The 63,765-nt window shown below is 45.4% G+C and overlaps 1 protein-coding gene and 1 long non-coding RNA gene across 15 annotated transcripts; one reads left to right on the top strand and one right to left on the bottom strand.

The window, feature by feature from the left end:
- The first annotated feature begins 11,197 nt into the window (after positions 1 to 11,197).
- On the top strand, positions 11,198 to 60,129 carry LOC143395840 (guanine nucleotide-binding protein G(s) subunit alpha). 13 transcript variants are annotated; one of them, XM_076851892.1, is made up of 15 exons: positions 11,198 to 12,637; positions 12,755 to 12,818; positions 12,876 to 13,463; positions 47,443 to 47,515; positions 50,605 to 50,649; positions 54,903 to 54,957; positions 55,063 to 55,182; positions 55,888 to 55,985; positions 58,220 to 58,274; positions 58,403 to 58,476; positions 58,593 to 58,651; positions 58,756 to 58,876; positions 58,981 to 59,111; positions 59,281 to 59,348; positions 59,612 to 60,129. In XM_076851892.1, the coding sequence occupies exons 1-15, from the start codon at positions 11,198 to 11,200 to the stop codon at positions 59,756 to 59,758; spliced, it is 3,138 nt and encodes a 1,045-aa protein (XP_076708007.1). In that variant the 3' UTR covers positions 59,759 to 60,129. The 13 variants fall into 13 exon arrangements, with proteins under 13 accessions (XP_076708007.1, XP_076708008.1, XP_076708009.1 ...); XM_076851893.1 differs by having other exon boundaries at positions 11,198 to 12,544; positions 12,755 to 13,463; XM_076851894.1 differs by lacking the exon at positions 50,605 to 50,649.
- LOC143395841 (uncharacterized) lies at positions 15,643 to 40,603 on the bottom strand. 2 transcript variants are annotated; one of them, XR_013090823.1, is made up of 4 exons: positions 40,384 to 40,603; positions 36,019 to 36,131; positions 35,076 to 35,202; positions 15,643 to 15,982 (listed from the first exon to the last, which is right to left on the bottom strand). It is a non-coding gene; the product is annotated as an uncharacterized LOC143395841 (long non-coding RNA). The 2 variants fall into 2 exon arrangements; XR_013090822.1 differs by lacking the exon at positions 15,643 to 15,982 and having other exon boundaries at positions 34,448 to 35,202.
- Positions 60,130 to 63,765: the final 3,636 nt, after the last annotated feature.

Raw genomic sequence — 63,765 nt, 5'->3', positions numbered from 1 at the left:
TGCTGGGCGCAGCTTGGCTGGAGAGGTCCTAGGCTCTTTGCGCATGGCCCTAGAAGCGGGAGAGAAGGGCTGAGATCCGCGAGGTGGTCGCGAGCGGGAAGGTAAAGCGAAACAAGGAACAGGCTGGAGTGGGGGGTTGCGTCTATCTTCAGGACATCGTACAATGCGTCCCCAAAGAGCGTGGTCCTAGCCAAGTTGCGGAAAGGTATTGGATCGGCACGCCAGTCCTTGAGCGTTGAGAGGGGCAGGGGCTGGCGGCTTCGGCAGCCTTTGGGGAGGAGAGGCGGCGCGCTCCGGCCATTTTTGGTCGGGTAGAGCTAAGTTTGGAATTTGTAACCAGGGGGAAATTGCCCCAGTGATCGCCGCGGCAATCTGGCAACACACCTTGGTTTGCCTTTCTCTCCTGTCGGGGTGTGTTTGTGGGTGGGGGGATTAATAAGTAACACGTATTTATAAAATTTCACCTGATTTGGAAACTGGTTTTTTTTTTTTTTTTTTTTTTTTTTGGCGTGCGCGCGTGCGTCTGCTCTTGCACGGGCTTGAGTGACTCTAATAGGAATCATTTGTGGGGAAAATAAAGCGTTTTGATGGCTTGTGAAATGTAAGAAAAAGGATATTGCTAGAAGGAAAACTCTTTTTAAGTGGTCTTCCTTCCAGAACCTCTGCCCTCGGAAGGCATCTCAGCCCCAGAATTTGGTTATGCAGGACTGACTAATGACGCCAGATCGGGAAGGCAGTTTGTTTGCAAGGATTTACTTTGGCAGTATGTTGATATCAGAAGTCTGAGGGATTCCGAGTACCCGCAGAAGGGCCACGGTGCCCTGCTTTTGTCTTGAAAATATGAAATTGCCTAGAATAAATGGAACTCTCCCTAAGTTGAAATTTTTTATTTAACGTAAACAATGATGGTGATATTTATGTGCTTTTCATCTGATAATGACTTAGTAGCCTGAGTTCGCCAAACAAAGGGCTCTAGTTAACAGGCAAGAGAAGCCAGGAGTTCTGTTCGGCTTTGCCTCCTTTCTAAGGTGGGAGCTATGTTCACAGTTTGGGTAGTCTAGGGTGACATGTTTCTCTGCAGAGGTAGTTTTTTCATTCGCTAAATTAGCATGTTGCCTATTTGTGGAATGAATTAGTTTTCAAAAGGTCTTTGGTGCCTAGCTCATGCTTTACATAAGTCTTGTTCTGATTTAAAAAGAAAGGGGGGAGGGTGGGCAGGGATGCTGGCTTCCTTAACTCTAAGCTATGCACCAGGTTCATAACATGGGTGGCCGGTCCCCAATTTAGGATTGCATCTTTCAGACAATATTTTTCATAAGCTATCCAAGTCAAAGTAGAAGATCCATGAATTACTACCCAATTGTGAAAATCTGTTAACCACCGCAAACATCCCCCCCTCAGTCCCCTCCCCCACCCTTCCTCTCTTCCACTGCCTTTTCAGAGTAAAAAAGCATTTTGGACCAAACAAAGCAACCAAGAAGTATACCAACCTGGGGGGTGGAAGCCCACACAACCACTATAGGAAGAGGCTTTTGCTAAACACACACTCAAAGCCCACTTTTGGCACTAGGATTCCTTTTCCAGAGACATTTCTAGCAAGTTCTCTAAACATTCCCAACTCACTAGTCTCCCAGCTGGCCCTTTGTCTCACCCTGGTAAGTGCAGGTTAGCATTTGAATGGACCCTTCCACACAGGTAGGGTCTGCTGGGTGAGGACAGGCTCTCAAAAGAGAACTTCTAGTTGACCAGATGCCAAGTGCCGCCCCTAATATTTCTAATGGAGAGAGAGGGAAGGGGAACACGCCAGAATAAAGCTAGTTAAATATGATGGTACATCCCAACATTCAGGATTTTTTTTCTTTATTACGTTAATCATTTGCTTAATGGAAATTCTGCTTGGAGGGGGGAAGGTGCTCTTGTAATTGAATTCGTTTGTGATGGAAATTTATGTAGCAATGTTCAAATGTGTTGTGTCAAAACCTGATAATGTAAGTTTACATCTAAAGTTTGTAAACAAAACTATTAATCTATGTTTATCAGAATTGATAATTTTAAAGTTTAGCATTAAGTTCTAAAAGGATGTTTCTTTAATGCACTGGAGCTTTTTTCCCCTGGAATTGCTCACAGCTCTTCAGCTGTCAGCCTTCATTGTTAGCAGCTGTGAGAGAAGGGTTAACAAGGAAGAAAGCTGAAACTTGGTAAGAATGAATTTAAAAAAAAAACAAAAAAAAACTGCATGAGTTTTTCTTAATTTATCTGTATTACCGCTGCTCTTCAATAAGAGGGAAGCTATTAAGAGGAAACTGAGCAGAAATCACGGTGTGGGGAAAGCATCTTAACAGGAAGGTGACCTATCACAAAAAACAAATCACTAAAATCAAATTAGCTTCCAGAGGCCAGTGATGTCATATGCCAGCTCAAGTACTGCCCTCCTCTAAAATACTGCCCAGCAACGGGGAGGAGATGCTCAAATTACATCTTTAATCCCCATGTTCCAGAATGAGAGATGGAATTTCTTGTCCTGCTGTGGGGTTTTGACACTAATGACTCTATTTCCTAAATCTTGAATCCCCAAACCTAGGCAGTGGGATCTAAACAAAAAGCAAAAGGTGCTGGGCTAGCCCAGGCTGCTTTAGTCCTGGTCCTGTCCAGTGGCTTAGGTCGTACCCAGCACCCCTCTGCCTCAGTTTCTTCTAAAATGAACTACTTGAATGAAATGTTCCTTTATCCCTTTCAGATCCAAATGTGTACAGGTTGATAGAAGTCTAGATTGTTCAATTTGATTCCATCAGTGATTTTAGCACTAATGGAGCCCAGAATTTCAAAAGTTGATCAAACAGAAAGCACCAGCTGTGAAGAAATCTTTTTTGGGGGTGGGGGGATGGGGGGAGTATGTGCCTGATCTAATCAGTTTTGTCAAATCTGCTTTTCAACTAGTGGCAAAAATATTTTAAAGGAGCAGGGGAAAGAATGCAAAATTCTACTGTGTACAATACCTAAACTGAGAAAAAACTGGCCATCCTACTGAGCAGCCTTTGTGTGTGTGTGTGTGTGTGTGTGTATGTGTATGTGTGTATACACGTGCACATGCCCCTTCTCTCCTGGACCTTAGTCTGGAAACAGGCTTTGCAAAGCAGGCAGAAGAATAAAAGCACTGCGTAGGTGCCGTAGCAGGACAGGGACACCTGAAAAGGTGGCATGCTGCGGGAACACAAGTGTCTACAGCCTTGAAAATATTATTTGGTAATAGTTTTAATTGTCCTGATTAGTCTTGACCTGGAAAATGGCATAAACACAACCTTTTCCCTCCCAGGTGTTTTCTCAACCACTTTTTTTTTCCAAGTTGTCCCCCTACCATAAAATTTTAATATCACAGATACACTATGTTCCTGTTTATGCACCGTGGGATCTGGCAATAGCTAAGCCTTTTTTTTTTTTTTTTTTTTTTTTTTTGCGTGCACATTATACACACACACAAGCCAAATCTGGCTCTACTGCAAGTGCATGGGATAAACAAAGCAAACATCTCCCCCACTTACAAAATTTGATGAATTTTCCCCAGTATTTGTTTTCTTTAAAAAAAAAAAATCAAAGTTTTGTTTTCAGAAGCCCCCTGATGCACTGGGCCAAGGGTACTGCCCGTTAATTCACATGGCAGGAAGGCCAGAGTAAAAGTCTAGTGACTTAGTTCCTTCAAGGCCAAGAGTCTGCACTGCAGAGCCACTGTCACCTGTTGACACTGCTCAGCCAGCAGAGGCAGGACATCCAAGAGGAGCTGGCGCCATGGCACCCTCCGTCTGCAGACTATTCTGGGTGAACTGAGGAGGCTGCCTTCCAGCTTCAAGTGTGGGCAAGGTCTGGGTGTTTATTCTATGGGCCTATTTTAGGGTGAGTGTGTTACAAATTAGTCAGGGACACAGCTATCAGAGAGGCCAGGGTAAACCCAGGCTATGGACAGAGGGTAGGTAGTGGCAGTAATGTGGGGACACATTTGAAGAAGACAGAGGAAAAGATTTGGGGAATCACAGAGAGAAAAAGGGGGAAGGATGTGGGCAGAACGAGTACACAGGAAGGAGCAGAATATTTAGAAATGGTGTAGGGGGCAAAGCCAGTACATTTTAAGGCTATAAATAGGTGTATGAAAGAATAAAGAGAGACTTGGGGAGATAAAGTTTTGGGCACTCTCAAATATGGCAGGCTTCATATACCTGGTGGCAAGGGGATCAGACAAGGTGCAGCCAGGCATAAATGGGCTCAACATTAGGAAGAACATTTTTAATAGCCAAAGACATTAGAAAGCCATTAATGAGGATTTCAGATTAGCCATCCTTAAGTTCTGTCTCCTTTCAATGTCTTAAGATCTCACCTGGGTGGGGCACAGTTGTGCATGCTGCTAGGGAGGCTGAGGCAGGAGGATCACAAAGTCAAGGCAGGCCTCAGCAACTTAGCAAGGCCCTAAACAACTTAGGGAGACCCTACCTGAAAAATAAAAAAGAGCTGGGATGTGCATCAGTGGTGAGCACCCCTGGGTTCAGTCTCTGAAGACTGCATAGATGCAGGGAAGTTTTCATAAAAGTATCTTAAATGTGACCAAACACAGACTTAAAATCTAGGAACCCTGTTTTATAATTCAAACCCTAAACCTTGGCTTTTGGGTCAGGAAGGGCTGGTTTTGAGGCCCCTACTCTCAAACTTGAAGGGTGTAAGGGGCACATGACCACAAGGCTGACAACCAACCTTGACAAGCACACTCCCCCCACCTCCCTACCCTAGGAGAGCGCTGGTTTCCGAGTGTCCTGGCTTATGTTGCTGTCCCAATTAGATTCATTAGAAAAATCTGCTCTGGGTAATTGAGGTTGTATGAGAAGGTGAAATATACCATTCCCCTTAAATCCAAATAGCATTTGGTGCCCAGAAGCCCCCAGGGTGCCTGGAATTTCCATCACAGATTACAGAAACTTTAAATAGAGCTTCCACTAAAGCCAAATTTATCTTCCAGGATTCCTCCCACCCCCCATGCCCACCCCCTACCTCTGCCCTTCCTCCTTTTGGTTGCCTTCCTATGGTGCCAGTCATCTTTTCTGGAATGTCTATGTCTCCCCTCAAAACTCTGCTGCATCATCATCTGGTCTGGAGAAGCAATCCACAGCACAGTTCAGGTGACAAAAGAATATGGGTGGACCTACTGCACAGGCACAGGTGGTCAGGTGATAGTAGCATGCCCAGCTGAGGCAGAATTTGATGGCCCTTCTGTGAAGAGGGCCGCTAAGTGAGGGAGTCTGAATTTATGGTGGGGGTTTTTCATTCAGGCAGATGAAGTGTTTGCATAAATACTGTTTTCACTACCTTTATCATCAGCTTGCATCTGCCCCAACCCAGTATCTGGCCTCATCCATTGGAGGTATCTTTCCTTTATTTGGCATTTGCCTCAAACAGCCTGGTCACGCAGCCCCTTCTGCAGACAGCAAGCAGTATGCTGCTGCTGCTGCCTCCACCGGCCAAGGCTGGCAGAGATGCTGGAAAGGCAAGGGATAGCAGCAGCAGTCTTAATTGAACAGTAATTAATTGAACAGCTTCAAAGTCTTATTGCTACTCAGTTAGCACACAGAAAACCTTTGTCACTGGAAGACTGAGGAACTTAGTAGCTGCCTAAATTATCTTTCCGCCTCCTTTTTCTCATTTTAAAGAAGCCCAATGACAACTAATATGAGTGGGCTTCAGAGAAGGCTCTCTCCCCTCCTGCCCTGTTCCTCTCAAGGGATCCTTTTCTACTTGGCATGCTCTTTCTTGGCTATAGGAATGAACCAAAAAAGCTGACAGCTACTTAAAACTTAGATGTGCCTTGTACTTTGGCAATAAATAGGAAGCCCAAAAAATATGAACACAATTAATTGTTAATTATAATGTATATCATCACACAGGCATGAACAGAGATTAAGTTTGGGAAGCCCAGGGTATTACAGAGGGTTAACAAGGTGGTAATGGTGCCAGGACACACCTAGGAAAGCCAGACAGTGGGGAAACACCTTTTTCCATTTAGGGTTACTTATTACAAAAAGCCACTGATTTGTCACCCAAGCCTCCTGGACTGAAGATTTAACTTTCTTCAGAAATGCAGTTTAATGAGAACGTGAGTACCATTTTCCATTTCTTTATAATTCATCAAATATAGACAATCTACAGTTTCCAGAGACTGTCACCTGGACTTTGATAACAAACCAGTTCCTCCTCTAATCCACACACCACCTCATGCAGTCCTTCAATCTAGCGAGTTCCCCATCTGGACCAGGCCACAGCTCTTGTCCTTCATCCCTCTTCAGCCTTTTTTGGGCACTAGCCTTCTTGACTTACTCTTCCTTAGCTGCATGAACCCATTAGCAGCCTTTACTTCCTCATTCCTATTAATATATCTCAAAAATTTATCTTTACCTGATGCAAATCCATTTGGAATTGGAAATATACATTTAAGGTCCTTTGGCTCTAAAAACAATGACCCCAGTAGGGTTGCCAGCAAGATCACCAATTCTAAGCAGAATCATCAGACAGATAACTGGTCAAGGGGACCCCTAGTCAATCCACTTGCAGATCAGCCAGTTCTTACCATACCAGTTTCCTCAGGTCTCTTTAGCCAGGTCACCCAGCTGTCTTGACAGGTCCTCAAACATCTGCCACACTTCTGGGTCTCTCAAGCCCTACTACTGATATGCATTAAGATGCATTAAGTTTTTCAGCTCTCAGCCCCCACTTATCCAGGTAATTTGGGGTTTTCAAATTCTGAGAGTCTCTATAGAAAAATAAACAAGAGTAAAAAAAAAAAAAAAGCGGGGGGGGGGGGGACTTTCAGGTTTAAATATTGAGATTTTTTTCTTCCTGATACTAATCTATCTTTAAAATTAAGGTTATTTCAAGTCTATGGGTTCTTTCTCAGCTTATAACAGTATTTTCAACCAGGGGTGATTTTGCACCCCAGAGGATATTTGGCAAAGTCTGGAGACATTTTTGGTTGCTACAACTAAGGGGATGCTACTGGCATCTAGTGGGTAGAGGCTAGGGATGCTGCTCAGCAAATTGCAACACACAGGACAGTCACCACAGCAGTTACCCACATCCAAATATCTGTCACCAGTGCAGAGGCTGAGAAATCACAAACTAGGGTTTGCTCACTGGTTCTAAAACCCCTTCCCTTGGAGTGGTCCCACATCTCCATCTGAACCCTCCCTACTTTCTCATGGACTATCTCCCTTTTTCCTGTCCAATTCTCCAACTGTTCTATCACCAAATATATTTCTTCCCTGGAGAGTTTTCTCTGATCCAATGATCTCAAATTCTAGGAAGATTGATTGCCAATCTGAGTTTATGGTTCTCCACCTTTCTTCTAAACTTCAGATCCTTTCTACCAAATAATGGGTTGTTAAAAATCTCCACCAGACTGCCCATCCTTCTTCATCTCTGCCATGTCTGAAATCGAATTGGTTCCACCATCTTTACCAACCCACCATCTTTATCAACTCCTCTCCAGGTCCTCCCCTCACTTTCTTGTCCTACTCCCAATATCCTATCATCCCAATGCCCATCTTTTGACTTATTCACCTTTTGTGTTCCTCTTAAGTGCCTTCCTAATTCTTTCATTGTGTCTGGGTCTCTCCCTTAACAGTCAGGGGCACCCTCAGCTTCCTGGGTGCATGATTCCTTTCCTTTGTTCTCTTCATCAGGCCCAGTTTCCACATTGCTTCTACCTTCTACTAAAACTTGGCTCAATTCCTCACTTGTAGGACAAAAAAACTTTCAATGCCTTTTCATCTTCTAATAAAACAGCCTCAAAGGTGTTTGCTTGGGTGCTTCATGGCATCCTGAGAGAGATCCAATCCAGTTTGCCCTGCCTTCTCTCTCACTGCTCCTCCAATATGGGCAGCCTGGTGAAGATTTTTAACAGCCCATTATTTGGGAGGAAAAGTCTGAAATTTAGAAGAAGGGTAGACAGCATAAACTCAGATTGGCAATCAAAAGTGGCCTGTTCTGTTTACCCAGCCATGCTCCAAGTTTCCTACCATTGGATCCTTTGTTCCTAATAGGCAAACGTAACCCCGCCCCCTTCTATTCATAGCTAAGGTGTTTGTCCTTCCACAGAACCCATTTGAAACGCCATTTTTGCCATCACGACTTTCAAGGTTCCTTTAATTAAAGATCTTTTCTTTCATTTTTATGTTCCTCTGTATCTTAGGAGGAGGGACTGGTATCTGCCCAATCTTTATCCTCTCAAGGTACTCCCCTAGCAAAGAACCATGATACAAGAAAGAATGTGGAACAAAGGGGCCCCACAGGCCAATGAGACCTTGAATCCATTTTTCCATGAATGGTGCTCTGGAAGTGGGCACAAGGTGTGGCGAGACCAAACCATCCCTTTGGAGTCCCCATCTCAGCTTCGCTGGGGCTCCAACCCCAACGTCTACTGACCTTCTACTTGTGCAGGGCTCAGCATCCCTGGGGCCTCAACTCCTTATTCATCCTGGACTGCTTCTCTGCATCGAGGCAGTAAGCTCTCTCCCCATGGTCCCGGCCCACTACCTCCAGGCCCTGGAAATCTTCAGTGTGTTAGCCTCGCCTCGGCAGCGGTCCCTCTGTTGGGTAGGCTAGGCTACCGCCATCAGCGAACCCAAAGGTTGGCCCCTGGGAGCCCCCGACCTCCTCACTCGGCCTTTGCGACTTGTGGCATCAGAAAGACTGACCCCACGGCGCTAGCTATCCTCGTGGCCTTCCAGGCCTGGCCGCTGTACGCCCGCCCACCAACCGCTTCCAACCACCCCAACAGCACAACCTCTTTGGGCGTTCCAACGCGGCGCCCCCTATTGGACCTCCCACCCATATCCGGTTTCCGGTCCGACGCCCCCTGCTCATTCGCCAGGCAGCCTTGATTGGCGTGACCCCAGCCCAATAGCTGACCCGGTGTTGGGGTCGTAGGGGAGTGAGTTGCTTGTTGGTACCCAGTGGGCCCATTCAGTGGATTCTTAAATGCTTAATCCATCGACCATGAGGGTAGTTGGCCAAACTTTGAACCAAAGTTCAGTCTTGCCATCAGGAATTGTGTAGACCCACCGAGCTGAGGCATTATGCCCTTGGGAAACCCCAAACGTTACCTACAGGCCGACTTTGTCAGCTTTCCTCTGTGCAGCGCGGCCACGTGGATGGTGGTACAGAGGGGCAATAGTGTGCCGTGGCGGTGGTACCCTGGTTCAAAGAAGGATACATTAAACTTAGCGGAACCAGACCGTGCAGTAGCTCCTCTGCCTGAGGCGCGTGTACCGCGATCTGTGCGGCGCGCCTTTCTTGCCGCAGCCCACCTCGCGTAACACTCATCTGGCGTCCCTCCGTCACGAATTCTGCAGGCAAGGTGATCACCTGCCCGCTGCCCACCTACTCTTGCAACTGAAGGAGGTTTGAAAATCCCTGTCACCTGCTAGTGAGACTGACCACGATGCGTGCGTGCCGGGTTTTACGTGATCTAGGAGCGGCAATTCCCCCAGACTCAAATCCCTCTGCAGACGCCAGACCCAAAGCAGTGTGTGTTCATGCATCGAGCCCACCAGGTGATGTGGTTATTTACCCTCTGTGGGTCTGGAGTCCACCGTGGTTCCGGAAGGGGCGCGCAGCTCTGCGGGCGAGCGTTGGGTTTGTAGCCGCGCTTAGTGCCACCTCGGCAAACTACAACAGTGGAAAAGTAAAGCGGGTGTTCTAGGATCATACCCGGAAGGAGAGGGACTGGCAGGGGGCTAGAGATTGATTAGAGGTACTGGCGGACCGACCCTGCAGCCAGCTGTAGCTGGCGCCCGAAGCCGGAATCAGCGCATCGCTGCCGCCGTTGCCGGCGCGGCACGGTTGAGAAACCGTGGATTAGGTGCGCGTAGCGTTTTCTAGTTTTTGAGACCACCCTAAATTGGCCATAAACCTCTACAAAAACCCTCTTTAACCCTTTCCTAGGATGCGGAAGTCTAAGGCCTGAGCTGGGTAGGGTCTCACTGTGCGCCCCGCACCATCTCCCCCATTACTGCGGCTGCAGCTTCCACCTAGGGGGCTTTGCTAGATTCTCTGTCATGCACGCTTAAGACCCTCTTTTATTCCCCTGCGTCACCATCCACATAAACTGGAGAATCCTGCCTGCGCCACCCGAGGCCACTGCCGAGACCCCGAAAGCGTGATGGGGTTGGGGGATATTTAAGTGCTTTACCGGAGCCAGTCTCGGCAAACGACAAACAAAAGCTGCAAAAGCAGCCGAAAGTAACCTAGAACGTCTTCAAAACAAATGATGTGTTCGCACTTCGCAGCCCCTCATCCACGTCTCCTCTCCATCCCTCTGGTGGGCTCACGACCACCTGTCGCATTCCGGTGCGCGCATTAATACCCCTTTCCCAGACATCTGCAGCCTCATTCTCCGTACTTGGAGCTCAAGATCTGTGGCTGCCTGGGACTGGGGGTTCAGCTAAGGGGTTCAAAGGTATTCTGGGGTGATACAAACCCTCCTGCAGTCCTCCCCCCCCCCCCGGGAGAATCAGTTGGGGAGGGAGGGTTTCAGCTCCTGTACTCCAGCATCCCGAGGCCCACGTCTTGCGTCACGTGTCCTGCAACGCAGGAGCGCTTTCTCTCTGGCCAAGGGAGAAGCGAGGAGAAAGACTCCAAATCAGTCAGGGAGAGGAGAGGAAGGAGCCAAAACATCCCTGCGAGGCCTGCGCTCATCAGCCCCCTTACCCAAAGTCCGGGGCTGCTGAAGCCTGAAGCGGTCTCCTGGAGCCGGATCCAGCTCTTCACCGGGACCGGCGTCCTCTGGTGGCAGAGAGAGCGCGCAACTGGCGATTTTCGGACCGAATCGGCACGCTCCTCATATCCAAGCAGGCGGAGCTGGCCTGGAGCATTGAAAGAGAAGAGGGCACAAGGGTAGGCCAAGGGGTGGCTGGCCAGGGGACAGCCTGAGGGGATAAAAGTGACCAGGAAGGAGTCAAGACTCCACCAGCAAGAACTGAGTTGCTTCTGCCATGGTCAGGGATTCCAGGTTCTGAGTCCCCAACCTCATAAGGGTTGGAAAATAAGGTTGGAGAACTTTCCAACTAGTACTTTGATATTTTTTGAAAATAATTTTTGACCCTAGTTTGGTTGGGTGCTCCGTCTTACGGAGCCCCAATATATTTTAAGAGACCGCCACCCTGTTATGGGCATGCGCAACCGCCTCGACGGCAATAATATGTCAGGACAACGCAATATCCCCCCTGAAAACGGGGAACAGCCCGAGCAACCACCCTTGGAGGCCCCAGGGGCAGCTGCCCCCGGTGCTGGGCCTAGCCCAGCCGAAGAGATGGAGACCCAATCGCCTCACAATGAGCCCATCCCCGCCGAGAGTGACGAGGCCTATGGACCCCAAGAAGTCTCCAGGCCTAACTTCCAGGGCCTCAACCAGACCTTCGAGGAAGCCAGAGCAAGCGGAGGCTACAGCCCACCTCCTGAGGAAGCCATGCCCTTCGAGGTCGAGCAGCCCAGCTTGGGAGGTTTCTGGCCTACCCAGGAGCAGCCCGGGTTCCCCATTGGGCCCCCTGCAGGCCTCGAGGCCTTCAGCCCAGCACTCATGGAGCCCGGAACCTTCAGGGGTGAAAGACCAGGCCTGGGAGGATACAGTCCTCCACCAGAAGAAGCTATGCCCTTTGAGTTTGACCAGCCTACCCAGGGAGTCTGTAGCCAACCTCTCTTGCAGGTCCCAGACCTTGCTCCGGGAGGCCCAGGTGCAAGGGTCCCTGGAGCTCCTCCAGAGGAGCCCAGAGTCCTCCAGCCTGCAAATGCTGGCTTCAGAGGAGGATATAGCCCTCCCCCTGAGGAGACTATGCCATTTGAGCTTGATAGAGAAGCATTTGGGGATGACAGCCCACCTCCCGGGCTCCCCCGAGTTATCCCACAAGTCTTCGGTGGCAGCCAGTTCGCGGCAATCGCGGTCCCGAGTGCGGTCAGCCTCGCTCCCTCCGCAAACGCGCCACCCCTCTGGGTCCGAGGCGCCATCGGCAGCCCAGCCAGAGAAGCTATCAGACCTGCTTCTAACTTCGCGGTCGATAGCCCCCCGATGGAGATCTCCAGACCCCCGCTCGAGATTGGCAGCGCCCCCACTGGGGTCGACGACGCTCCCGTCAACATGGACAGCCCCCCAATCGCGAATGACGGCCCGCCCATCGAGGTCTCCGGAGCCCCAGATAAGAGAGAGCGAGCAGAGAGACCCCCAGTTGAGGGAGAAGCAGCCGAGATGGAAGGAGGCTCGGCTACCGCTGCTGCGGAGGAAGGAAAAGTCCCCTCTCCAGGGGACGGATCCCCTACCGCCTCAGCCGATCCCGATCCCGACATCCGGGCAGACCCTGCCGACCCTGCCGACCCAGCGGATCCTGACACCGGAGCAGCCCCTGCAGCCTCAGAAGATCCAGACGCCGGGGCAGACCCTGACGCCCCAGTCGATCCGGACGCTGGGGCAGACCCTGCCACGCCAGCAGATCCTGATGCCGGGGCAGACCCTGCCGTTCCAGCCGCTTCCGACACCGCCCAGGGAGCCCCAGTTGATCCAGATGCCGGGGGAGCGCCGGCCGCCCCAGCCGATCAAGACGCCGGGACAGCTCCCGCCATCCCAGCTGAAAAAGATGCCGCCCAGGGAGCCCCAGCTGAAGAAGATGCCGCCCAGGGAGCCCCAGCTGAAAAAGATGCCGCCCAGGGAGCCCCAGCTGATCCAGATGTCCAGGGAGCCCCTGTCACCCCAGCAGATGCGGCCACCGGGGCAGCTTCTGTCGCCCCAAAAGATCCTGGTGCCAGGAGAGTCCCTGCTGCCCCAGCAAAACCAATCCCCAGGGCAGTCACTGCAGCCCGTATCCCTCCTGCCGCCCGAGCAGCCGCTGCCGCCCGGGCAGCCGCTGCCGCCCGGGCAGCCGCTGCCGGCTATGTCTCAGGGGCCAGACGCAATCTCCATCACCTTAGACCCCCCAGCCCCGAGATCCAGGCTGCTGACCCGCCTACTCCGCGGCCTACTCGGGCGTCTGCCTGGCAGGTTAGGGCTGAGCGTGGCCGAGGCTGCAGCAGGTATGAGGAGGAGGCAATCGGCGACGACGATTCCTCCAGCGATGAGTCCGAAGATGGGACCTCCGGCTGCTTCCAGTGGTTGCAGCGCCGAAATCGCCGTCGCCGAAAGCCCCGGCGCAACTTACTCCGCAACTTCCTCGTGCAAGCCTTCGGAGGCTGCTTCGGTCTCTCTGAGAGTCCCCAGCCCAAAGCCGCCACGAGCCCCACCAAGGTCAAGAAGGTATCTCTGGCGGAGAAGCGCAGACAGATACGCAAAGAAGCCATTGAGATGCGCGCCCAGAAGCGCGCAGCGAAGAAACGCAGCAAGCTCATCGACAAGCAACTTCAGGGCGAGAAGATGGGTTACATGTGTACACACCGCCTGCTGCTTCTAGGTAATGCGGCGGACTCTGCCTGTGGGCAGCAGGGCCGCCAGGGTACCCGGGGAGGGGGTGGCAGGGTTGCCCGGTGGGTCTTGGGGCTCAACAGTGGGAGGAGGGGTCCGAACAAAGGCGGGAAGATCCTGATAGAAGTTCAAGGGAGGGACCCTAACTTTGCCCTGGGAGCGGGAGGGATTTGGGTGGGTTCGGGTGGCCGAAGTATATGCCCTCCAGGGAGAAAAGTGAAGCCGAGCGACACTGGGGGTCGTTTCCGGCTGGAGAGGCCAGCGCCAGCGCCAGCGACCGTAAGCTGGACAGGCGGGGGCTTCAGGTGAGCCAGGAACTGCCGGGGAGGGGCCTCTGGTCTCCCCTGGCTTTGTTGGTTGGGGTCTTGGTGGGCTGGGGTCATTGGGGAAGGCGCGTCCCCGCCTCGCCTGGCACGGCTGCTTTGACTCAGTCAGCTTGTTGTTGGTGTGTGTTGGTGTCCATATTTTGTGTCCGCCTGTGCATGTTACGCTCAAGTGTTCCCCAATTCCCATCCCCAGCACCCCCAAATTACCCGCCGACTGTGTACTTGTACCTGAGAACAGGCTGTCTTGTGATTTGCGCCATGGCGCGGGCAAAAACTTTCCGTGTTCACGCACTCCAGTGGTACCTGTGCGCGGTCGCTCTGCAGCGAGCGGCGCGAAAATGCAGGGAGAGGTGGCGGGGCATCCTGGGTAATGCGCTGGGCCGCTGGCCGGGGGAAGAGGGGTCGCTTCTCGCGGGCCTCCATAACCTTTTTCCTGTATGTCTTTCTCTCTTTTTCCCTTTGCGCTAAGCGTTTCCTCACTTCTCATTCGTTCGCCAAACCCTCCCGCCTTTACGGTTGAAAAACCAGACACACAGGTATCTGGGGCTCTGGGGCTGCAAACATAATTTCTGTATTTTCCACACACTCTCCTTACCTGGTGGGAGGCTGGAGGGGGTGGAGGGAACACAACCCACTGTTGGCAAGTCCAGATCCAAAACCACAAGGGACTGGTTCTGAGGGGGTGGGCGTGGCTATGTTTTTAAAATATGATATAATTATTTTTACTAGCGAAGAGCCCGAGGTAAGCCAATCATTTACACTTATACAAGGAATACAGTAGGAGGGGCTTGGTTTAAAAAAATGGGAGTTGGTGTTGGGAGTGGAATGTCTTGTGTTGAAATACAATTAAAATTAAAAAAAAAAAAATTAAATGTTCCAAATGCATTTTAAGTATGTGGACAAAGTATGGAAAACTGTGACTATGACTTATGATATGTGTTTGCATGTGAATTTTTTCAAGCAGCTTTAGCTGGGGGCAAAAGGCTTACAGGTAAGGTCTTCTGCCAATAGGCTTTGAATAAAATAAATAAATAAATAAAAGGGTCTTGTTGATTAAACTTAAAATACTATCATCTAGAAGAATGCTTCTGGAGGCCCTCACATCCCCCCTCCACCTTTCCCCAGCTCTCAGTGCCCCCATTCCTCTACAGGCCCTTCCCTCCACTGCAGACAGCTTATGTCGAATCCGGGATATTAACTCTTTTTTGCCACAGTTAAGTAAAGCATCAGTTAACACTGGTCTGAATCTGTGACTTAAATGAAATTTGAAAAGTAAAGCTCCATAATCAACTTTTGTGTTTTCTAAGACCTTTCAAGGGATTTCAAGATCACAATTTCTCATGCTGTGCTACATTTGCTTGTTAAATATTTTAAAATATGTGATGGTTTTTATTAATGACAGTATTGACATAACTGTGCTGTTGTTATGTGCCTCCTGCAAATCACAGTTTTCCATGTTATCATCTTATTTATGCCTTCCTGGGGAAACAATGTCATTATCATTCACCCAAAAACATATAAAAGGGAAGTAGTTTGAAATTTCAGATATCCCAAAGCCACAGAACCTTCAATGACAATGTACTGATTTTGCCATTACAGACCCACTTCAATATTTCAAGCTTAGTTCTGGGAAGCAAACTTGTGAACTGGGAGGAGGGAGGGACACAACTGGTTACAGATAGGAGATCCAAGTGATGGTGCCCACCTGACCCCTACCTGGCAAATTGACAATGTCCCTTACATTTGGAGCCTCAGTTGCCATATTTGAGAAATTAAGCTTCTTCCTAGCAAATCTTCACTAAGCTGTCCTCTCAAGAATGGGGGCTCATACCATTATGCAACCATCAATCCTGCAGCAAACTGTTCATATCTGGGGTCAGGAATTAAAAGTTTTAGAAGTTTCCCTTTACCCCTCTTTAATTTGTCTTCAGGGGAAAAAATTAAACATAAGAAGGAAAAATGTTAGGATACTTTTGCTCCTTGGGTCTTGGTAGTCAAGCAAGTTGGGATACAGCATTGTACAGAAAACAAGCTGATATACGTTGGGCCAAAGCTGGCCTGTGTTACCTGCTTCCTGAAACTATAGCAGTGTAGCTTGTCAAACCAGGCTACTTTCCCAGCAGGCTGGCTTCATCTTGCTGAAGTGACAAGAGAGGTATCCCATCTGGGCCTGAGTTATTGACTGAGGAGAGAGCAAAGAGGAAGAATAAAGACTTAGTTACACTTAGGATAAGAACTTTTTGCTAAATTTCTAGTCCCAACACGTGAAACAAGACATCCACACATTCCTACCACTGAAAATGCAGGTCAGGTGTCATCTTTTGACATGGTTTCGAGTTTGTGCCATTCATATTCATCCATTGCTTTAAGAATGTGTTGTTTACGAGCATGTGCTTCCTATTTTTATTGCCCAAATACCTTACCCACATTACAAAGAATCTTAAAATTTCTATCTGATAATAGATTATTTCCATGTTTTGTTGCCTTTTTAAATAATTTTGGTGGGCTACACTTTTTTTGTTGTTGTTTTTCTTGTTTAACCTCATTCAGAAGTGACTCCTTGTTTTAAGAATTGAAGGGGGCTACTAGATCAGTTTCTTCAGTTCTGCTGCATTTATTAAAATTATACAGGCAAATGCTATATATAATAATGGCCATTCTGCTAGGACACTTTATGCAGTGAATCACAATTAATTGTATGATAATTTATTTATGTTGCCAGGTGCAACAGTGATGTGCAGCCCACCTTGTAGAAGCGTTCTTACTTTTTCTTTTTTTCTTTCTTTTTTTTTAATACAGCTATTTCTCATATTTAGAAAGACTCCACTGAGCTGTTTGATGTAGTGGGAAAGGCATGGCTTATCAGGTTACAAAATTTTAGAGTTAAAGAGATCTTTATTATTTTCCCTTCTCTCTCTCCCTCAATAGTATTCATGCTTCTCAGAGGCTGAAATTCGGTCCTGCTTTTTAAAATCTAAATCCCCATAAATAAAAATAATAAATAAATAATAAATAAATTAAAATAAATAATATTAATAATTTTTTTCATGTGGATAGCTTAATTTTTTAAATTTTCCCACATTTTCCACCATGAAAAACTGGTTTTAAGCAAAGAGAATTAGTGCTGTCTCCTTTCTGTACATCCCCTCCTGACTTGAAAGTGAAAATCTCACTGTTCTCAATATTGTTGTGACTAATAATGATAATAATAACACTCTCAGATTGCATTTTACATTTTTAAAAGTCTTCTATCTAGGCACATTAGTCCTTTGAAACAGTTCTGGGCAATAAAAACATAATAGGACCCCATTTCATGGTCAAATAAAGAAAGAAAAAATATCAGGGACTTTTTCTCAGAGACTTCAAAGGTAAGTAAAGGACCTGAGGTTTCTATTTCAGATACCATAATGCTTACCAAAAACATGGTAATAAGCTGTATGGCATTATTTAAGTGTGAAGCATGATTGCTGTAAATGTGTTCTGTGCTCCTAAAATCCCTTGTCAGTGACAGGTGTCTAGTAGTCTGTTGCTTTCTGAATTACAGCCAGGCCCTGCCAGATCCCTGGTTATAAATGTCCATTGAGTGTACATGAAATGTGAGCTACTCATTTCTGAGATACCTGTCATTGCTATAGTGATATTTAATTTCCACATTTGCTTGAACTCATCTGCCAGCACGGCAGCACTGCAGTCTTAGTTTATTTCCAGATTTTCTTTAATGTCTTTTTTTTTTTTTTAATTCATCAGTAGTTTTCTTTAGCAGAGTCTAAAATTTTTCTTTTTACTCAAGTTTCCAATTATAATAATAATAGTAATAATAATAATAAATATTATTTCCAATAATAGTAATAATTATTATTTTAAAATAAAATGCAGTTGCTTTCACGCATAGCTCCTCTACATACCTACCTGTGCAGTATTAGGGTGTTTAGAACTCTCTGGACCTAATGAGACTATTAAAATAATGGCATAATATTTTTCATAGTTTTTTTTTTTTCTGTTTTAAAAGTAGTCCTTGCTCTTAATTCAGGGATAATTCCCATTTAGAAAGAAATTACCTTTTGTTTATGCAGAAAGGTTGATATTAAACAAAAATAAATTTCTTTTTAGAGAAAATAACCTAATGTACCAGATTTTAAATTCCCAGTACTAGGCATGCCCCATTTTTCAGAGTCAATTTCCACTCTGAAATTCACAAACACACACACACACACACACACACACACACACACACACCACACACCACCCCCAGTAAAATGGCAGCTCTTCCAATGCCTCTGCACAAAATACCTTTTAGGAGACACATAAAAAGCAAATGAAAATTGATTTCTGAATTTCTTGGGGTTTTGGTTTTTGTTGTTTGTCTAAAGCAAAGATGGGGTTCTTCCCAAACCTACCCTGCTAAGGTTTTAATGAATTGCAAAATTGACATGTTATTTGCCCATTTTAATATTAACTTTCTCAGGAGGAGGAGTTTTCGAAATAGAAAGGACAGAACCAATTGATGCAGCAGGGTCTCAACATTAATTAAAGCAACCAAAGGGAACTAAAAGCAGTGGTGAATCTAATTAACCTTCTCTACCCCTGGTGGCCCCCCACAATAGGAACATGAGTCCTCACACCCACCATAACAGATTTCATTGAATTGGACTGGATGAATCTTTGATAAGATCAAGCTCTCTTTAGGGAGTGAGAGGAAAAATGGCTCCCTTTTTGGAGTGCTACTGAGGAATCTTCAAGTCCAAAGGAACCTCTTCACAACTTAGAAAGACCAGTGGGAATCTCAGATGCCAACTGGCCATGGGGTAGGGCTAGACCTGGCCCTTGAACAAGGGGGGTTTCCAAAACAACTGGGAGGAGTTTTTTTTTTTTTTTTTTTTTTTTTTTAATTCCTCTAAAAAGAAAGCAAGATACCAGACGTGAAATGACTTTGGAGAAATCTCTAGAAGGCTTTTGAAGGATATTCAGCTCAGTAACTGGCCCCTAAATATTAAGTTTATTTTTAGAAAATTTATTTTCTTCCTTGATTTTTTTTTCCTCCCTGCAGAGGTGAGGGTGTGGTTCAGCTTTACTCCCTATCTCACAGGAGACTGTTCACTTCCAAGATCTAGAAGTAGCAGGAACCTCTGTCTCCCTTTCTGTCTCTACATTTCAGAGTACACTCTTTGTAACATTTTGTAAATGAAGCTCAACTCAAGCAGTGGACAAATGGCACCTTATCAAATTTATGATTGAAAGTGAAGTCACTTTCAAGTGGGAGATGTGGCATAGAGACCAAGGGATAGCTATTTTACTAGTCCTGAGAAGGTTTCACCCATTACCCTGCTTACCCCTTCCCCTTTCTCTTGCTCATTATTAGCTTCTGTCTGTAAATCAATTCAATACTGTGACTTATCCCAAGGACTTGAGCTTGAATTGTTCTATGATTTTTACACATGTTTTAAAAAAAAAAAAAAGTGTCTTTAGTTTCCTTCCCAGCAGCTAGATGGTGACGAAGGCCAGACAGTGGGAATTGAAGAGGACAAGACCTCCAAGAAAGAGGTAGGGAACCACACAGAAAATGCATTTCTTTTATATTGTCAATCATCACACACACACTGTTGAGGCATGGGGTCTTTGGTCCCTAACAAGTAGAAGACACACCTTTCAGTTAGAATGACTTAAGCAGTCTTACACATGTGACAACTGGGAGTTGTAACAATGAAAGATTGTTAGGCAAGCAGCCTGTGACAGGGGAGGGTGCCTCTGCTGTACTTACTGAGAGGTAAAAACCCCAGATGCCTTGCAGAGTAATTGTTAAACCTCAAGAGAATTCACAAGTATTCCGATTTGTGGAGTTCTGCCCACAGACCTTGAACATCGGATCTTACTAAGTGTGTTTTAATGATTCAATTTGGGGTGACGAGAGAGGTATAAAGGTACTATAAATTGCTATTCGATTTCAAATTTATGATGAGTCAGTCAATGTTTCCGACACTGTCACACATTATGTGTGTGGGACAGAGTAAGTACTTTAAATTTCCTCTAATGAGTTGATAATGGGGAAGAAAAACCTCATGTACCTACTTTCTCAGAAGTGTCACTATGAAGCTTTCACAAGCTCAGTGTCACTGCCAAGGGAGTGCCACTTCTTACAAAGAAATCAGAATGTAGCCAGCAAGAGATTCACTCTGGTTCTTGCGTCTCCACTCAATCAAAAGATCACAACACCTCTCTCCTCTTTCCTATAGGAGAAATTTGTCTTGTATCAAACTGATTGCTAATATGTAAATTACTATGAAGTTTTTTTTACAGGGAACCTGTATCCAGGTAAGTTTGAAGCTGAGGGATTTTTGAAAAAGCAAACAGAAAACGATAATGCTTATGATGATACACAGACATTAAGGCCAGGCATTGAGATATAGTCTGGGAACCAAGAAGGGCTGCTTGATACACCTTTGTCAAAGGAAATAGGCACAAGTGTCCTGCATCCTAGCTAGTATCCATCCAAAGTCCCTGGACTTCTGGGACCCCCATATCCGAGCCTCAGTTTCTAGAGCTGTAAAAGTAACTGGTTGATTTAGTTGATGCAAAACAAAACAAACAAACAAACAACAACAACAACAAAAATCTATCAAGGATAGATGGTCTTACTTGAGAAGTGTGTAAGTACCTACTCAAGTTGCTGGGACTTGAAAACATCCTTTCAAAAATATACTGTTTGTAATCTGCAGCTATCTATTGCAATCCACAAGTGTCAGAGAATTTAAACAGAAGCCCTATGGGCTCCACCTAAAAAAAGGCATACCTTATTTATAACTGGCCCCTTGATTTCTACCCCCATAGTGGGCTTTTGATATCTTAGGAAGTGTCCATCTAATTCCTGTATATTTGCTGAAGAGCATTACTAGGCTTGTAGGACATTTAATTAACTTATTATAACTTATTATATACGTCATTCAAAGGTTCTTCTGCCCACTGCCACCAAAATATGAATGCTTTAATGACTGGCTTTAGAAGGGGCTAGAGATGGAGAAGATTAGTTGGTATTTCAGGTGGCCACTAGATGGTGAGACAGTATAAGACAAAGGAAAGGTGACACAGCTATAGTACAAAGGAGAGGGGACAAGAGGAATCAGCAAAGATGGGGAAGGATCCTAATTCACATTCACCACATCCTCCCACCCCAGGATGGAACCCCAAATTAAATAGGCTGCATATCTTTAATCAGACTCAGGTTTTAGCTTTTAGGCTGTGACTTCTCTCTGTTAGCTATATGCTGGGATTTTAGGAGCACTTTGGGGGATTCTTCTCAATAGAGGGGTCCTCCAAGCAGCTCCATTAACATTTTATCACGGAGGTAGGGTTGTCCAATGCACTGTAGGACATTTAGCAGCATCTCTGCCCTCTAGACATCAATCACAGACACACCCCACCCTACTGCCCACAACCACCACACATGTGACAACACAAACTGTTTTCATTCATAGCCAAATAGCACCCCTGGTTGAGAAGCACTGCACCAACATTATCCACACCCAGTTCAGGGGAAGTTAGAGGTCATGGGTGTCATAAGTTCCACATCTTACAAAAGTCTTCAGAGGGAAGGTTGTCCCTCCAGTTAGTTCTAACCAGTTGACAATGTTCATACTTAACTTTGGCGACTACATTCTTGGGTAGAAGCAAATTCCAGAAATCTCAGAGAAGGTTAGCCAGAGAATTACTTCAAAGAAGTAAGCTATAAATTGGTCTAAGACTCCCCTCAGCTAATCAGTGGGTGAGTGGAGTCAGGCTGTGATGTGAACCCTATTTGCTGGATCTCCTTATTCCTAGGCCACAGGAAGCCAGCCTACCATATGAAGGTGACTTGTCACCTTTAACTGGTAGTTGGGACAGTGGAAGGATGCCTCTGAATGACTATACTGAAGAAGTTAAAATAAATTTTTTCAGAAAGAAAACGTAGTGCCCATTTCTCCCATTCTAAGGTTCTATGCCCAATATCTCTTAGCATAATCAGAGAATAGGATTAAATGGTGATTTTAAACAGTGGTCTCCCCACACTTTCACCCACTTATAACTAATCTGACTCTCCCAAATAACCATTATGGAAGGAAACTAATTACTTATTTATTCTATTTGAAGGCCAAAATATTTTATTTTTGCCCCCATGTGGTCTTTATTCAACAGAGTATTCAGCTATTACACATGCATCAGGATTTGATTTTATTTTATATGGTGTTGGGAATGGAACCCAGGGCTTAACAAATGCTAAACCTGCACCGTTTCTGAGCTATACCTCCAGCCCTAATCTTTTTAAAACAGGTTTTTTTTATTTTTATTTTTTGTTTGTTTTTTTCCCTTAGAAAGTTTGGAATTTGTACCTCTAACTTCATTGCAAAGACCAGAAAAGTAAAAATAAAAGATAGTAACCACTCTCCACTCCACAGAGGCACATGGATTTAAACACTTTGTTTAGGGGGGGAGTTGTTGTTGATGTTTGTTTGTTTCTTTTGTGGTGCTGGGGATTGAACCCAGGCTCCTGGCACTCTACCACTGAGCCACAAACCCAGCCCTAGCTTTTAGGATTAGGATTAGGGGCAGAAATGATTGTTAGTTTGGCAAATTACATATTGGACTTGGGAAATTAAAAGGATTATTTGAAATAAAATCTTGTCTTCAGACTAGCTTGCTATGCCCTAGGTTCAGCTGAGCAAAGAGCCCCTTAACTATGATACCTCCTTACTACAGAGTACTAGAAGTTATTCAAGGCAAGCTTTCAGATTGTTGATTTTGACATTTTGCCTCGGACCAAGTACAATCTCTTTCCAAGGAAATGCTTAGAAGACTCTAGGCAGAACCCAAAAACAAATGCCCCAGACGTTAGGGGAAAATTTTTTTGAAGTGTATTGCCAGAAAACTTGTAGCTATTTCTAATTAAGAATTGATGTGATTTTTTTTTTTTTTTTGATTGTTAAAAAGGAAAGTATAGTAACTAATTTTTTTTGCAAAACAAATGGCCAGGCAGGCAGGATTTCAGATGGACACTTTTGGAGGGCTCCCATTTCCAAGGCTGAGGCTCTGGCAAAGTCCCTCATAGGGTCTAGTACCTGTGTAGCACTTAGGAAATTGTCTGTCCTAGGGTAGTTTGAGTTTTGAGCTTACTGTGATTACACCATGTTGCCCCAGTGGGGAAAAGAGTCAAATCAATGAGGAAAGAGGTGAACAGAGGATGCCCAACTTTTGGGGGCTCTAGGATAGTGGAAAGAGAGCACTGGCTTAGAAACTGGGGGTGGGAGTCACATCCCTATGACCTTGGTGATTCTAGCACTTAGTTCTATGATTCCATGCATTTGCCAGGTGACATCTAGAGAAGGCAAAATTTTGATTCCTTAAAGTATTGACAGTATTTATGATGATTCTGCTGAGTATTCCTGGGGTTCTGCCATGGTCAAAGAAGGGGCCTACATTTGATGGTCCAAGGGGAAGCCAGCGTGTGCTTCTGCATTCAACTTTTTAAATACGCAAGTGTACATAAAGTTCTGTGATGTTGAGGTAGAGCTAGGGAAGGGGACTCAGAATAGAAACTCTTTCTCAGGTGGAGAGTAGATCTTAAACTCTTGCATCCATCTTGGTCTAAGACTCAGACAGACAGGTGGCACCCCCAACTTTGATCCCCCATGTCAAGATCTGACTTGAGATTTTAAGGCAGCTCCAACAGGAAGTCAAATCTGCTGGGAGGAGGTCCTGCAAGCTCCCTTGTGTGGAAAAGGGGTTTCCTCATCTTCCTCAGTAGTTTGCAAACTTCAGAAATGGGGAGACAGAAATCAGCCTCCTGAGGAATTCCCTACTTTTTCTTTCTTGGTTTGTGATCATTCATATCTCTTCTCTCTTTCTCTCTCTCTCCCTCCACCTCCCCTTTCCTGAATTTTTTTTTTATCAATAGGATTCTTATTAGGGAAGGGGCTTTCTGGTAAGAAATATATTTTCTTTTCTTTTCTTTCTTTCTTTTTTAATGGAAAGAAATGAGAAAACCAACTATACAGGGGTGGGAACTAGAAACAATAAAATAAAGCCAGACTCTCAGAAATGGCTGGCAGATGGCGCTCGGCTTTCACTGTTGAGAGCCTAGCTCTTCAAAACTCTTCTTGCCCTGCGCCAGCGCCCAAAGCTCAGCTGCACATCCCCCTCCCTCCCTGATCCTCCTTCCCAGGATGCAGGCAGCCCCTGATCCTCTGGCCTGGGGTATTCTTTAAAGGTTTCAATGGAGCAATTTATCTGAGGACAGATTCTGGTATTTTAATTAGTGACTTTGTAGACCTTAGTTAGCTGCAGGAAAACACAGTAGGGGGTGACCTCCAAATTCACAGTTCCTTGCCCTGATTCTGCTGGGAACCACTTTGAGACCTTGGGCAAATTTCTTGGTCTCCTGGGTCCCTCCCAGTTTTCCTCTATTGGAAAAGAAGAGGGGGGTTATCTTTCTTACATTAAAACTTTTCTTTGTGTGTGTGTGAAAAGTTTTAAGTAGAAGAGTTTTGTCAGTACACACACACACACACACACACACACACCCCACCCCACCCCCACACACCACACCCCCCCACACACCTTTGAGTATCTGTTCCAAAGTGACAGATTTGTATAAGAATCAAAGTGGGACCACCTTTTGTCCTTTGGTAAATAATTAACAATTCCTGGTCCTTTTCACTGGGAGCAGAGGTGCAAGGAACTTCCTTTCCCGCCACAATCCAGGGCTAAAAAAGACAAAGGAGAAGAGGTCCTGCTTCTATCAGAGGAACTCAAAGAGCCTCTCTAGGGAGGGAGCATTTGAGACCCTGTGGGAAGATGAGGCGGAGGAGGGAGTAGAATTTGGGTGCTTATGAAATGCCTGTTTACAGAAATTTTTTTCAGGGCCTCTGAGATTTCAAGGCTAAATTTGAATTTCTGTCCTTTCCTCAGTACCTCCTATTCCTTAGTACTTCAGCCCCCTGCCTCCACCATGCCAGGATATTCTCGTTGATGTTTAATTTTCCCTGTCCAAAAATGAGACCCCTTCTCCATCTCAGGTCCCTCACTGAACTTGGGGCAGGCCCCTTTGGCTTCTTGTTTCCAACAAAAGGGAAGCTGGGGCTGATGGGTCTGGGCCTAAATCCCTTGGTTCCAAGAACAGGTATTATTACCTTTCCCTTTTACCCTCTTTCCCTCCCTTCCTGGGGGGGCTCCTGCTTTTTGGCCCTGAATGCTGATTCAGGCAGGTTAGCCACCCCCCTGTAGGTGCCATGGTAGATGGTGGGACACAGGTAGGCAGCTCTTTCTAGCACCTTCCCTGGCCCAATGGAGCTGCTCCCCACCAGAGGTCAGCAGAGAGCTAGAATAGCTGGTTGTGTTCACAGGAAGTGGGGACCACTTAGAATTCTCTAGACCAAATGTAAGAAAAAACTTTGGCAGAAAAAGAGACCCATATTTTTGGGGTGTTTGGGGTTGGAGTTAGCTCCATTTGGGTCCCTGGGGTCTTGGTTTTAACACCATTCCTGCTATCCTGGACTTTTGGGGGGAAGGGAACTTTGCTCCGTTATTTGTTGGGTTTCTTTGCCAGTCCCCCCTCCAAATGCCCAAATCTTCTCTTGTAGGGGACCACACCCACTTAGAACTCTCCCTCATGGGGCCAGACTGCCCATTTTCGCTTCCTCTAGATCTTGGAACCCACACTTGGGCCTGGCCCTTTTTCTTCTAGAAATTGTATTTATTGTTAAAATGACATTATAAATATTACAGGAAATCCCCCTACCCTGCCCTTATCCTGCTATGACTATTTCTCCTTATCTCATGTTCTTTACCCACACGTATGGATGTTTTTAAGAAGGGTATTTATTAACCATGGTATGTAAAAAATTTTGTATTTAACACCCCCACCCCAATGCCTGCCCCAGACACACATTATAGGCCAGTTTCCTGAGGAGTCACCCGGGTCCGCCCTTGTTGCTTACAGTCTTTGATTGATTCAGTCCTTTTACTGAGGTGGGAAAAGTTAAAACCAACTCCATTTGTTCTTAATTGTAGAAGGAAAGAAAGAAAAGAGAAGGTACAAAAGGAAGGAAAAAGATAAATAAGCCCAGAGGTGAAAAAAGAAAGTTTTGAAGGAGTGGGAAAGAAGGAAGAAAGAGAAAGAAAGATGTGAAAAGTCACTTTTGCCAAGTTCAGCTTTAAGTACCAGATGAGTTTCCTGCCCTCTAGAAACTTACAGTCTGCTAGAGAGGATCAGATTGCAAATAACTAAAGCTGCTCCAGGCGGAGCTGGAGAATTGCCAAATGGGAGCAGCCCAGGGGCTCTGGGGAAGAGGAGGAGGAGGGGAGGCAAGCTCAACAGGTGGTGGGGCATCAGCCCTTCCTGTCCCACCACCCCACAAGGCCATGTGGGTTCTAGGAGCCATGGAGGAGAACAGGATGGGGCCACCTGAGTCCTCTCAGCTCTAGCCATTGCCCTCTCTCCTGATCATAAAGTGATTGTTCCATTTTTGTCTTATTTTGAAATCAGGAATACCCTTCCCTTGTCCCACAATCTGATTTTTCCAAGTGTTTTCACATCCTTATCCCACTTAGTGGTTTTGTTTTGTTTTAAGAAATCTGACACACAATGGACCTTTTTGTCCTTTAAAAAATAAATCTAATCTTCATGAATCTTTTTATTAAATAATCACCCAGAACAAAACAAAGCCAAAGCCTTAGGTTAAAGGCAAACTGTATACTAAGTGGACATCTCTGAAGTACAGGGCATCCTTTGAATTTTACGCTAAATTCTTGTTGTTTTCTCTTTCTTCTTGCTTTTCTTTCTTTTATTTCTACTCTTTCACCTTGAAAAACAAGTATGTTCATTAGAGAGGGTAGATAATGAGGGAAGGTGAAGGGAAGAGGGGATGAGGCAGAAGAGGCAGCTCAGCCAGATGCAAATCTGGAGCAGCATGGGTGAGGAGGATATTGCCTCAGCTGCTTCTTTGTGACCTGTGCTTTATTCATAAGCTCAAGTGAAACAAACAAACAAACAATAAAAATCCTGTCCTGAGTGGTTGCAATAGGATCCCATTCTCTGAAGTTGGGGGTTTTTGTTTGAAGCACAGCCACCGAGGCCAAAGGGGTTTCCCAGGCTGACCCGCTCAGCTCCTTCTCATGGGTGAGCCTCCCAGACCAGGAAAAGCTCCCTCTCTTTCCCAGTGCCAGGAGTTAGAAATGTGTTGATAATTGATTTGAGCAGAATTTGTATTGCTTTGAGACTTAGTAGAATAGCCGATTAGGGGCCAATGCAGGGAGGAAGAAACAATTGCTGTTCTAATAGCCAAGAAAGAGACCTCACCACAAATATGGTCACACAATGGGCCTTGTGTGACATCTGGAATTACTGGGGAGTCGGGGGTCATGGGTGGTTCTTTAGGAAGGAGGAAAGAAAGAGTGTTGGGAAGTGTTTAATAGAAATTTAGAATAAAATGACATGCCCGACTTAGGAAAAGAGTACATCCATCATAGTTCCAAAATGAAAACAGTTGTTACAGTTACTTTTTCAAGTTTTTGACCATTGGCAGGTCTGAGGTTTCTCACACGAGAGGGTAACGTCCAACTTGGCAAAGAGCATGGAATATTGGCTAGTCTGTGGCACACATGCACCCATTTTCCCTCACTGATAAGTTATTCCTAATTTTGGGTTAACTTATAAGTCAAAATAGCCTTGTTTCCTCTTTGCCTCTCTAGTAGCACCTCTCAGCACGCAGTAGCTGCTCAAGAATCTGCTACGCCTCTCAGGAGGATGAGTCCTTGCCGGTCCGGTGAGTTTGCCTTAATTTGGGCATTTTTATTCATTCATTCATTCATTCAATATACACAAGTTGAGTTCACAACATGTGCCCCTCCCAATGGGGAAGACAAAAGTGTAAGACATTGCCGCCCCCTTCTTGGTCCACAGTCAAAACCAAAGCTAGGAAGTTAAGGAGGGTGGTCAGTTTCTACAAAGGGATCATACTGAGAGTAGATAACAACAATTAAGAGGATGGAATGATGGTCAAAGGACATCTTTCATCAGCTTTCAAGAGATCTCTCCAACCTAGTTGAGCAAACCAAATCAGAGTTTACACAAAATTATTGTGAGTACTGAAAATTAAAATGCACAAAACCCAGAAGGATCTACTTGGGTCAAAACAACCAACCTTGTCTAGACATTTGACAGGCACAGCCATTCAAATTTCCATGCCAGTCTGAGGCTGAAAGTCTGAAAAGGAATAGCAGTGAACAGCAGTGACGAATGCGATCTAGCTACAGGGTAAGCCTTGGCCTTTGTTGATAACCTTGTCAGAGAGGTTCTGGTGCTGGCCTTGCTTCCAGAAGGGGTTCCAGAGCCTAGCTTAGGGATGGTACTGAGAGCTGCTTTCAACTTCCCTCTTTCATTTCTTCTCTATCTGGAGCCAAACTATGTCTTCTAGAATCTTCCAAGTCTAAATTGAAATTCCCTTAGAAGGTGGGTCCAAATTCTTCCACTTAACCATAGGATCTTCTGCCCATGTCAAGGATTAGGGCTCTGCTGGTGGGATGGGGAATGTCTAAGGTTTGCAGTCAGAGGTCCTGGAGTACCAGAATGTTCTCATCTTAGCTCCAGCCCTCCAGCTTAGCCTCACTCCTCTATGTTAGCTCCTGCAGTCCCTCTTAGATGCTGAGCTCTGGCCCTCTCTTCCTGTTTTCTGAAACAGACATATTCTGTATTCAGATACTCATTAATTCCTAGTCTGTGGAAAGAACAGCATAATTTTAGTCTCCAGAATTTTATTTCCAGTTTCCCATCCACAGATATTCATCTGTTATCCTTGGAGTGACATCTTATCTATACACCTCTGCATTGTTCAGCACATGATAAATGAGCTTTATATATTTTTAAAATATGCATGCGTATATACAGATAGGTTTTTTAATATTATAAACAAATCAGGGAAAGTTGTTTTGTGTGAATGGCTGAACTGAAGGTACTCCTAGATGAGTTTTGTTCAACAAGGAGTGAAATTCAGATTGGTAACATTATTAAAAATTGGCTTCTCCTTGAAAAACACCACCCCCAAAGGGAACTGAAAGAGAAATGCCTGAATCTTGTGTTCAGGGTGCTTAGGGATGAGTCCTTGGCCAATTTGAGAAGGGGAGGTTTGGCCCCAGGCCTCCTTACCTCCCGGCAGGGGCTGTGTTCTGTTCAGTTAATCCCATTAGCTGGCAAAGGCTTAGAGGGTTACTCTTAAGGGACATTTGCATTTTAATAAAGAGCTCTGTGAGGTAAAAAGCTGAGCAAGTCACATTTTTAATAACGGGGGTCTTTAGGAGGAGAATTCAAAATGAGAACATTGGGTGGAATGGGGAGAGTGCTTTGGGGGCAGTCACCTGCCCTCCACACTCCCCTTTCCTCTGCCCAGGGCTATGTCTGCCCAGCACACCCAGTTCAGTAAGTGGGCTTTCCTCCTTGTGACCCAGGACACAGGGACCCCTGCATCCCCACAAAGCAGCAGTCCTTTTCTGCAAGTGAATACCCCCACGAGAATGGCAGTTGGGTCCCAGTTGCTGCCCTTCAGTGCGGCCTTACTCATCCGGCTCAGGCTGGTAACGACAGGCCCCAGGCTTCTCAACATCCAGGGCTGTGACACACAGAACAGTCAGGAAATAAAAGAGGCACGAGGACTGTATGGTCACTCTGCTTTCTTTAAGAAATAAATAAAAAGAAAGATCCGGGGGTGTAGGGAGAAGGAAACAGGGGATCAGACCAGCACACAGCTGCTGAACGATCAGCCCCCCACAGTCCTGTGGTTGTCACCTGGGAGACACTGGTGCCCAGCAGCCTTGGGATTGACTTCACACCTCAGTCCTGAGTTGTTGGGAGCTGTCGGAACAGCCAGTGAGCCAGTGGAGGGAGGCCTGGTTTGCCGTTACCTTTCCAGATGTTGGCATGCCCTTTTAGGAACCCAGCAGCCTACCAATCTAGCTCCCCAGTGTAGCTTAAAAGGGGCCTTTCCAAGATGCATGGTCTTTAGGAAAAGGAAATTAAACTAATGTTGAAAGCTCCAGACATAGGTTTCCTTAAAATAAAAGCAGTTGAAGGCTAGGATGAATATTATGAATCCCTCTAGTAATATGTATTTGCATATGTCCCATGAGTTCTAACAGCAGAGTTCAATATTGCTCAGGGAGGTAGATTCTTTTGTTTTGCCTTTTTTAATGTTACCCACCTGAAACACGCCTTTCAGGATGTTCGGTGTTGGCTAATGGGATTAGAATAACAGCGTCATGAAATGAGATGAAACTCCAGACAGACCCCTAAATACTGCAGCATCCACTGTGCACAGCAAACATGCCCCTTGTACAGCTTGGTAACACTCATCTAGGAGCAGGGTGAGCAGCTATGCATATAAGTTATGGCTTTATTTCACACACAAGCAGGCAGGCTGCCGGCGACACCAGACAAGCAGTCACAGCTCTCTCGAAGCATGAGAGGCACTTGGATTTTATCTTCCAGATCAGACCTCTTCACTTCCTTCAAAATACCTTCTTCCTATCCCTTAGCTAAGTCAGCAGGGAGAGTCAGCCTCTAAGTTTTGCTAAATCGTGTGCCCTGACAGTGACTTATAATTAGGAGACCCTGCGTGGAGCTGAAGCCCCGCGGCAGCAGCACCACCACGGTTCTGGTTCCCGGTTCCCCGGTGAAAATGGCCTCGGCGCAAAACACGGATTTCTCCCTATCCTCCCAAGCTTAGGATTCTGTTTAGAATGCTCTGCTTCCAGCTGCAATTCCCATCACCAAAGGGCCTGATTTCAAGCAGAAAAAAGGACCACTTTAGCCAGTGAGTGATGGGAAGAGGGATGGAGAGAGGGTCATTTCAACAGCAGCCAAAGCAGCTGTGCCATTTCCCTGACAGCTTTTTAATTATGATGAAAGAACAAGATGGTTTGGTTTTTACAGAGAGGCTTGTGGTAGGGGAGAGGAGGGGGCCTCTGAAGGGGATGTGGGGTGCAGAGTACAAAGCACCTGTCACTGAGGAGTGATGGGTATGCTTGGAGGGAATCCAAACCTTCCCTACCCTCCGAACAGCACCAGCCAGGTCTTCGGGCCACCTTGCTCTGACAGAAAGGGCCTGAAGGGCAAAGAGGAGCAACTTGCTGGTGCTGGTTACTCCCTTTCCCGTCAGGAGGCAGGAAGATGTGCTTCCCACCCACAGGCCAGACCTCAGCAACCCCGGCTAGAGGGCTTTCACACACCCCATTGTTGAAATCATGTTCTTTAATGTCAGGTGCTAAGTCAGATGAATGGTTCTTGTGGACATTCAAGGGCCTTGGAGCTAGAGGTAGAGTTAAGCCAGCAGGCCTGGGGACTGACATTGGGACATACAGAGGCAGTGTTTTAGTGCTGCGGAAAGAGCTGGAGAAGATGTGAAGAGGTCACACTCAACCCAGGCAAGAATGAGGGAAGGCCCCTGCATCCCCTTCCATCTCTGACCTATAATCTTAGTCTAGTCTCAGGCATAGGCACCAGTGGCTTGCTTGCTCCAATGGGTCTTTTTGTATGTCTGAGAAATAAAAGTGAATCCTAGACTCTCTCAGAGCTGGAAGGAGGATTGGCTTCTGGAATGAGAAAGTAAGGAAAGAGTATCAGGCAGCTGTGGGATCCTAGGGAGGAAGAGAACAGAAAGGAAGAAATAGACATAGAAGGTGCATCATTTGGGGCTTTCTGTTGCCTCCCTTCCCGGTTTTAGGGCTCCTTCCTGCATGCAGCAGAGACTGCAGGCTGTGCTGAGAGCCTCTGCCGAGGACTGCATAGAGCAGGAGAGGCGGCTGGAGCCCGCTCGGCTCGGCTGCCTTTGTGTGGTGGCGAGGTACACGCAGTGTCTATGTTAGAAGCGCTGTCGGCTTCGGATAGCCCCCGGCCTTGAATTCAACCCTAACTGTCGGGATTTGCCACCCCCCACCCCTAGAGGCACACTGTGCAGCAACCTCCCCAAACAGTTGTGATTTTGTGATTTTTCTGGGGTTCCTTTTTCCCCCTCACTCAATTGCCAGGCTGCTAAGACACTTGTAATTTTGATTATTATTAACAGGCAGCTGATAATGAAACAGCAGGGACTTAGGGCTTTGTGGTAGGTGCATTATGGACATTTACAAGTAAAGCCACTTTATTTCTACACTTAATCAGAGGATTAACAAGCAGAATACAACATCTGCAGAGTCTTACGGGGAGGAGTGGTCCTGGAGCCGGTGAGGCAGCACTGCAGGCAAACAGCTCTTTCCCCAGAACAACTGCAGCCTCTCTGCCCGAGCCAAGTCCCATCACACATGTGTCCCTGTCCCCGTGCACAGAGATTCTGCCTGTCACAGAGGTGGAGAAACAGTGATCTAGCTGATTTTAATGGACCAGTTTAGGGGAAAACACTTTTAAAACATGTTAGAACCCATCTTTTTTCCTTTTTCTACATGGAAAGCAATATTGAGGCTGGCTTTTCAGTCCAGAGAGAGAAGGCTGCAAGGCTGCATCCTGGTTATGGCTTGGATGCTTCATTGTAGAAGGATTGTAGTTTAGAGAAAGAGGGGGAAATCCACACAAAATCAGTTATAGAGGTGTATTCAGCCTGGGGTCAGAGGAAGTCCATGTTAACAGATTTTGTATTTGCAGTATCCGAATAAGAGAAGTATTTAGGATGTGTGCCATGTTAAAAATAAGTAGGCATTTTGTTTTTTGAGAAACAGTAAGGTGACCTGCTAATGTGAGGTAGTAGGGACTGTAATCATGTGTGAAGAACTGGTCTCATTTTTCATGTCAGAATTAATATTGGTTGAGATTAGATGGCTTCTTAATTTAAACCATTTACATTCTATAGTGCACAGAAAAGAAGGGCTCTCAGCTGCTTCCTGGCAGCAGCAAAGCCGAATAAATAAGGATAATATAACCCCAAAGACCCATTCTTTCATTTGTCGCTTCGCTCTTGTAAATTTTGAGTCATTTAAGCACAACCTAAAAACTCATATTTTCATTGCTAGAAATCTGTAGCTTGTCGTGCTCTTCTTAGGGCTCTTCGGCTACACATTTCCTATTCTGGTGCTTTTCTGACTTGAGCTTTTGTCGTCTTGACACCAAAGCATTTAGTCAGTTTGGTTGAAAGTTCAATTATGAAAAAGCATCTGGATGTTTTGTCTACAAATCAACCAGTTTGCCTGAATGTTTGAGTCCACCAGCTCATTCAGTCCACTGCCCCCAAGCCACCCTAGCATAGCCCAAATGCTGAGGTAAACTTCTTTGAGGGAATCACAGAAGCAGATCTCCAAGCCAGTGAGTGCGAGGAAGGGAGCAGATGCCCCCTCTGCAGTAGCCATCTGAAGTCGCTGCAGAGGGGCTATGGGGATGGTGGGGATGAAGGAGCAGGCAGGTCTCTACCGCAGCCGTGGAGAAAAAAACAATGGGGAGAAGAATCTTTATGGCTAGACCCTCAGCAACATCATTATCCGAATCAAAATTTGTGTAGTGCCTGCAGCCATCTTAGAATTTAAAGGAAGCTGAAGCCACCCACCTTCATTTTGTCTTAGGTTACAACCAGCTCAATCTAGCTAGTGAAAAATAAAGATGAGAAGTCTTCTTTTATAGAAAAAGGAAAATGTCCATGATTTCTTTCCTTGAGAAAGCTAATCACCCCTGCCCATCCTTATCTCAGAGTCACCAATGTTGAGACTAGATAATTAATTTTTTCTCTTTTTCCTCATCTTCATAGACAATTTGGACTCTTAAAATTGCCCCCCCCCGCCCCCGCCTGAGATCACTCAATGCAGTAAAAAGCCAGGCAGGTGGGAAGAAGGGAGGTAGAAGAGGGAGGTAAAAGAGGGGTAAGGGCTTTATGGCACTCGTTTCTGTTTGCAGACAGCTCAGTCCAAAGGAGAGCATTCATAGTTCCCGCACACTGTTCCTGATCGATCTCACTTCACTTCCCTCTGGGGTACAGACCTCCAAAGCCAGTCTTGATCCTTTATTTTTATGTTAGCAATCACAATACCCTGAAAACATGTTTTTAGCAGTTTAGCATGCACCGAGAATTCCAGGGGAAAAAAAGGGTCAAGAATTGATGACTTAGATTTAATACTAGTCCCATGAAGCAGAACTTAGAATTCTAATAATGTATCTTTGCTAGACAAATCAATGACACGTTTCTGAAAGGAAAAGAGTGACAGCTGGCTGATTTTACAGAATCATCAGGTATTGGGAGGAAGGTTAGCAAGGTTCAATTACTGTGAACCACAGGGGTGTGTGTGTGTATATTTGTTTCTCTGTGGTTTTCAGGCTTCTTCTTTTTTTTTTTTTTTTCATTCGCAAATTTGTTGTTTTGCTTTCCAGTTTTTAGAAATTATGCATCTATATTTTTTCTCTCAAAATCTCTTCTTTATTTGGCATCCATTTTAAAGAAACTAAATATTTTGTGGTAGGCTTCTATTCTTTAACCATTATCTTAGTTCCCTTTCTTCCTTTGTTTTTTAGACAGAGTTCCCCTCTATATGCGTTCTTTGCTCTCCACCCAATAAATCTAGTAGATGTGTAACTTTGCCAAGTTAAGAAATACACATTTATTGAACACACTTAAGAATGTGCAAAGTTAATGAAATATAAAAGTATTTTCCACTCTAATTAAAATAGTTGAGTCTATTCGAGGATCACACCAGTCAACAATTTTAATAGTCTTTTCAACTAACTCATGGCATTATTGTGATGGTATATTTAAAATAATCACTGGTTAAAATTAATAGAAGAAATTCACTTTTCAGGCTGAAACAACTTAAGGTCATCCTGTTCTGAGGTGCTTCTCAGTGGCCTGGGTTAAGTAACACTGATTTGGGGGCTTTTAGACTTCGGGCTGCCCTTAACAGGTATAAGTAAATGGAATATCCATTTAACTTGAAGAGCAGATGTCTCTTGGTCCCAAAGTTGTATATCAACTTCGTTGGTATGGTTCAGCCATCTGGCACCATCTTGACTCAAGATAGGGGTCTAGGGCCTTTGTTGCCCGCAGTGAACACAAAGAGCTCCCTCTAGGTCTCTCCTGACTTGACACAACCCAGATGCACCTTCTTGCTTCCTTTTCCTGACCAGGGCCCTGTGCTCTGGCTCATCTTTGACATTTCAGAGTCACCTGGTGCCAGTATGCAGACATCGCTCCATTACCCCAAGGTGTGGTGTTCGGCCCCACCCTCCCTCCTCCCATTGCCACATTCTCAGGAAAGTCAGCCACCTTTGTGTGTGACTGCTGATTCCTCACCTCAGGTCCCACAGGGAGCTGGTGAAAGCTTCGCCTTGTACCCCTACCCTCAAGGTGTTCATATCTTCCATAGGTGAAAGGTCAGTTTTCCAGAGTCTTTATTTCTTGGTATTATGTCATTACAACCCTGAGATAAAAATAGGTATAATTAGTATGTTTCAGTTTAGACTCTGCATTTCTGGCTTTGTGTCCCTTCTTCTAATAATACCAATTTTGGTGACACATTTCCTAGAATTCTGGGCTTGCTTCTATCACCAAAATCCTCCAAGAGTCCAACTGTAGGAAAGACCTGTTTACCCTAGAACCTAGGAGGATTTGGTCACATTAGATTTCTTTTTCCTCTTTTCCTTGCAGGTTCACCTCCATTTTCTTGTTCTTTGATCAGGCAGCCTCAGCTCCATTTTCCCCCAACACTGACATTTTTGTGAAGCCTCAGCACACATGTTCATCTGTGCTTATGGCAAAGGCTCTTTCCTGGTTGGCTCTAGAGTCACCACCAGTTAATTGGGAAAAAATTTGAGTTAGGCATCACAATTTCAGCCAAGCTGGGCATACAATGAGTACACCTGTCACTCTAGCCAGTGTCCAAAATTCGGCCCCATGGATGACAGCTGTAGCATTTTTTCAGCATGAGCAATTCAGTATTTAATGTTCTTTAGAAAAAATAAATCATTCCAAGCTGCTACTGTTCACCTATTAGCCATTAGGGGATTCCTGGGGAGTTGGGGAGGGGATCTATAATTCGATTGGCTAATAGGGATAATGTGCCCTTCCCAATTCTTCCTTTTTATTATTGTTATTAATTACTTTTTGCAGTTCTTGATCAATTCTCTTAAAAGGCAATTTCTCACATAAGGAGAACAGGCTAGAAAAACATCTTCTGTAGCTGCAGGCCTCCAGAATGAGAAGTCAGATCTTCTTTTCATTTCATTTATATTTTTACCTGAATAGTATAGGTACTGCTTTCCATGGTCAGTGGCGCCCATTTCTTTTCTCTTTCCATGGTAGTTTAAATTAACTTGTCATCCTAGACACGTCTTAATTTAAGATTAAGTGCTGGAAAAAAAAAAGTTCATCATCATTCAGACCTTCTCTTTTCATGTAAATATCCCTCCAGAGCAGCACACATTTTAAACATGTCCTCCCAGTAACTGGCCCTTCTGTTGCCTGGATCCTAATAAATGAATTGGCCATCTGCAATTAGTCCACATTGTACAAAGTGTTTGAAGGCCGAGTCCTCTGCCTTCTGAAAGAAATTGGCTATATTTAGTTTATAAAGCAAGTCTGCTTTGTGTTCTTTGTAAAGTCAACGACATTCTTTCAATTTTTTTGGTGTAATTAGCACAAAAGAAGTTGTAACCTGAGAAGGTAGTAGGGACTAAAGCAACTGAGAAGAATGTTCAAGAAAGTGGGCTGAGGCAGTTTTCCCAGTACTGGGCAGTATACAGAGACCCCAGACATGACTATGGATAGAACTGAAGTCTGCAGTGCAAAAAACATCCCCTTTTCATATGATCCCCAGCCTGGTTGCAAATGCTTGTTGCTTTGGCTGCATGATTCTTTCTTCCTTGTAACTTTCTCAGAGACCTCAGAAAGTCACAGTGCCATGTGGGCTCTGCTATTGTTGACCGGACTCCTCACAAGTCAGGCAGAGTGCAATTCATGCTACCAAACTCTCTCAAGCAAGGGAGTGAGGGCATAGCTTCTGGGCTCCCCAGCAAACACTGAAGTTTGGCCAAATAGAAATTTAGTGGAAACAGTGCAATAGCAGGCTGCTGCTTGTGGATAGCTACCTGGCAGGGAGGATCCAGCCTTTCTTTTAGGGATGCTGTCCCCCACAACATAAAAAGGGAAATAGCTGGAGCTAAACTATAAATTACACATTTTTCCATTAAGTGCAATTTAAAGTTTCTCTTCTCCAAGGAAATTTTGTTGGAACCTCAGCTTCACCTGTCTGGTTGAACCAGGTGATTTTCCTGTTGTTATTTATTTAGTAAGGTATTGTTGGATCAACAGAGCAATCAATGAAGACTTCAGAAAGACCCAATTACCCTCATATTGTGTGCTATGGTTTTAAGCACATTGACCACTGCACCCCTACATTAGTTTTAATTGTTGGATATTAAGAAAAATTTCATATGACCATGTAGTTGATTTCAAGACTTCTGAAATGAAGTTTAACATCATGTTTAGTTTTGAATACAAGTTTAAGTTTACTTTGTGGTTGAATTTATGAACTAGTGACTATGACAAGAAAAAAATAATACCCTAGATGATCACTATATTGATTTTTTAAGGAACTCTTATGGTCATAGGTAATAGAAGCTTCTTGCAGGGATTAATTGAGACTAGAAAGATGCTTCTTACAATACCTGTGTTCATCTCCTATGTGGCATGGGCTTCAAGTAACATTTATTTGTAGTAGCAGTTTCAGTCATTCTAGTTAATTAAAGTGCAGAATGTACTTTGAAGACAGAAAGCACCGTGGAAGCACTAAATACTATTATTAAAAGCTTATAACTAAAGTTTCTGTTTCAGTGGAAACCTATTTATTGTTTCCTAGGTATATGTGCGCGCGTGCATGCGTGCGCGCGCACACACACACACACACACACACACACACTCTTGGAAAATAGTTTACAATGACCCCAACAAAGGAAAGACCAAGGAGAACTCTCTTGTCTCAAAACTGAATTACATTATTAAGCATGATATTTTCAAGATTCTATGTTGTAGCAATTCTGTTGCTTCTAAAAGCAGACTAGGCATTCTTACTTAGGAGGATGCACAGGAGCCAAGGAACACAGTAAAAAATATGAAGCTCATAGGATTATAGAATTCAAACTCCATTACTGTAAAATACAGAATGTTGGAAAGAAATATTGTTGGGCCATTTTTCTGTTAGGAATGACACCATCTGTTTAAGTTGTATCATTAAGTGATCTAGTGTTTTAGGTTAGGGATGTGTTATTATCTCAACTTGGTGGTTTTGGCATGAAACAAGTCACCTGAGCCAGGAAGGGACCTGTGTCCTCCCAGAACATTTTATACAGAGGACATTCTGGCCTTCTAGCCTTCTCTGGAGCCTCAAGTTTCCATACATTCCATTCTCGCCCTGAGCCAAATGAGGGGCCCTTTCACCGGAAAACTCTCTAGACTGGACAGCACAAGAATTATGTTAATGGATCTCTCTACTCTCACCACATAAACTAGGCACTTAAAATGGCCATGACCCCAAATAAGTTACTAATTCTTAAGACATAGTCACACATATTAACCTCCAAGGAAAAATTTTAAAAAAAATAAAATAAAACTTTTAGAGTTTGGCTAGGTCAAATACTAGACCAAAAACTAGAGATAGTGCCAGCTGACCACACCAGTTAAGTAAAATCTCCTCTTTTGCTTTGTGTCAAGTGAAAACAGAAAACCCAACAGACCACAGACCAGCTTGTGTTTCAGAACTCTTGGTGTCTTCTGCTTACCTGTAAACCCACGATTCCACCTGCTGCCATTTATTTACAAAGTAAATGCTTTATTTGTCTATCCATAGTTAGTCATAATAATATATAAGTGAAACCTACACTTAATTTTTTTTTTTTTTATTTTCAAGGAGAGCTTGCTAGGTTAGGAGTTAGAAGAAATAACACCTGACCTTGCGTTACACATTTCTAGGACAATAGTCCCAATTGTGCCTTGCCTAGAACATGTGTTGCTGTATGCCATGGGATAGTTTCACTCTTTTTAAAGTTCAGATGTGATATTTATCTAAGAAGGGAAGGCAGTAGCCCAACTCAGGGACTTCCACATAAGGAGACTCTTCATTATATTCATTGTATAACTGTGTAGCTTACTGGCATTAAGTATCAAGGTTGTATTGGTTACTATTTACCTTGTGCCTTTTAAATATAATGTATTTGTTTTTTGCCACATTAGAAGCAGGAAGGAAGATGCTTTTGAGCAAATGGAGCATAACAAAAATTTCTGGCCAGTTCCTCTCTCAAGTCTTAATCAATTTAAAAAATGACAGTCAATGAATCAAAGTCAACCAAGAAGTTTTTATGTAATATACGAAGATGTAAAACTTAGGCCTTGTCTTTAAGTAGGTGCTAATGGAGTTGATGAATGTGAGCGGGTCATGATCTTTCCAAATAGCCTTGAAATCATTGATAGGAAGGTTCCTGTCACATTTTTGTATGAGTACATCCAGGGTATTGGTTAAATATTTTAAACTGTTTCTGTTTAGGTGAAAAAGCATTAACCTGGAACAGTAGTTCCTTTGAGCTTTTCTCAAAAGATGATATATTTTTGCATGGAGAGAGGGTGATAATCAGAGCGTGACAAAGACCTGGTATATGTCTGGCAGTGGGACCAGCAACTTTTCAGCAGTTTAAGACAAAGTCAGTGACCGGCAGAACCCATGAGGGAGGGCAGCCTGCAAGTGAGAGGGTCTGAGGGCTAAGTTTGTCTTCCTTTTCTTAATTCCAAGAATTCTTTGGTGACTGTGAATTGCTTGTTGTCCTTTAAGATCCATAAAAATTCTGATTAAAAAAAAAATCTGGGGGCAGAGGTGTACTTGAAGGGATCAAGCAAAATAATATGCAACATCTTTATCTGTCACACCTTTTCTTATTTTGAATTGGACAAACTGGGGGAAAGGAGGACCTCAGTTGTCATGTGGCTTGGTTAGCAGTTTCTTTCTATTGTAAAAGCTAATTTAAAACTATACCCAACAGTTTGCCCAAGGCCTCTGGAAGCATCCAGCAAACCCCCTGTAAACCTGGGGACTATTTGTTGTGTTTGCACTTGTAGATAGACTTTCTTTTAAAATTTTGCCCCCACCCCAAACAAGTTTTGTGAACTCTTTTCAGAAGTCAAAGAAAAGTTACAGTTGGAAGAGAGGTTGTGGTTACTCTGTAGATCTGGCTTTAGTGGCGTGTAGGGCTGTGTCCCATTCACGACCCGGGCAAGGTCGACCTGACCAACTTGCTTCACCAACTCATCGGGGCATAAGGTGGGCATGGGGCAAAGTTATTAAATGAATGAATGAATAAATGAATGGTACCCAAGTAGACGCCCAAGGGGCAGCAAGGCTCTGGGAAGAATGGGCCCAGGTCCAGTGGATACAAACTAAGTGCTCCAAACCCTAACCCAGTGCTCTCTACTACATTCTAGAATGCAGACCAGAGAGCGGACAGGACATTTTCGAGTTTTGAAACAGTCTTCCAATAAGTTTTGTGTTCAATAAACGACTTTTCCCTCTGTTCCAGAGACCCCCGTGGCGCCCTAGCGGGGCCACCGCCCCTCACACCTGGAGGACCTGGAGGACGCCATGCGCCCGATTCTCGCCACCACCGCCTGCTTCTGGCCTCCGTGTCGGTCGTCGCCTGCTGCTGCTCCAGGAAGATAGCTTTGCGCGCACGTGGCACCTATCGTGCGAGGATCGGAGCCCCCCTGGGCACTAGGAGCCCAGGGGGGCTGCGGCCCCTAGCCAAGCGCGGGAGGGTGGGGGGCAACCCGCGCTGGCAGAGGCTGGAGGTAAGGAGGCGCGGCAGGCGACGCCGCGTCGCACACTTTGCACGCCGCCCAGGGCTACACCACTCACCGAAAATTGGGAGGCAGGTTTGGGAGGCGGGGTCGGGTGCCCACCACCTTGTGGGCGCTCGTGCCCCCCGACCCCACACCCAGCACGCCCCCCATGCACACCAGCGCCGCCCCCGCACCGGCCTGCACCCCTGGGCCGCCCCGCGGCACATTTGGTCGCGTCCTCGGTGGGCCGATTTTTCGCGCTTCCCCTTCGGTTTATAGGGGCCGCTGCTTTGGGTCGGTCCTCTGAAGAGGCTGGGGCGTCATCAGGCCGGCTAGAAAGCGCCGTTCCCCGGCGGGGACACTCAGTCGCGTCGGCACCGCGGAGCGGGTTGTGTCAGGTGGCTGGCCCGGCGCGGCGCTCGCTAGCTCTCTAGCTCTCTGGCTCGGGGCTGCGGCACCGCGGCTGGAGCGAACCCCTGTCCCGGCGCGGGGCGGCGGCGGGCGGCCGGCAGGCAGGCAGGCACTGCCTTGCGTGTGAGTGCACCTCACTCACATGTAAGTCGGGGAGCGCTGGGGCCACCCGAGGAAGTGCGAGTCGCCCGGCGCGGGCAAGAGCCACCGGGACTGGGACAGGGCAGGGGCGCCCGGGCGCTGCTGCCCTGCCCCGCGCCTCCCCGGCATCCCCCAATTCTCTCTTTTTCTCTTTTTCTCTTCTCCATTGGCGTGCCCAAGAGCCAAACCCAGGAGCGCCTGAGGGTAAACTGCAAACTCGTGCCATCGCGCCTTTGCACTCTTCTTTTTTGAGTTGTTTGACATTTCTTGGTGCTTTTTGGTTTCTCGCTGTTGTTGGGTGCTTTTTGGTTTGTTCTCGCCCCTTTTTCGTTTGCTCATCCTTTTTGGCACTAACTCTTAGGTAGGTAGCTTAGCAGCCCCAAGCCTGTGCAGCCGCACTCCGCGGCCCAGGACAGCGCAGCGGAGACCGCAGCTGAGCCCCCCGACACGGGGCGCACAGGGGCCGGACAGCCCGAGGCCGGGGGCAAGCAAGGCACCCGGGCCAGACGCGAGCCGGGCTCCCCGAGGTGGCCCGGCCACCATGCTGAAGATGGCCATGAAGCTCAAAGCCCGAGCGGCGGAGAGCGAGAAGAAGACAGCCGCAGCAGCTGCCGAGGTGGCTGCCGAAGCTGTGGCGGCGGCTGCGGCACTAGCAGAGCCGCTCGCACCGCGGAAGAGCGGGAACACCGAGAAGACCCCGAAGAACGCGAAGACCCCGAAGAACCAGGCGCGGGAGGCGCCCCCCGAGAAGTTTCTGACCGACAAGGAGCGCAAGAAGATCGAAAAGAAGTTGCTGGAGCAGAAGAGAAAGGAGGAGAAGAAGAAGGAGAAGGAGAGGAAGAAGTTGGAGAAGATGTTGAAGAAGAAGAAGGTGCCAGAAGCCCAGGAGGAGGCCCGAGGCCCCGAGGGCGCCGCCGCCGCAGACGAAGACGAGGGCGCCGCGGAGGGCGCCGCCGGGGGCGGCGAGGGCGCCGCCGCCGGGGGCACGAGTAGGGCTTGGGCCGAGTGGGACACTGACTCCGGAGACGAGGACGACGCCTACTATGCAGCGCCGCGTGTTGGGGGCGTCGTGTGGCGGCCCGGGCCCCTCAAGTCTGGTGCACTTAGCGCCCACCTGCCCCTCGTGGTCTTCCTGGTCTTCTCGGTGCGCAGCCCCTCATGGGTGCTCAACTTCCTGCTGCAGAAGCGCACAGAGCAGGGCCGTGGCTGCGGCTTCGTGTTTGGGGCGACCTGCTGCTTCAGAGTGTTCCTGGGCTGCGCCTTCTTCTCCTACTTGGGCGGCCGCACCAAGCGCAGAGGCCGCGGGCGCTCTGGGGCCAGTGGAGCCTTCGGCTCGGGCAATGGCGCCCGGCGCCGGGGGCGCGAGGAGCGGCTCATCTAGTCAGACCCCCATACCCCCCGCCACCGCCACCAGACACCACCATCGCTGTGTAGTGTGGATTTTTATTAGTATTTGTGTGTGTGTATGTGAACACATTTTCCTTTTTGGTTGCTCCGTTCTTTGGTTCGTGCTCGCCTCGCTTTTTTCCACACTCCCTGCTCTCTGGCTCTCTCAGTGTCTCTCTCTTTTCGAAATTTTCCTAAGTCCGGGCTCGCGCTCCCTCCCCTTCCGCCCACCCCGGCCCCTCGGCGGCGCCCGCGGGAGGAGGGGGAGCAGCGGCCTCGGGGGCCTCTGGGCGACACTGCCCGGGGGGTGGAGCGTTGGCGTCGTGCGAGGGGTCGTCACTGGCTCGGAGACGCCCCCTCTCTCCCCTCTGCAGGGCCCAACTTGGGCCCGCGCCAGGGGGGTGGGGGGGCGGCTCCTTGGCCCGTCCCGTCCCGGGCTGGGCGCGGGCGGAGGGACCCCCCTTCCCGGGCACCCGGGGGGGACGCCTCCCTCCGCCGGCTCCCGCCCTCCCCGCTGCCGCCGCCGCTGCAGCGGCTGCTCCTCAGCCCTCCTCCTCCTCCTCCTCCTTCCACCCCCCTCGCCGTCGCCTCCTCCTCCCCCCGCCTCCCCCCGCCCGCCGCATTTGGGTCGGGGCGGTTGCGGGCCCGGGCCGAGGCAATAAGAGCGGCGGCGGCGGCAGCGGCGGCAGCAGCTCCCGCAGCTCCTGCTCTGGTCCGCCTCGGCCCGGCGGCGGCCATCAGTCCCCTCGGCTTCGGCTCGAGGGGCGGGGAGCTGCGCGCGCCCCTCGGTCCGACCGACACCACCCTCCCCTTTGCGCCCGTCCGCGCGGCCCGCGCCCCGCAGTCCGCCCCGCGCGCTCCTCGCCGAGGAGCCGAGCCCGCGCCCGGCCCGCCCGCCCGGCGCTGCCCCGGCCCTCTCGGCCCGCGTGAGGCCGCCCGCGCCCGGCCCCGCCGCCGCCGCAGCCCGGCCGCGCCCCACCGCCGCCGCCGCCATGGGCTGCCTCGGAAACAGTAAGACCGAGGACCAGCGCAACGAGGAGAAGGCGCAGCGCGAGGCCAACAAAAAGATCGAGAAGCAGCTGCAGAAGGACAAGCAGGTCTACCGGGCCACGCACCGCCTGCTGCTGCTGGGTAAGGGCGGGGCGGGGGGCGCCGGCTACGGCCCGGCCCGGGGGCCCCGAGGGGCGCCCCGCAGGCCGCGCGCGCCGAGCCCGCCCCCCGCCCCGGGCGCGCGCTCCCGGGCCCGCCGCCCACTCTTGGGCTCTGTTTGTGGGGGGCGAGGCCGGAAGGGGGACCCCTGGGCGCGAATTCGGTCGGGAGGGGGCCCAAAATGGTACTGGGGGACGTGGCGGCGCGGGTCCCCCTCCCTCGGCCCGTCCACTCTTTTTCTTTCGCCCCCCCCTTCTTTCTTTTGCTCTCTTTCTCTTTCTCTCTCTTTCCGCGAGGCCTACACGACGTCAGGGGCTTGGGTGCGTGAGGGGGAGGGGGAGGCCCACGGGGCTCCTGAGACTGCGACAAAAAGAGGGTTTCGGGGACAGGAAATGGGGTGGCGGGCAGAGGGAGGGGGACCCGCCTCCGTAGGGTGTGTGATTTGTTGGGAGAAGGCAAGGGGGAGAAAGAGGGGCGAGAAGAGGAGGGGGTGACGCTGGGGGGCGCCGTGGTGGCGGAGGGGGCCTCGCCAAAGAGAGGCTTTGGCGGGGGAAGTGGCCGAGGAGAGTGGGGGGGCGAGTGACATCAGCCCCTCGGAAAGGACCAGAGCGGTAAAGGTGGTGCAGTGGGGGGGAGGGGGCGCGGGCGAGTCGTGGCGCCGGAGTGGGGGGGGGTGGGGGGAGGAGGGAGCGCGTTGGCCGCTGGGCGCGACTTGGTGCGTTTCGGGCAGGACCGACTGTGTGCGGAGCAGACGTGTCCTGGGCCAGGCCTGGCCGTGGAAGGAAGAGAAGGAGAATCAAATAAAATAAGACAAAAAAGACAAAAAAAAAAAAAAAGATAGTACGCAAAGTGCCCAATGAAGCCAAATGACACGTCATTTTACAGTATGACCTTTTTTCCCTTCCAGACTTGCAGGCTTTTTGAAAAGCAAAGAAGAGAATTAATTGTAGCAGCTGCCCCCCAGCAGCGCCCCGCACCCGCGCAATAAACCATTAAAAACACACACACACATTTTCCTGTTAGTTGACCACATTGAGAGTGCTTTGTCAAAAAAATAAAGGAAAAAAGACATTCACAAATCAGATAAAACTGGAAAATGACATTTGTCTGTAAATGGCTTCTTGGTCTGGAAATGGCGTTTTAAAAAATTTGTCCTTTACAAGGGGGAGGGGATTGGGAGCGCTCTAAGGGAAAGACTTTTCCCAGGTGGAAGAGATGAAAAGACATTAATTAGTTGTTTGTCAAGTGACATTTGGTTGTTTGGTTTTTCTTCTCTTTTTTGATTGCGGTTTTTCCTATGGGGGGGGAGCGGGGTGGGGGGGATCCTTCACTGTGAGGAGATGGCCTTTCCTTCTTTTTTCTTTAAGGTGCTGTTTGGGGGAGGGGGGCATTTTAAAAATTGTTGAAATGACCAGAAGAATTACACAAACGTTAATTAGAATGGAAGTTTTCCACTTCCTTGGTTATTTAGTTATCTGAATAAATTTGTGGATTGGCTAGGTTAAGACCTAGTTCATGGTCACATTTCAACAAACAGCTTGATTATCAAAAACACAATGTAAAAAAGCCCTGTTGTTTTTTTCTTTTTCTTTCTTTCTTTCTTTTTTTTTTTTTTTTTTTTTTTCTGGTGGTGTTTGGTTTGCTCTCTTTGGATGGGTCACGCCTTTGTTCTCCTGGGTCCAGATTTATAAAAGCAGTAAATTATTAATTAAGTGAAAATAAGTCTCTTTGGTGTTAATGCATTTGCAATTTCAGTAATTAAATGGTGCATATGTGAAGGTGTCTTCTCAAACTTCTAAAGGTAGACTTATGCTATGTGAATGTTAATATGCATATGATTTGATTTCAAAGTATAAAACTGGAAAAGTCTAGAATCTTTCCATGAATAGGATCTTGCTATCTGAATACTAATTTAAGTCAAGTGTGATGCTAATGGTACCTTAAATTTCTAACACCTTTGGTGCAGTGCTCACAAAGTCTCCACTTAATTTGAGGCAGTAACTCTGAGCATACCTTACCTTGCTGTGGGCTCATCTTTCTAAGGTATCCTAGTCTACATGGCTATATATTTGGCACAATTCAGTAATAGCCTCTGGCACCGAAATCTGTAGCCCAGGCAAGTCTCAGCATTTTGTATTTTAAAATGGTGGGTTTCACTAAATAATGCCCCCCCCCCCCCCAGGAAACAACATAAAGCTCCAAATCCTGGTTTTATAACTTAATTTAATGACATGGAAATTGGTGAATTAACAGAACCACAAAAAAAGTACAGTAATTTTTAGCCCAATTCTCTAATTTCATAAATGTGGAAACTGAGGCACAGATCTATTCATCCCTGTAAGATAAGTGTTGACACTTTTTAGCAGTTCTGAAATCAGAACATTGGAGATCCTGATTAATATTATGTATTTTCTTCATGAAATCTAATAGTGCTTTTTATATTTTAATTTATGAGAGTTATGTTCATTAAGATAGTGCTTACTTTGAAATCAATGTTTGAATTTTAACTTTTACAGATAATTGATTACAGCATTGTGGAAAGGCAAGCAAAGGAGGAATGCTTTGCTATGTGGGTATTAAAGCAAAACAATTAATTAAAAAGAAAAAGGGTTAAAAACCACACAGATTTCTGTGGGAGGAGGGCAAAGAATTATCACCTGGGATTTGGTGGAGAGTGTGCATTTGCCAAATAATAATAATAGCAGCAGCAGTCCTCCTCTAGCTTGATAGAAATGTGCATTTTTTTCCTATAAAATGCTATTTTTCAACAAATGAAAGGTGATTTAAAATGGAGGCATGTGTCCCTTCCTGCTTAGTTGGGAAGGGCTTTAGAGTCTTTGAAATTCAGTGGTTTCTAGGCATTATTTTTCCTTATGATCAAAGTCTTGTCCTTTTATTACTCTTTATTGTTGTTGCAGGTGACCTAATGCTAATATGGTCTCAAGTGCTATATTTGATATTAAAATGTGTTTTTGGAGAAGATGACAGATAATTGATGGTCTTCCATTTTCCTCTGCAACAGGGTGGTTATATCCAAAGAGAATTTATATTTGGAAAGATAACATTTTGGGGGGAGAGGAGGGTGAATAAGTGGATAAAATGTAATATTGTGGTTTTAAGTTTGGATTTTAAGTAGCCCAAGGGTGGGGACCCTGCATGGAAGGCAGCTGCATTGTGCCATGTTCGGGCTGGCAGTGCTGCATCTGTACGTGATGTGGGAGACTGCAGTGTCTGGGCATTGTTTGCAAATCCTGGGTATTTTAACCATGAAACATCTGACAAACAATGAATTTTGTGGCTTACATACATTTATGTGAGCCATTTTGCCAGTCAGTGCTCACATTTCAAGAATTCAGTTTCACAGTTTTAACTTCAATTTTCTTTTTCCTCCTCAAATGACAAAATTGCGTCATTCTCCTTGGCCTGTGCCTTCAACACCCCACGATTTTTTAAACAACCAAAAAGGAGGGAAACAAACAAAAACAAAAAACAAAACAAAACAAAAACCTAAAACAGCACCACCTTTAATTCTTGTTTGTTGTTCTGATGGTGAAATACTGCAGGTAGACACTGAGTTGGATGTTTATTTCATTTTCTCTGCGTCGAAATGTCAAGGAAAATTGCAAGTCTGTTATTTTGTGTTTGTTGTTGTGTTGCTTCTATGGAAAAACAAAACAAAACGAACTGCAGTCCTTTCCCTGCCCAAAGTATGAGATGCCTCCTTCTTAACCTGAGACTTACTTTCGTTTTCTAGGCGCTGGAGAATCTGGTAAAAGCACCATTGTGAAGCAAATGAGGATCCTGCATGTTAATGGGTTTAATGGAGAGTAAGTGTCAAATCTGTGTAAGGGTACCAAGAACAAGTGACACATTTTATACTAACTTTAGGTTGCAGTATAGGTAGGTTTCGAGCTGGACACCTAATTTGCACTTATTTCTAATTTACATATTAGAAAATTCTAAGAGTTCTTGAGGACTCCCCCCACTTAACTTTTGGTGCAATAATAATAATCGTAATAAAAATGAAGCACCAGTGTTCATATAAGACACCTCTCTGTCCCGGGAAAGTATGCCTGGTTGCAGAGGACAGTTCATGGCACTTGGCCCTTGATGGCGTCCCTGAGGCCAGGTTGTCTGCCGCAGCTTCTGCTGCAGTGACTCCAACATGGCTGACGGGTCCTCAGCGGCCCCCTTGTCAAGCTAGTGCTGACCACTGCAGAGATCCCCTCCTCCCCAGCCGATTTCAGCTTCATCATCCACCCAGGATGTTTTTAACTATTAGCAAAACATTGTTTTAATATCTTCATGTAAAACAAAGAAGTGATCACCCTTGTTGATAATTTCTTTTTTAATTGTCCTCTTTTGAATTGACATTATGAGCAAATAATTGTTTCCTTTACTAAATATCAATACTCCACCTAAAGAAATGAAAGGGAGTTTTCAAATGATGGAAAGGCTGGGAGCTATATCTTCCGTCTGGTTCAAGGGGCATTTTTGCCTTTGAAATGTCCTTCCAGGTCTTGTGGTATATACAACAATGAGCAATACTTCAGTGAGAATAGACTTTTTTAAAAAGAGAAACAGTATTTATAAGAGACTCCGTGAGTGTGGGGTCCTGCTTCCATGAAGAACGCAAACTGAGGAATACTCAATAAATCAGGAGTTTGGGTTTTTTCTTGCCAGACCCCCAGATGGGGTCCATTTTCACTCCTGTGAAGCCAGTTAATCACCAGATCACAAGCACCTGAAGGCACTAGTTTGCAATTACTAGCTGGTTAGCAGCCCCGTTCCCTCTCCTCAACATGCTTTCAATTGAAAGTTTGTCCTTCAGTTGCGTTCACTTCAGATTGAGTCGAGGGGACAGTTTAGGTTAGTTTACGCACCCCTAAAAAACAAAACCCACTGCTTGCTACGCATTAAGCACTGGGAAATGGAGGTGAACTTTGTAACCTTCCAGAGTGCCAAAGGCGGTTCTTTATGGAAAATTCTAGAATTTGTGAGATCAAATAATCGGAGCTTGGGAAAAGATGACATCACCCATAGAAATGGTCATTTTAGTTTAAGATGCTTTTTATACTTTGACCCTGAATTCAGAAGAGTAGCATGCAGAAAGGAAGGACGGACAAGTTTACCTAAATTTTAGAATAGTCATGAATTATGAATATGTATCTCTATTGCTATTAAGTCAGTCACTTTCACATAATTCTGAAATTAATTCCTGACACACCCTTGAGTAAAAACCTGCCAGCGGAGACTGCCATCCTGTCAATAAAAAAAAACAAACAAAACCCCCTAAAACCAACTTCAAGCCTTATATTTGTAATTTAAAGAAAAATCTATCCTAAATTTCCCCCCTCCTGCAACTTGCAGTGGTGGGGGGTGCTTCTTCATGAGACTAGTTAAGCAAAAATAATTTTACCATGCGCCCTCTGGATAAATATTTTGATTAAAGCTGGACATGGCTAGCATTTTAAAAGATGCAGCAGCCACTGTTTACCTTAGCTTGAGTTGGATGGAAGAGAAGTCTCCTTGAAATAATTCACTTGAGGTTTTATTACTGTACAGATTTCCCTAATATTTTTTAATTTTTTACAGAAAGGCACCCCCCCACACACCCCCAAATGAACCAGTGTAGACACACGAGCTTCTAAACAAGAACTTCTCTTTTCTGTTTTCTTTTTGAAAAGAGGAAGAGTCATTCCCAGTTTGCCTCCTTAGTGGATCCCCGATAATGTTAAATTTAGCATGCGAAAGTGACATGCCGGGGTGTTCTTCATGGGGGTCTAAGTACCTCATTTTTACCTAGTGCAGCTAAAGCTTCCTCTCTTGCTTTTCCTCACTGTGGTACTGCAACAAATGCAGCTCTTTCTAAACTAGGAATTCCTTAGGAAATGGTGACCTCTGTCCCTAAATGGTGGTCTGCCTGGTGTGGGTTTTTTTTTTTTTTTTTTCCTGTTCTCACTCCCTCCTGCCAATCCTATACTTTGTTAGCTGTAGTCTGCGGTATTAAATTTGCCTTAACTGTCCACAAGCTGCTGTGCCTATTATGTTTTTGAGAGTAACAATATTAATTTGACCTTCAAAAATACAGAGATCAAATATGGATTTCTTAACTCAAAGCTAACTGTTTAGTATTTAAAAAAATCATTAGTGTTGGTTGAGCTAAGCTAATCAATTATAAAACATGTCATCGAAGGCTCAGCTATCCTGCCCTTCCGCCTTTGCCTTCAGGGAGCAATTCCTACTGTTGAAGAGATGAAGATTGGGTTGTTTTTTTTTTGTTTTTTTTTTTTCTTAAATTTTGAGTCTTTGTTTTTGGTGGTAGTGGGGTGGGTTTTCCTTTTTTCAACCAGGCAATTGAAGTTGGTGACAATTTACAAGAAACAATTATTTATAAATATAAACATTGTATAGGTAGTTGCTAGTTTCTCCCACTGCATGAAGGAAGATTATTAATTTTGCACCAGGAAATAATGGACAAAAATCTCCACTGTCTATGCCTTTGCATGTTTGGATACAACACTGAAGATTCTGACCTGGGAGAATTAAGAGCCTTCTGAACTGCCATATTCTCAGAAGAATACTGAGATAAATCACTGCTTTAGTTCCCTAATGCATGTACATTTAGTGAAAGCACAAGAAAATAATTATCTGTCCCTCCTGTATCCGACCAGAGTCTCCAGAGGGCTCTGTTAATACTGCAGCGAAGGTGTGGAATTCTTCCCCCTACGGCCTTTAGTCTCAGTAGACATTCTGATTTAGCCAGAAAGGCGACCTAAGAATTAATGGGAGGATGGCGCGCGAATTGTTGCATTTGCTCTTGGCTGATTGTTTAAGAATGTGGAGAAGGCTGTGTGGGTTGTATGAAATTGCGGTGCCTTGCAGACTAGGTGAGCTTTCAATCTCTCTTTAAAAGGGGCGGCGAAGAGGACCCGCAGGCTGCAAGGAGCAACAGCGATGGGTAGGCACATTCAAAAACAGAAAAAAAATTTTAACAAAACAAACATGAAGATCATACTGGGAAACTGAGGGCACAGACCTGGGAAGAAAATAATCATTTAAGGGCCATCAGCCATCTTGGTATACATGTGCAAATAACGTGTAGACAACTTCTTAACAAGTGAAGTGCAAAACATAAATTTTTTCAGCATTTCTAAAGTATAATTAGATCCAGCTGGGGGAAAGTTATAGATTTTTAGCTTTAGACAATAGTTTATAATTTTGAGAACTGATGTTTTTCCATATGGTTTTTATTTCCCCCCAGTTCTCTGTTTGAATCAACTACTTGTTTTTAAAATGCATCTATTAAATTCTGTCCGTCCAGTGGTTGGTCTGATTTTAAAATTTCAGATCTCTGGAAGAAAAAAAAAATTTTTTTTCCTCTATTAAAATATGCAGTGCCATACAATTCTTAATTTTGAAAAATGCCTTGGCACTTAGCAGCAATTCATTGTTAGGAATCATCTTGAAGCCACTGGCCTTTATAAAACAATCAAATTTAATTCAAGGCACTTCACATTAGCTGGTAGATAAGGATATTCATGATGGCATCCATTTTTCCATTACCATCATCTCTTCCATTTTGCTTTCTGCATCCCATACCATCTCAACGCGCATGCACACACACAAGCCTCCGCATGCTAGGTGAGCCACACGAACTCTGCTTGCATACTCAGCATGCAGGGATGGAGCAGCTATTTCTCATGAGAACATATAGGTCCAATTGACTTAGCCTAGGGCATCTCAAAGAAATAGCTTCTGTGGCCAGGGTGGGGAGGGGCAAAGGACACGGGTTGGGGACAAAGTAACTGACACATGTTTGTTCATCTGTTTCTTTTAGAATATATTATCCCTAGATGATGGCTACAGTCTCTCCTCTTCCCGGCCTTTCCTATCACAATTTGCATGCTGGAATTGCTCGGTCTTATGAACCTCTAATAAGAATACTATTCTGTTGTCTGGGGGGAGGGGGGGGGCCCACCTACTACCTGACCTTTAAAGATAACTGCAAAAAAAAACAAAAAACAAAAAAAAAACAAAAAACAAAAAAACAAAAAAAAAATCTTCAATTGGCAAAAATGTAATAGAATGACTATTGAAAGGCACCTATATAGAAACTGATTGATAATCTGCTGTACCAAAAGTTGGCATCTGAAATATGACAAGTCATTATTGAACAATCTACTGTGTACTAGATGTTGTGCTAAATCCTTGAACCCTACTAATACCTTGCCTGCACGTCTCTCTGTGACTGTTCTACAAGTAAATATAAGTATTAACATTCGTGTCAAATAAAAGTTCTCTGCATGTTTCAGCAATCCCTGTATCCTGCGTCTGTCTTCTGTCTTTCTTCTTTTGTCTGTCTTTCCCCACAAAAGCACAAAGATAGGCATAGAACTGAATGAAACCTAGTACAGGGTACCCCTCCCCTACCACTTAGTTGGAGGTAGGCAGGACCTGTTAAATAACATTAACCCCACTAATCTCTGTACATTGGGGGTGGAGAGGGCATCGACGTCCTAAAAGCATTTCTAGCCCTAGTCCCAACTGTTGAGTCACTTAGAATTCTAGCAATTGGCATATATTTTGCCATTAAGTAGTTTAGAGACATCTAAGGAGTTTTCTCCAAATCTCACAATCAATGTTAAATTCATTAAGTGATAGTACAAATGATGATAAACCTGCCAGCCCCCAGTGTAACATCTCCATCTACATAGTAATTGCTTCAATGGAAGAATTTTATGTTTTAGTATCACACACCCGAATTAGATTTTAGATTTCTATTTTAGCTGTTTTATACTTGATATACTCCCACACCTATTCACATACGTAGATGAATACTGAACACGTTCTCAAAATATCCGTATTTTAAGACTGGAAGTTTTCCAATTATCATACTACTACTTAGACCAAAATATCAAACTGAATGAAAGAATCTCATTTCTGGAAGTATTTTTCTCTTGCTGTATATGGATTTAGAAATTTAATCCAAACACACTTCATCTTACTGTTGGGAGACCTTCAACCCAGAGATTTAGGGCATTTAGTACTAATGACAGGGAGCCTGTTTTTAATAAGTGGGGGTGGGTTTGTCCTCGGCAGTTTTAAGTAAATTCTGAATTCAAGCATGATCATTAGGGATGTCAAACACATGTCCTTTCACTGTCTAACGTCTGAATAACTGATTTTAGACTAACACCAAGGCTGAAAATTCATAATTTCAGAAATGATCGTTAATTCCATACATCTGAAGCAGAACAGCCCCCCACTGAATGGTCAGGACTCTCCCTTCAAATATGGAGAGTGGGGAGGGAGCTTTAAGAGTCCAGGGGCCTGGAGCAACTTCCAGGTTTATGCAAGACTCCCTAAAACACACACCTTGCTACCATTTCCACCCCTGGGGTCTGATTCTCTCCATACCGAAGTGGATCCTGTCGAATTCCTGGTGCCAACCTCCCCTCCCACAAGATGCTCCCCTCTGCTGATGAGAGCAGCACCCCAGACCTTGCTAGCAAGGTCTAAGGGTGTGTAAGGGCCCATCTGAGAGGCTCAAGTCTAAGGGTGAATTTTGAGATCATTCACAAAATGGAGGCCCACTCCCCCAAATATAGAAATACTTGTTCAAAAAGTAAAATGAATCTCATTGAAAAAGGAAAGAACAGCTTCTGGGGGGGGGGGGGGCGTGTTAAAATGCATGTGACTCTGACCCCACCCAGCCCCTCCCCCACAAGGCCCATGCGTGCCCCCTCCCACCTGCAGCACCACTGACCCTTTCCTGGCTGCAGTTGCTATCAATCCCCCTTTGTATTTCCTGTGCCTTAATTTTCTGTCCCACTCTGGAGGAGTCATTTGTTTCACTTCTGTCTCCATTCTGTGACTTCTATTGAACCAATCAAGTGAATATTTCAAAAAGTGGGAATCTCATTGTTTTAATTACAAGCAGCAAGAAAAAGTAGCTTTATTCCCAGTTGCTGCCTCTGACTAGGATTCCTCTCAGCCTCAGTTTCCCCATTAGAGGGTGAGGCTGCAGCACCTTCCTGCATGTGGCGCTGTGTCACATCCCAGGGCCGCATGCCCAGTGGATACTGCACACATTGGGATTCCTTCCCCCCACTCAAGGCAGGGCTAGATGTCATATCCCTAGCAGAAGGTGCTTTGTTGACCCTTAAAAAAGTTGGGACATGGAAACCTGAGGCAGGAGCACCACAAGCTCCAGGCCTGCCTCATCAACTTAGCAAGGACTTGTCTCAATAAAAGGGGTTGGGGCTGTAGCTTGGTCGTTCAATGCCCCTGCGTTCATTCCCCAATATAATTAAAAACAAACGCTTGGGCATCTCCCCTGACTGTGCCTTCTATCCTGAAGGCCAGTTTCTAAAAGATATATAATGTTTGGGCCAATGTAAACTGGTACCAAAAAATAACATTCTGTCAGGGAACCACAACAGCCAAAGGTTATGGCTTTTACCCTATGGCCTTTACCAGTGGCTCTGAATACAGACAGTTCCACAAAGACCACAATGGGCTGCATGTCAGGAACTGGCATAGACCCCCTACCACCATTATTAGGACTTGGGGGGGGGGTGTCTTCTGTTCCTGATAACCTTGGCGGACCAGTGTGCACAACATTATAAACTTAGTAGTATTGTTAGCTGCAGTACCCAAAATAACATCTCCCTATGACAGACATGTAACTGTTTAAATAAATAACAGGGCTGCAAATAAATAAGTAGGACTGCAGAGCCCTGGAATCTGTAATTAATGATTATTAACACCACCCCTAGCATTTGCTGGTTGTCAGTAGCAACCCAGAGAATACCAAGTCAAACCCCATGATGACCTGTACACCCTACAACCCCCACGAGGAATGCTGATAAGGACCAAGTAGGAGGAGCCTTTTAGGAAGTGGTGGTGTGTGGTGTGGGGGCTGCAAACCCACGGAGCCAAATCTGGAATAGCAGATAACCCCTGCAACCTCTGGTACAGCTGATGGTGATCTCTATAGGTGCTGACTTGCCAATCACTCCCATCCAATGTGTCCTTAGGGCATGTTTGGGATGCTATAATTTACTTGGGTGCCTCCAATCTGCACAGATCTGAACCCACAACTCCTTGAAGAACAGAATACTATGCTTTTTAGTTGGAGTATCTTGATTAAGGTGACCCCTGGTTAGCGGGATGCAATATGATTTTCTTTTCTTTTTAATCCCACTGTAGTGAGAAGGCCACCAAGGTGCAGGACATCAAAAACAACCTGAAGGAGGCCATTGAAGTACGTGTAGCTCCCTTCTCTCTTTAGTATCCCCCTGCTCTCTTTAGTACCCCCTCCCACACATGCAGTTCTGTGCCCCTGACTGCTTTACTCAATCATTTTCAGACCATCGTGGCTGCTATGAGCAACCTGGTGCCCCCTGTGGAGCTGGCCAACCCTGAGAACCAGTTCAGAGTGGACTACATTCTGAGCGTGATGAACGTGCCTGACTTTGACTTCCCACCTGTAAGCCACACCCCTGCCTGGTAGCCCTTGCCTCCACTCACCTGTGCAGTAACTTGATCCTATAAGAACATCAGGGACAGGCCCCATACCCAGCCTGGAGTATGGCCACACACATAGGAAGTTAATCACAAACATACCCTTAATGCTGGAAAAAGAAAAAAACATTAGACTTTTGTTCAAGGTGGATGAGCAAAATTTTATCGCCCCTTGTCAATCCTGGCTTGTCCACCCCACAAATGAACGCCACCTTTGATGCCTCAATTCTTACTTTATTAGATTGTGAATTTTTATGAGGGAAATAGTCCTGAGCTATGACAGGCTTAATTATTCCCTTGTCTACATATTAGGACCAACAAAACTGTGCTGAAGATGACAAATATTAATTGTCGAGTTAATCTAGACATGTCCTTAGATACTGTGGGATGCATAGGTAAAGTGCCCAGGGAGACAGTCTCGTTTTGAACCGTGTTACCTTTCACATTTAATTCACCACCAGAGGAGAATAGGAATTAACTATTCGGACTTCTGAATATGTTAAACGTGCTAAATTAAATTTCTTGATGAGCATTAAGTCATTATATGGGCTTGCCCACATATGGGCAAGCGTGGGTCACAGTGAACTATGGCCTCAAGAGTTTGAATAACAGTGTTCTTGGTGCACACTCACAGCTTCCTCTAAACATGCTTTCTTGGGTTCACTTTCAGGAATTCTACGAGCATGCCAAGGCTCTGTGGGAGGATGAGGGAGTGCGTGCCTGCTATGAGCGCTCCAACGAGTACCAGCTGATTGACTGCGCCCAGTAGTAAGGAGCCCCTTTCTTAGTTTCTGGGATCCACACATAAAATAGGAAACAATGAAAAAAAAAACTGTAAAAACCTGAAACTCCCATGATTCTTTTCATAGAAGCCAACCAATTTTTCACTAGCAGTTAGAAAGTTCTAGTCTGAATCATTTGTTTCACAAAGCACTTAATTGAAATTTTTAGTGCAGTGGTGGCACTATTTCATATCAACAATTAATACCTGTTAGAGCAAAATGATAATTACTTACATAAAATGGTGCTCATAATTAATTAGCTTGAAGTAATTAATTGAAATGACCTCTAAGCATTTAGGGAAATAGGGCAGCTATCATGTGTTGGATAATGTAAAAATGTTATCTTTTATTACTACAATTTAAAAACATAAGAAAGAACAGAAGAGACAAAAACAGGCCTCTGCTTCTTGGCAGTGGCTAACTGCCTGGCTGTTCCTGCTGTTCCCAGCACCTTTAATGCCGTACATCTGGAAAGCTGCCTTTTAAATGCTTGACGACCTTCTTCATCCTGTGCATGCATAGGAAGCATATGGTGATCCAGGTCATTTAAAAAAAAAAAAAAAATCTTTTTTTTTTTTTTTTTTTTTTAGAGATATATTCTTTCAAGGAACAGAAAAACAGTCTATCATGGCCAGTCCTCATAGCCCCCAGCCCCCACTCCTCCTTTAACAAAGTGCCTGATTTTCTCAAAAGTTTGAACTAAAAGCTGGAAGCACTAATTATAGTAACACAAAACAAATGGAAATCCTGGAATTGTTTGTGATTTGTATTTTGGATCCAAGTCAGGAGTTAAGTACAGGTACCAGATTAGGAGGGTTTAGGCATCCCAGTTGTGAATACTGGGGGCATGGGCCATGTAACAATTTCATTAATTAATAGCAGTTTAGCCAGGTTGTTTGTTTTGGGTCGCATCACTTAAAAAAGTTTTCTGCTTCTGTTTTTTGTTTTTAAACAATGCAACATTACTCCTGAAACTTTATCTGAAAATGGCACCATTTGCTCAGATTATGGGAATTTTTTTTTTTAAGAAAAAGAGAACAACATCACTCAACTTTTTAAACATCCTCCCTTAAGGGGATGATTTGAAGAGTAGTGACCAGTGTCTTTCTGGTTTAACCTCCTGCATGTTGGAGCGGAGGCCCTGGTGCGGTGCCCATTTCTTAAGCTGCCTATTTTTGTTTGTTGAGCTGGAGTTTGGCTGGCCACACTCCAGATGTCTTCTCACAAGATTTGGTGCTGAGGATCTATTTTTAGAACTGTGGTTCTGTTGCCATGGCAATATGCTGGAGGCCAGGGTGGCTGGGGAGCTATTTCTGGACCCTGCTGTAATATAAGATTGATTGGGCAAGTTAGTATATCCTCCCAGCCCAGACTAACTCCAAACTGGTAAAAAGGAAGGGGAAAGAGGAGGGGAAAAACTTAGGGGTTTTCTTTAAATAGTCTTTTCCCTTCCTGATTCTTTTCTGATTAGCCCACTTTAAAACAATTCCCACCTCCACTCCCCCCAAAAAGAAAACCCAAACTGGTTCCAAAATCAATTTTGCATATTAATTAAATTACCCCAATTTTGGAAAATTTAACTTCCCTAAACATATGTCCAGTCAAGCAACACAGGCAAGATACCTTTTTAAACTAAAAGTTCAGTATCTGGAGTGTTGCATATCATGGACATCACAGATCGGAAGGGAACTTTGTGTTTGCTTCCTGTTCAGCACAGCGAGGGCAAGAAGGGCCCCTTTGTGCCAGTGGCTTTTGTTCTCGTTAATCAATGAGATTCTTAAAAGTAAAAAGGAAGGACAGATTCTGAGTAACAATCTCCTTTGCCCTTGAGGGGAAGGTCCTTGCTGCTTTAAGTATGCCACTTCACATACATTACATTTTTTAAAAAGCTGAATGGCATATGGAAGTATACAATTTTCAGACAATTTGCCATTTTAGCCAGTGCCAAACAATTTGAAAATGACAAAATGTTTTGGTTAGTCTTATGAAAAGTTATAGGATCTGATAGGCCTCATTTGGAGTCCTTGCCCTGCTGATTGACAAAAAGCTAGGCTTTTAAAATTAGAAGCAAGAACAAAGCCCCCACTACTATCCTGGGCTGCCTATCATCTCTTAGGGACAATTTGTTTCATTTAGCCAGGGTTTGTGGAGGACAGAGATGGTGGGCCAGTTGGTGTGAACTCCCTTAACATCACCATGTATCTTCTCTTTTCCTCTAAGCTTTCTGGACAAGATTGATGTCATCAAGCAGGCCGACTATGTGCCGAGTGACCAGGTATGTAAGCTTTTTCAGTCAGAAGATTTGGAGCCCACATCTCAGGCTACTCAAGATTTTTACTCCAGGTTGACAATCATTATTTCTGTTGAGTTGGTGAGATCCATTGACCCGTGCTTTTTTTTTAGGACCTGCTTCGCTGCCGCGTCCTGACCTCTGGAATCTTTGAGACCAAGTTCCAGGTGGACAAAGTCAACTTCCAGTGAGTGGATTTTCCTCTTTATACCAAATGGAGACAGTGGTTTCTTGACATGCCCTCTGGCAGTTGAGTGGTGTCTCTTTGGGAAGAAATAACCAGATGTCCTTTATCTCCACCAGCATGTTCGATGTGGGCGGCCAGCGGGATGAACGCCGCAAGTGGATCCAGTGCTTCAATGGTATGGATGGCCATGGTGGGCGCTGCACTCCAAGAGCACATGCTTTTGTAATTATTAGGGGTCATTTCTGCTTCTAACTCTCACTGCTCTTTCTCTCTTTGAAGATGTGACTGCCATTATCTTCGTGGTGGCCAGCAGCAGCTACAACATGGTCATTCGGGAGGACAACCAGACCAACCGCCTGCAGGAGGCTCTGAACCTCTTCAAGAGCATCTGGAACAACAGGTATGTGCTGGGACAAGCACCCTGCTTGCCCTGGAGCTCCAGGGCTGCTCTCAAACCCTGATTTGCACTGTCCTGACATTTAAACCTGCCCCTCTCTCTGTTAGATGGCTGCGCACCATCTCTGTGATTCTGTTCCTCAACAAGCAAGATCTGCTCGCTGAGAAAGTCCTTGCTGGAAAATCGAAGATTGAGGACTACTTTCCAGAATTTGCTCGCTACACTACTCCTGAGGATGGTACGTGTGTCTTCCGTGTTTGATGTGGGCACACTCAAGGCATAAAAGCCTATCTGGGTGGAGAAATCAAGAGTGCTGAGAAGTTAAGGGGCTAGAATGGTGTTAATACCCTAGTTGTGCTCTTATCTTTTTATTACTTTAGTTAATAAAATATCTCCATTCTTTATAGCTACTCCCGAGCCCGGAGAGGACCCACGCGTGACCCGGGCCAAGTACTTCATTCGAGATGAGTTTCTGGTGAGTAGAGCTTTCAATAGTCTTCACTCTTTTCTACAGATATAAACTTTTTAATTCCAAACGTAGGGATTAAACCATCCAGTTCTTCCGTTTCTTTTCAATAATTCCCAACCAGCATCCATTCTGGGTGTTCAAACCCCTTCATCTCATTTTGGTTTCTTGTAACACGGGCAGCTGGTCCATACTTGTCATACTTGTCCTTGGGTTGGCAGTGTAGTTTCCTGGAGAGGTTTACTGACTGGACCTTGCACTTTTGCCCACAGAGAATCAGCACTGCTAGTGGAGATGGGCGCCACTACTGCTATCCTCACTTCACCTGCGCTGTGGACACTGAGAACATCCGCCGTGTGTTCAACGACTGCCGCGACATCATCCAGCGCATGCATCTTCGTCAGTACGAGCTGCTCTAAAGAGGGAACCCCCAAATTTAATTAAAGCCTTAAGCACAATTAATTAAAAGTGAAACGTAATTGTACAAGCAGTTAATCACCCACCATAGGGCATGATTAACAAAGCAACCTTTCCTTTCCCCGAGTGATTTTGCGAAACCCCCTTTTCCCTTCAGCTTGCTTAGATGTTCCAAATTTAGAAAGCTTAAGGCGGCCTACAGAAAAAGAAAAAGAAAAAAAGGCCACAAAAGTTCCCTCTCTCTTTTCAGTAACTAAAACAAAAGCAGCAAACAGAAATAAAGAAATAAATGAAACAAATAAATGAAATAAATATTGTGTTGTGCAGCATTAAAAAAATCAAAATAAAAATTAAATGTGAGCAAAGAAAGAAATGACTCCTGTGAGTTATTTGCGATCTGAAGCAGTTCCCATGGTTTGAGGGTTAAACTTGGCCTTTTCATTGGGAGTTTAGAAGCCCATGTTGAGGTACAGGCCCCAAGTTACTAAAATGGGAGTAATGACTTAATCTTTGGGACACTGTATGTCAAGGAATATCACATTTTGATCATTGCTGCCAACTCACACTCTGATTGTCCTCACATGGTGTGCCTGTTTTTTCCCTCGAAAAACTGTTAGGTTTTTTAAATCAGTTATGGACTAAATTATGTGGTGAAATATGCAAACACAGTGCTCCAGTCAGTTGGGGGAAGTGAAGTTATTCAAGAAATGGTTTTGATACAGTGGGCTAGCTGCTGGGGGAAAACGATCCCTACCTCACTCCGCACACCAGAATGAATTAGATGTGGATCTGTTATCGACATCTAAATTTAAAAGTTACTTTTTAAAAATAGCTAGTTTTCCAATTAAGATCTTGGTCTATAGAAGGACTCTCTAAGCACGGCAAAGACCTAAAAGCCAGAAGGGGTCAGGGGAGGTGGTTATATAAAAATGAAAATCATATAATAAATATGGGGGAAGGAGTTTGGTAAAAGACTGTAAAAGGGGTGATTAATACATAAAGAATTCTTAAAAATAAGCAAAAACATCAGAAAAAATGGGACCAGTCCATCAACATGTAAATTACTTAAAACAAGAGATAAACATCTCAATATGTGGAATATCACTCAGTGAAAATACAAATAAAGCACACTTATTACAAGAGGTGGGTGGTTATCAGCACTCATGGTCCCCATGTTAAACACAATGAAGCCCAATTGAAATGTGGCTTGAACCTGAAGTCCACTCTACCCCAGACTTGTCTTTCAAGATTGTGGTCACCCATAGTGACCTGGTGTGGTGCCCTGGAATGTTGGGAAGAAGACCCTAGTATCCCCCACTGTGTCCTCTGATGTGGTCAAATGGGACATGAGTCAAATACATTCTGTAACCCAAGCCCCAAATCCACTTTGTGTTCTATTCTCCAGATCAAAACAGTCCCAGCCATGATCATCATCCACTGTAGTTCACCTTGATTATGAGCCCCAAGGAGGGCCGAAGAAGTAGCAAGTACCCCCATTTCCATCTCTGTAAACCTTTCCAAAGCCTATGTAACATTCATCCCACATGATAATTGTACTTACCATGTAGATGTTGGTAGAAAATAAGTCTCAAGAGCCTCCCAAAGAAACAGCAAAAATCAAGGCTTAATATGCACATATATTGACAAGCCCACAAATTCCCATAATTCCGCAAATCCCCCACCCCAAACACACAATCCAGGTAAAAATCAGGATTCACTATGCACATATATTGAAAAGCCCTCAAATTCCCGTAATTCTCCCAAGACCCCCCCCAAACATACAATTCAAGTGAAAATCGGGACTTTCTATGCAAATATATTGACAAGCCCACAAATTCCCATAATTCCCCCAATTCCCCCCCACACCCAGTAAACACACAATTCAGGTAAAAACCAGGGCTTACTGTGCATATATATTGACAAGCCCACAAATTCCCATAATCCCCCAATTCCCCCCCACCCAGTAAACACACAATTAAGGTAAAAACCAGGGCTTGCTATGCACATATATTGACAAACCCACCGATTCCCATAATTCCCCAAGTCCCCTCACCCCAGTAAACACAATCCAGGTAAAAATCAGGGCTTGCTATGCAAATATATTGACAAACCCAACAATTCCCATAATTCCCCAAGCCCACCATCCCCCAGTAAACACACAATCCAGGTAAAAATCAGGGTTTGCTATGCACATATATTGACAAACCCATCAATTCCCATAATTCCCCAAGTCCCCTCACCCCAGTAAACACAATCCAGGTAAAAATCAGGGCTTGCTATGCAAATATATTGACAAACCCAACAATTCCCATAATTCCCCAAGCCCACCATCCCCCAGTAAACACACAATCCAGGTAAAAATTAGGGCTTGCTATGCAAATATATTGACAAACCCAACAATTCCCATAATTCCCCAAGTCCCCTCACCCCAGTAAACATAATCCAGGTAAAAATCAGGGCTTGCTATGCACGTATATTGGCAAACCCACCAATTCCCATAATTCCCCAAGTGCCCCCCCCCCCAGTAAACACACAATCCAGGTAAAAATCAGTGCTTGCTATGCAAGTATATTGACAAACCCACAAATTCCCATAATTCCCCCAATTCTCCCCCACCCCAGTAAGCACACAATCCACGTAAAAAACCATGACTTACTGTGAACATATATTGACAAGCTCACAAATTCTCATCATTCCCCAAGTCCTTCCCTAAACATACAATCCAGGTAAAAATCAGGGCTTGCTATGCACATATATTGACAAACCCATCAATTCCCATAATTCTGCAAAGTTCCCCCTCTCTACCCCCAGTAAATATACAATCCAGGTAAAACTGGGGATGGCTATGAAAATATATTCAGAAGACCAGACCAAATCCCATAATCCATTATAAGCTCCCAAATAAACAGAACTAACACCCAGCTACAACAATCACAGGCAATTACAGGACCAGTGTGCTACACAAACACTTTTAAATAAGGACCATGCTGACTGGAAAATCAAGACTCAATCCCCCGGCCCCAGGCACTCTTCCAAGATGGCCACCCACACACCCTGTCCATAGAAATTCTGGAACCTCTTATAAGCCACACAAGCATGTCACAGCATCAAAGTGAGAAAACACAATTCCCAAGGAAAATGAGATCCTAGAACTCCATCTTGCTGGTCAAAACTGGCAGAGATATCATGGTCTCTTCTAGAAAGAGGACAATAAAATCACAGCCATCAGACGCCTACTATGTGCCAGTCACTGCTCAGTGAGATAGGTTCAGCTGTTGCTGCAACTTTACCAATGAAAAACAGAGGCCTAGAGAGGCCCAAGAGACAAGGGCAGCAAGCAGGAAGATGCTTTTGATTATGATACCATGCTGTTGTCCTGGACAATGTGGGAAGACAGAGGAAAGGATCTCCTGATGTTCCACCATGACATGTGTTGTCAGGACTCCAGGGCCTGTGACCCAAGGGGAAATCCTGCAGGGTATCACGGGATTCCAAACCCAGGTGGCAGGGTGGAGTCTTCTTCCCTCAGAGTTAAGCATGCGCCTGGCTCCCCTCCCCACAGCTCTGGCCTTTGTCACTGGGTACCCTTAAGCCCTCAGTTATGTCTGAGACTTGCCTCCCTGCTTTATGATTTATCCCATCTATTTAATATTATTTTGTTTACCTCTACTTTTTGACTCAGTAATACACAACTTTTGTGGTTGTGTATTACTGAGTCAAAACTCTAAATTCTAGAATCTTCACAAAGAAAAATACAAAGAGTTTTGTCTAAATCTCTGATTGCATGAAGCTATTTTTTTTAATTAAGCTGAATTTTAAATCTCTATTTAAATGCAAAGCAACATGTTGTTCTAAAGGTAACAATTTGTGTCACACTTCCTTAAGGTGTGTAAGCCAAATATTATAAATGACTATTCATTATTGACCTTGTGGAAATCGAAACATGATAATAAACCATTAGGTCCCTTCACAGTATGAAGAGGGTCTAGAATTTTTTTTTTCTGCCTCC

The sequence above is a fragment of the Callospermophilus lateralis genome, chromosome 3 (assembly GCF_048772815.1).
Source record: "Callospermophilus lateralis isolate mCalLat2 chromosome 3, mCalLat2.hap1, whole genome shotgun sequence".
Taxonomy (NCBI): Eukaryota; Metazoa; Chordata; class Mammalia; order Rodentia; family Sciuridae; genus Callospermophilus; species Callospermophilus lateralis.
The sequence above is the reverse complement of the archived record's forward strand: the minus strand, read 5'-3'. Positions and strand labels throughout refer to the sequence as shown.

Coding starts and splice junctions, on each gene's coding strand:
- LOC143395840 (XM_076851890.1), top strand. CDS start 11,198: ATGGGCATGCGCAACCGCCTCGACGGCAATAATATGTCAGGACAACGC. Junction 13,464..47,442: donor ACACCGCCTGCTGCTTCTAG/GTAATGCGGCGG, acceptor TTCGTTTTCTAG/GCGCTGGAGAATCTGGTAAA. Junction 55,183..55,887: donor CTGACTTTGACTTCCCACCT/GTAAGCCACACC, acceptor GTTCACTTTCAG/GAATTCTACGAGCATGCCAA.